The sequence below is a fragment of the Scyliorhinus torazame genome, chromosome 6, assembly GCF_047496885.1.
Source record: "Scyliorhinus torazame isolate Kashiwa2021f chromosome 6, sScyTor2.1, whole genome shotgun sequence".
In the NCBI taxonomy this organism is placed as follows: Eukaryota; Metazoa; Chordata; class Chondrichthyes; order Carcharhiniformes; family Scyliorhinidae; genus Scyliorhinus; species Scyliorhinus torazame.
The window spans coordinates 47471882-47543970 of record NC_092712.1 but is presented as its reverse complement, the minus strand read 5'-3'; the positions used below and the strand labels follow the sequence as shown (position 1 = coordinate 47543970).

The following is a 72089-nucleotide window of genomic DNA, read 5'->3' as shown; positions in this document are numbered from 1 at the left end:
GATTATTGTAGGTGAGCGGGGTTGTGGTGATTGGAGTAATGGTTGATACTTAGTGAATGCACATGGTATTTAAAGATACATTCATTAGGGTGGCACGGTGACGCAGTGGCTAGCACTGTGGCTTCACAGCGCCCGGGTCCCAGGTTTGATTCCCCACTGGGTCACTGTCTGTGCGGAGTCTGCACGTTCTCCCCATGTCCGCGTGGGTTTCCTCCGGGTGCTCCGGTTTTCCCACACAGTCCAAAGACGTGCAGGTTAGGTGGATTGGCCATGGTAAATTGCCCTTAGTGTCCAAAACGGTTAGGAGGGATTATTGGGTTACGGGGATAGGGTGGAAGGGAGGGCTTAAGGGGTCGGTGCAGACTCGAAGGGCCGAATGGCCTCCTTTTGCACTGTATGTTCTATGTTCTATCTCACAGCACTGAGGACCCAGGTTCAATCCAGGCCCCTGGTAACTGCCCATGTGGAGTTTGCAAATTCTCCTCGTGTCTGCGTGAGTCTCACACCCACAACCAAAAAGACGTGCAGAGTAGGTGGATTGGCCATGCTAAATTGCCCCTTAATTGGATAAAAAAGAATTGGGTACTCTAAATTTATTTTTTAAAAAGATACAGCCACTTATCTTGACCATACACGTGAGGTTATTAAACTTCTGGCGGCACTGCAGTCAGGTCCTTAAGGCTGTACTCATTGAGTGCCAAGGCCATCAGTTCGCATTGCCATCTCATCGTATGACTGAACTGCAGCAGTCCCCACACACCCCGCCCAATCCCACCACAGAAGATAAAGGATATCTCTCCTCCTCTCCAGTTTTTCACCAAGACCTCTAAGTGCATCTTGTAAACTCTGGGGACCTGCTCTTTCCCGCGGTTAGCCATTCATCTCCTTTCCCAGGTCAGATTCACTTGCAACGTGTGGTAAACCACTGTTGCACCTCTATTAGGTGATGTATGGTCGGACCTACTACAGGTTCATTAGTAGTCCCTGCCTGCTGGCTCCACCCAGTAGGCAGAGTATAAATATGTGTGTCCCCCATGCTGCAGCCATTTCACTAGCTGCTGTGGGAGGCCACACATCTTAGAGCAATAAAGCCTCAGTTGTACCCAACTCAAGTCTTTGTTCAATTGATCGTGCATCAATTTATTGCTCTAAGATTTTCAAAAGTTGGACCTCCGTATCAAACTGGATCGCCTGCAGCTGGATCCGCATTCAAGCGACGCCAAAAAGGACTTTCAATACTGGCTAGTTTTCTTCGAGGCGTACATCAACTCGGCGTCCAGCCCTGTCTCGGAGGCTCAGAAGATACAGATCCTGTACTCGCGGTTGAGCTCCAGCGACTTTCCGCTAATCCAGGACATGCTGAACTACGCCGAAGCCATGACGCTTCTCAAGGAGAATTAGGCTCAGAAGACGAACACGTTCTTCGCCAGACACGTACTCGCCACTCGCTCTCAACTCCCTGGTGAGTCCATAGAAGACTTCTGGCGGGCCCTAATCCCACTCGTCCGGGACTGTGGCTGTCAGGCAGTTAGGGCCACTGAACATTCAAACCTCCTTATGCGGGACGCGTTTGTTACGGGGGTAGATTGGACCTCATACGCCAGGGGCTGTTAGAGGGGGCCACGCTCGACCTAGCAGAGACAAAGAAACTAACGCTCTCCATGACAGTCGCAACGTTCAGGCCTACACCCCCCAGCCGCGCGGCCCACCCCTCCTACGCATCGTGGACCCCACAGACGGCCGCCCCAGCAGGGGTCTTACCCAGCCAATACTCCTGCGCCACGTGCCAGCCAGCAAACCCCGGGGGTCCCCGATATTATTTCTGCAGCCAGCAGAAACACCCCTGCCAACGCTGCCCTGCCCGCGCTGCCCTTTGTAAGGCTTGCGGCAAGAAGGGGCACTTTGCCACGGTGTACCAGGCCCGTGCAGCCGCCGCTATCGCCCCTGCGCTGTTCCCTCGCGGTACACCCCGCCAATCCCATTCTGTGGCGATCCGGGGGTACTGTACGGTCACACTCACGGTCCAGGGTGTAGAATTAGGCGGCTTCCGCCTCTACGTCCTCCCTAACCTCTGCGCTGCCCTACTGCTAGGCCTGTATTTCCAGTGCAACCTCCAGAGCCTAACCATGAAATTCAGCAGGCCCCTACCACCCCTCACTGTGTGCGGCCTCACGGCCCTAAAGGTCGATCTGCCTTCCCTCTTCGCAAATCTAACCCCGGATTGCAAACCCGTCGGCACTAGGAGCAGACGGTACAGCACCCAGGACAGGACCTTCATCAGGTCCGAGGTCCAGCGGCTGCTTCGGGAAGGCATCATCGAGGCCAGCAACAGCCCCTGGAGAGCTCAAGTGGTAGTAGCTAAAACTGGGGAGAAACACCGAATGGTCGTGGACTACAGCCAGACCATCAATCAGTACGCACAGCTCGACGCGTACCCCCTCCCACGCATATCTGATATGGTCAATCAGATTGCGCAGTACCGGGTCTTCTCAACTGTAGACCTCAAATCCGTCTACCACCAGCTCCCCATTCGTAAATTGGACCGTTCATACACTGCCTTCGAGGCAGATGGCCGCCTCTATCACTTCCTCAGGGTTCCCTTCGGCGTCACCAACAGGGTCTCGGTCTTCCAAAGGGAGATGGACCGAATGGTCGGCCGGTACGGTTTGCAGGCCACCTTTCCATACCTAGACAACGTCACCATCTGGGCCATGATCAGCAGGACCACGATGCCAACCTTGCCAAATTTCTCCACACCGCCACTCTCCTAAACCTCATCAAGAACAAGGAGAAGTGCGTGTTTAGCACGACCCGCTTAGCCATCCTCACTATGTGGTCCAGAATGGAGTTCTGGGGCCCGATCCCGACCGCATGCGCCCCCTCATGGAGCTCCCCCTCCCCCACTGCCCCAAAGCCCTCAAACGGTGCCTGGAGTTCTTTTCGTTCTACGCTCAGTGGGTCACAAACTATGCAGACAAGGCCCGCCCACTCATACAGTCAACCCATTTTCCCCTGACGGCCGAGGCACAACAGGCCTTCACCCATATCAGAGTCGATATCGCCAAGGCCGGGATGCACGCAGCAGACGAGACGCTGCCCTTTCAAGTAGAGAGCGATGGATCAGACGTCGCCCTAGCTGCCACCCTCAATCAGGCAGGCAGACCCGTGGTATTCTTCTCCCGCACCCTCCATGCCTCAAAAATTCAGCACTCATCTGTCGAGAAAGAGGCCAAGCTATCGTTGAAGCTGTGCGGCATTGGAGGCATTACCTGGCCAGCGGGAGATTCACTCTCCTCACTGACCAACGGTCGGTAGCCTTCATGTTTAACAACACACAGCGGGGCAAGATCAAAAATGATAAGATCTTGAGGTGGAGGATCGAGCACTCCACCTACAATTACACGAATTTATATCGCCCCGTTAAGCTCAACGAGCCCCCAGATGCCCTATCCCGAGGTACATGTGCCAGCGCACAAGTAGACCGACTCCGGACCCCGCACGACAACCTGTCACCCGGGGGTCACACGGTTGTACCATTGCACAAAGGCCCGCAATCTGCCCTACTCCGTCGAGGACGTACGGACAATCACCAGGGACTGCCAGGTCTGTGCGGAGTCTAAGCAGCACTTCTGCCGGCCGGATCGTGCACACCTGATGAAGGCCTCCCGCTCCTTTGAACGCCTCGGCGTGGATTTCAAAGGGCCCCTCCCCTCCACCAACCGTAACACGTATTTTCTCAGTGTGGTCGATGAATATTCCAGATTCCCCTTCGCCGTCCCATGCCCGATACGACGTCTGCCACCGTCATCAAAGCCCTCAACACAATCTTCGCTCTGTTCGGTTTCCCCGCCGACATCCACAGTAAGAAGTTTTACAACACCAGGTTAAAGTCCAACAGGTTTGTTTCGATGGCTACATCCACAGTGACAGAGGATCCTCCTTTATGAGTGACGAGCTGCGTCAGTTCCTGCTCAGCAGGGGTATAGCCTCCAGCAGAACGACAGGCTACAACCCCCAGGGAAACGGACAGGTAGAGAGGGAGAACGGGCCGGTATGGAGGGCCGTCCAACTGGCCCTATGGTCCAGGAACCTCCCGGCTTCCCACTGGCAGGAGGTCCTCCCTGATGCACTACACTCCATTCAGTCACTACTGTGCACCGCCACTAACAACATACCCCATGAACATCTTTTTGCCTTCTCCAGGAGGTCCACATCCGGGGTGTCGCTCCTGACTTGGCTCGCTGCTCCAGGACCCATCCTGCTCCGTGGGCACGTCCAACTCCACAAGGCGGACCCGTTGGTGGAAAGCGTGCAATTGCTCCATACAGACCCCCAGTATGCCTACGTGGCGTTCCCCGACAGCCGTCAGGATACTGTCTCCCTCAGGGACCTGGCACCAGCAGGTCACACATACACACACCCCCGGCACGGTGCCAATCTACCTTCCCCCGGCGCTCCCAGCTGCAACCCCCCCGGGACCATGCGTCCTCCCCCTGCCCACGCCCGAGGATGAAGAGGATTTTGGCATGCTTCCGGAGGCTCCGGACATCAGACCAGCATCGGCATCGCCGCCACCTCTACGTCGCTCCCACCGGCACATCAAGGCCCCGGACCGGTTAAACCTCTAACTGGTCCACTGGACTTCAAAAGACATTTTTTTCTCCCCCTGTCAAGGATTGTAAATGTAAATGTAAAAAGAAAACCATTTGTTGTACATAGTTCTCCACCATCCCCGCCGGACTCAATTTTAACAGGCGGTGAATTTGGTAAACCTCTATTGAACCTCTATTAGGTGATGTATGGTAGGACCTATACTACAGGTTCATTAGTCCCTGCCTGCTGGCTCCGCCCAGTAGGCGGAGTATAAATATGTGTGTCCTCCATGCTGCAGCCATTTCGCCAGCTGCTGTGGGAGGCCACACATCTTAGAGCAATAAAGCCTCAGTTGTACCCAACTCAAGTCATTGTACAATTGATCGTGCATCACAGCGTACTTCCCCTACCTGCACGGTAGCAAGCTAACTTTCGCAAAACAATTTAGTACTAATAATGAGCCCTCGGCTGACCCACACAGCCAATGAACAATGTGGGAAGTGCTGCCCGCATGTAGGAATCTGTATAATTAGCAGGAGGCACACGCTTGCCTTCCAGGGTCCCAGGTTCGATTCCCGGCTTGGGTCACTGTCTGTGTGGAGTCTGCACGTTCTCCCCGTGTCTGCATGGGTTTCCTCCGTGTGCTCCGATTTCCTACCACAGTCCAAAGATGTGAAGGTTAGGTGGATTGACCATGCTAAATTGCCCTTAGTGTCCAAACAAAAGGGTAGGTGGAGTTACGGGGATAGGGTGCAGGCGTGGGCTTGGGTGGGGTGCTCTTTCTAAGGGCTAGTGCAGACTCGATGGGCTGAGTGGCCTCCTTCTGCACTGTAAATTCTATGATTCCACTCAACTGGTATGGGTTAATCATGCATCACCATCCCAACTCCTGATTTGGGGGCTGATAAATTTATAACCCACTTGCTGTGTAATAAAAAAGAGCCTGTTACTCCGTAAGGTGACAGACTGTGGTCTCCACCAAATGAACCGTGCTTTATTTATTTTATACTGTAATGTTAAATGACGGTTATATAAACAGATGGACTTTATTTTGAATAGATCGTATATACTTAAGTTACATGGTGCTTCATTTGCCCAACAACAGGGTGTGACATTTATAAATTTCTTATGCCTGAATATTGTTGAAATGTGAGACATGTTGCCGAAGCTTTTTCTCTTTCAGTCACCTTTCAGTCGGGGCTGGTTTAGCACAGTGGGTTAAACAGTTGGCTTGTAATGCAGAACAATGCCGGCAGCGCAGGTTCAATTCCCATACCAGCCTTCCCAAACAGGTGCCGGAATGTGGCGACTAGGGGCTTTTCACAGTAACTTTATTAAAGCCTACTTGTGACAATAAGCTATTATTATTATCAGGACAAACCGAAGAATGCCAAATTTTCAACGATCGCAACAATTTATATTGCCGAAGAAATTGGTTGGCAAGTCAGCTCTGATTTTCTTTTATTCATTCAATGGATGTGGGCATCGTTGGTTAGGCCATTTATTGCCCGTTGGTTTAGCTCAGTGGGCTAGACAGATGGTTTGTGATGCAGAACAAGGTCAGCAGTGTGGGTTCAATTCCCGTACCAGCTGAGAATTCTGAATTTTCCCTCCGTGTACCCGAACAGGCGCCGGAATCTGGCGACTAGGGGCTTTTCACAGTAACTTCATTGCAGTGTTAATGTAAGCCTACTTGTGACAATAAAGATTATTTTACGTTACTTTTTTTTAAAACTTAGAATATTTCATCAAGCTCCTGACTTGTGCCTTGTAGATTGTAGACAGGCTTTGGGGAGCTAAGAGGTGAGTTACTCACCACAGAATTCCCAACCTCTGCCCTGCTCTTGTAGCTTCATAATTTGTCTGGCTGGTCCAGTTCTGGTCAAGGGTGACCCCCAGGATGTTGATCGTGGGGGATTTGGTGATAGTAATGCCATGTCAACAAGATTTTCTCTTGTTGCCAATGATCATTGCCCGGCATTTGTGTTGTGTGAATGTTTCTTTTGTATGATAAAGATCGTCTTTAGAGCCTTGGAATGTTTTACACTAAAGGCACCATACAAATGAAGTTGTTGTTCAATACATTAATCCAATTCCAACGCTCACAGATTGGCAATCACTGAAATCCAACAGTAAGTGTTTAATGGATGTTTCTTTGATTAATGTAAACATAAATAATGGCTTCTGCTGCTTTAAATTTAGTGGTTGATTAAACACTAATTTAGTTCACTTTATTGATTGATGGCTCCTCAGTCGAACACTAATGTACATTATGATTTGTCTGAAAAGAATTGCTATAAACTTGAGGCATTTACGTTCCACAAGGCATTAAAAAAACTGCACTGGGCTGTCCTGACTCAATGGGGTGTGCTGTTCTTGCGCAATAATGATTCTGCAACAAGATTTCATTCTAGCATGTGTCCAGGGGTCTATGCTTGTTCTCAGTGTTGCCCCCAGGCTGCCCTCACTATTTGGATATCGCTGCATATTTTCAGCAAGTTTGAGTGCACTTGGGGGAAGATTTCCTCTGCGCCATTATTGCAGAAGGATCATAAACCCCTTTACACAATGCATATTGGAATCTTTCAGCTCGCGCGCTTTGGAATATTTTACTTCATTAAATGTGGTACATAAATCCCAGTTATTCATAGAATTTACAGTGCAGAAGGAGGCCATTCGGCCCATCGAGTCTGCACCGGCTCTTGGAAAGAGCACCCCACTTAAGCCCACACATCCCCGTAACCCCACCTAACCTTTTTTGGACACTAAGGGCAATTTATCATAGCCAATCCACCTAACCTGCACATCTTTGGACTGTGGGAGAAAACCGGAGCACCCGGAGGAAACCCACGCAGACACGGGGAGAACGTGCAGACTCCGCACAGACACTGACCCAAGCCGGGAATCGAACCTGGGACCCCGGAGCTATGAAGCAACTGTGCTAGCCACTGTGCTACCGTGCATTTGTTTTCAATTCAGTTCAGACATTTTGCTTGTTATTGGTAATTCACGACAATTGGCTGCAAAATTCCATAAACGTCACATCAGGCAGGCAGCTAAAATTAATTTTCGCCTGTACTGGATGGGTGCAGGCAGGGCTTTTAAATTTACCTCCTAAGCTCATGGCCAACCGGTGGGAAAATCATTCAAGTCACAGCAGGTCATCAACACGAACATACAAACAAGGAGCCCCTTGTAGACCATTCAGCCCCTCGAGCATGCTCCGTCATTTAATTAGAAACCAACAGCCATCTGCATAGTAATGAGCGATTCCCAGGCACAATTGATACACTTCAGGTGAATAAGGCCAAGCCAGACTCCTCGGCGCCAGCAGGAGCCACGACAAAGGAAGGCCAATGGACACTCAGGGACCGCCCAGCGATCAGGGAACAACTCCAGTATTGGAGAAATCGATCCAAGTGATCGGGACGCAGTCCAATCACTTGAACCAGGTACGGGGTCCGCCCCGAAGGGCGGGAAGCCCCTAGGGACTACAAAGTAGAGCCCCCAAGTTCAAATCGGCCTTCTTGGCAGGGTCACTCAACAATGCAAATCAACCCGAGAGTGAACGAGAGTGATGTGGCCAAGCGGCCACATCAACCAAGTAAGTCTCCAGTCAACGCTCGCTACGAGATAGATGCTCCTAGCTACAAGTCCACACCAGCTTTTGAATCCTGCAGACTCAGGAACTGAACAAAAGGCCATTTGTTCCTCTGACCTGGTGGGCCAATTCCGAAGCTAAGTATAGGCCTTTTAGTGATAGAAATAGTCTTGAAAGTAGAGTTATATGCATAAGTAGTGACTTACTGTATATAATAAATGTGTTTTGATTTGAATCTTACTAATTGGTGTGTTGAGTTATTGATCAGTACTTGAACCTGAACCTCGTGGCGGTATCATAAAGATACCTGGCGACTCTAGAGCAAAGGTTATAGAAACAGAGCAAATTAAGTAAAGACACAACGGGCAACATTTAAGAGCCAACCAAAAGTTAGCAACAGGACACAAGCCTAGCCTGTCCAATCGTTCCTCATAAGACAACCTATCCATTCCAGGTATTAGTTTGGTAAAACTTTCTCGAAGCTGTTCCTAACGCATTTACATCTTTCCTTAGATAAGGAGACCAATACTCTACACAGTCCTCCAGATGTGGTCTCACTGGTGCCCTGTATAACTGAAGCTACTTTTGTATCCAATCCATCTCACAATGATGGGGAGGCAGTGGTGCAGTGTTATTATCCCTGAACTCGCAATCTAGAGACCCAGGGGAATGCTCTGGGCTTCCAACAATCTGCTCAGTACCACTTCTCTGGTGACTAATTTCTCAGAGTTTCTCCCCACCTTCCATTTCCTGGATTATAACTGCTTCTGGGATGATACTGGTATCCCCTATAGCGAAGCCTAACAAATAATACCTGTTCAATTAATCTGCCATCGCCTTGTTTACCTTTATCAATTCTCCAGACTCATTTTCTATAATGTGGAGATGCCGGCGTTGGACTGGGGTGAGCACAGTACGAAGTCTTACAACACCAGGTTAAAGTCCAACAGGTTTGTTTCGATGTCACTAGCTCTCGGAGCGCTGCTCCTTCACCTGAGGAAGGAGCAGCGCTCCGAAAGCTAGTGACATCGAAACAAACCTGTTGGACTTTAACCTGGTGTTGTAAGACTTCATACCATTTTCTATAAGACCAATGTACACTTGTTAACACTTTTAAAAATATTTCCAAAATATCTAGGGTTACTATCTGTTTTTATAATTCTGGCTAGCTTTCTCTCATACTCTAATTTTTCCCTCCTTATTAAACTGTTAGTCATCCTGCACCTTATATTCTGTCCAGTCTTCCCACCTGCCACTTGTCTTTGCACAATTATATGCTGTTTCTTTAAGTTTGATACTGGTTGCAATTGTTCGGCCATTCCAATCTTGACGACGGCGGCCCCCACCAATTCATAGAATCCATGCAGTGCAGGAGGGCAGAAGGAAGTCATTCAGCCCAGAGAGTCTGCACCGACCCTCTGAAAGAGCACCCAGCTAGGCCCATACCCCCGCGCCCCCACCTAACCTTTTGGACACTAAGGGGCAATTTAGCATGTCCAATCCACATAACCAGCACATCTTTGGACTGGGAGGAAACCGGAGCACCCGGAGGAAACCCACGCACACACGGGGAGAATGTGCAAACTCGACACAGACAGTCACCCGAGACCGGAATTGAACCCGGACCCCTGGTGCTGTGAGGCAGAGGTACTAACCACTGCACCACCGTGCCGCCCCAGTGACCCACCATCATGCGGCTAGGGTAGGTCTGCCACCTCCAGTCTCTCATTGCACATCCTCACGCACCCCTTGCACCTCCAAGGTGATCTCTCACCCAGCCACCTCATGGGGTGCACATGCGTGATGCTGCCCTCTTCTCCACCCCTCATGCTAATCCCCATTTTAACCCTGCTTCTCCTATCCCTTCTCCCACTCCAGTCCAATGCATGTCACTCCTTAACCATCTGAATTGGCAGGACTACTGCCTACTCTTCCCATCTGTGTGTCCACAGGACAAATTCAAGCATAACCGGTGTTGTTAGGATAGTGGCCGGACCAGAGATCAACTTTTGTTCAAATGTCGGACGAGAACCCCAAACAATTTTTGTATTTGTAAAACTGTGAGGAAAATATACTTCACAAGAGTGATAATTCTGACCAATAGGCATCTTTTATGTTAAAACAACTGTAATTTAAACACAGAATTAACCGCATTAACATCAAAGAAATAACTTTACAACTATCCATTTAACCAGTTCTCAATAAAAGGAAAAACTTGAACTTACTATCTATACCAGCTACTAATTCCAATTAAGCAACCCAGTACAGTACAAATGCCACTTAAAAATAAAATTAACAAAACAGGTTACTTGATTTTCTGTGTGGATAATTTTACAGAGAGACCCTTTCAAGAGCAAATCCAGTACACTTCTGTCGTGCCAGATGTAAATCCAATGCAAACTGCTGTTCAAGTTAAAATCTTATAGCAGACTGCAAAACTACAGACCCACCTGGCTCCTTCCATTAATTACATTATCTGTATCCCACCAAATTCCATGGCCTGCTTAGCTAGGACTAAATACAATTCCTCATAAATTATTTGCATTCCAGGAGCCATCCAAAATAAAACAATCTTCCATTGGCCCTTTATCTGTAACCAAGTAAGTGGTTGGAATGAATAAACGCCTCACTCTTTTACAACTCCTTAATTATAGATTTAGCAGACATACTGCCTGCAAGTATTTTAAACCAGGGTTTTTAATAGCATTACTGTCACAAATATGAAACTTAAGATATATCAATTTCTTGCATTTATCACATCTCCCCCCTTTCAAAAAAGAACCAGCAATAGTCAATGGTGTTACAATACCAGACCAGACCCCAACATTAGTTAGAAGACTGGACGAGAACACGGAACAATCTTTTTTAATTTGTAAAATTGTGAGGAAAGGATACTTCACCCCAGGAGTGATGACTTTGACCAATAGGTATCTTTTATGTTAAAACAAATTTTAATTTAAACACAGAATTGACCACATTAACATCAAAGAAATAGCTTTACATTTATCAGTTAAACAGTTCTTAAACACAAGGAAAAACTTAAACTTACTAGCTATACCTGCTACTTACTTCAAATAAGCAATCCAATACAGTTCAAATGCCACTTATAAATAAAGTTACTTGCTGAGCTGTGGGCACCTTTGGACAGAGTTCCTTTCAAGAGCAGAGTCAGTTCCCGACTGCTTAACTGAGCAGCATTTGGCAAAACTGCTGTTCAATTTGAAATCCTTCAGGCTTGTCAGATTCAAATCCTGTGGCAAGCTGCAAATCTACAGACAAACCTGGCTCCTCCCATTAATTACATCATCTGTATCCCACTAAGATGTCAAATGACATGCTTAGCTAGGACTAAATATCACTAACTCATAAAATATCTACTCTCCAGGAAATCTTTAGCAATCATAACAATATTCCATTAGACCTTTATCTGTAATTGCATAAGTGGTTGGAATCAATCATGCCCTCACCTTTTACGACCCCCTAATTACAGCTTTAGCAGGCATACTTCTTGTATGTATTTTAAACCAGTTTTATTTTAATAACATTACTACAATAAATATAAACCTTAACCCAAGCTTTTAAAAACATTACTGCAACAGATATAAAATATAGTATGTAACAATTTCTACATCATCACAATAGTGCTTAACCCCTTGGCCCTTAAGAGTGCTGCCGGAGTGTACAATTCTACACACAATTCAGTGCATTTCTCCAAGTGAGAGAATCTTCATTACTCTGGATGTAGGGATTCAAGCCATTCTTGAGGCACCATGCTGCCCTTGCTGCTTGGCTTCTCATGGGACCCCACTAGTTACCCCCAGTATTGGCACTCAGTATTCACCTCCTCCCACCCATTTCCCAGCTCCCAGAAAGGATGGGCACTGCCTCAGTGGTGATTTGGCCACAAGCCCAGCCAGGAGGACGCAAGAAGCGATGTCTACATGCCAGCCTCCAGAACCCCTTAAAACAAGAGGCGCCCCAAAGTGATGGATAGTAAGGCTTACGAGCGATCCCTCCCCCTAGTGACTGACTCCCAGCCCTGGCCCCGCGTTGAATCCATCAGTGTCCCCCATGTCCTCTCCGGTGCTCCCTGAGCAGTAAAGAACCTGGAGAATCATGGCTGTCTGAGCTCTCACCTCTGATATCCCCCTTGTAGGTGAGGCCGCCAGGTTCACACTTTTGTAAATGCCACCACGGCACTCGGTAAATATTCCGCGAGGGGTGAAGGCCTGGAGAAAGTGCTCGCTAATAACATGAGGTTCCCGGGTTCGCGCAGTGCGATTTTCATTAGTACACTGGCTGGCGAGTGTGGGAGGAAGTTCCAAAAGTCAATCATGCCGGAGAGAATCACATTCTTTGATTCTCTCCACATTTGGAGGCCATGCCAAGATTGTCACGGTGGAGAGAGATGGCTCAAACTGGCCCCTGTAGTCTGAGACCCACTCTTCTCTCCCTCAAACTGAATGTAAAATTCATTCATATTATGGTCACTGCTACCTATCAGGTTATTACTTGCTCCTGTCTTGTTACACAATACCTGGTCTAGTATAACCTGCTCTCTGGTTGGCTCCACAACATGTTGTTCTGAGAAACTGTCCCGAAAATATTCAATGAACACTTCATTCAGGCTGCCTTGGCCCATCTGACTTTTCTGGTCTGCATGCAAATCAAATATCTCCCATGATGATCGGCGTACCTTTCTGATAAACTCCAATTATTTCTTCCTTTATGCTCCAGCTTACCGTGCAGTTATTGTTAGTGGGCCTGGACATAGCTCCCAAAAGTGACTTCTTCCCTTTACCATTTCTCATCTCTTCCCAAGCCGCTTCCACACCCTGTTTTCCTGAATTTAGGTCACCCCCCTCAATTGTACTAATACCATCATTAACTTACAGAGCCACCCCTCCACCTTTTTCTTGCTTCCTGTCCTTCCTAAATATCTTGTGCCCGTCAATATCCAGGTCCCAATCCATGTCCTGCAGCCATGTGTCTGTGAAGGCTATCAAATTGGACTTACCTATATCTTTGTGTGCTTTCAGTCCAACTGCTTTGTTGCACGTGCTGTAGGCTTTCGGATACAGACCTTTTAGTTTTAGCCTTTTGTTCTTTTTATAACCTCTAGTCTCATCTGTTGATTTACCGTCAGGCTTGTACTCACTTGGTTTAGCGCACTTGGCTCGACAGCTGATTTGTAATGCAGAGCAAGGCCAGCAGTGTGGGTTCAATTCCCGTCCTGGCTGAGGTTATTCATGAAGGCCCCACCTTCTCAACCTTGCCTCTCACCTGAGGCGTGGTGACCCTCAGGTTAAATCACCACCAGTCAGCTCTCCCCCTCAAACAGGAAAGTAGCCTATAGTTTTGATTTGATTTATTGTCACATGTACCGAAGTACAGTGAAAAGTATTTTTCTGCGGCCGAGGGAGGGTACACAGTACGTACATAGTAGACAAAAAGAATAATCAACAGAGAACATTGACAAATGGTACTTTGACAAACAGTGATTGGTTACAGTGCGGAACAAGGGGCCAAACAAAGCAAATCTATGGGACTATGGTGACTTTACCTTGTACTCTCTATCCCTCCCTGGCATGATCTGCTTTTCATTTCCCGTAATAATACCTATCTCTTTTGTCTTGTCTTGGCAAACTTGATTGATCACATCTTCCCAAATTTGGTCCCTTGCCCCCACTACTTAGTTTGAAACCCTATCTACTTCCCTAGTTATACAGTTTTCAGAAAAACTGGTCCCAATACAGTTAGTTGTGCAACGTCCTAACGTAGTGAGGCCGTGGAATGCCCTACCTGCTACAGTGGTGAACTCGCCAACATTGAGGGCATTTAAAAGTTTATTGGATAAACATATGGATGATAATGGCATAGTGTAGGTTGGATGGCTTTTGTTTCGGTGCAACATCGTGGGCCGAAGGGCCTGTACTGCGCTGTATTGTTCTATGTTCTATGTTCTATGTTCTAACAGTACAGAGTAGATCCCACTTTCCCCAGTACTGGTGCCAGTGCCCCATGAGCTGGAAGCCAGTCTTTGAGCCATGCATTCACCTCTCTAAACTGATCTGTCGCATACCAATTTGCATGTGGCTCAGGTAATAATCCAGAGATTATTACCAGAACCTTCTTCTTTATCCTGCCTATGTCATTGGTATCAACATGGACCACGATGACTGGGTCCTTCCCCTCCCATGGCAAGTTCCTCTCCAGTCCCGAGTAGAGGCCTTGAGCCCTGGCACTGGGCAGGCAACATAACCATCTGAACTCATGCTCTTTGCATCAGAGAACTTTGACTAGATTATTACAGACTACCACTACATTCCTTTTTGCTCCCCCCTCTTGAATGGCTTCCTGTACAATAGTGCCATGGTCTGATTGCTCATCCATCCTGCAGGCCCTACTCTCATCCAAACAACCTGAAAAAAACCCTCAAACCTGCTAGACAATTGTGAAGGCTGAGGTGTCTGCACTCCTGCCCTCCGAGACCCCTCACCTGCCTCACTGGTGGCCACACTCTCCTGTCCTCGACCACTGACCAAATCACAAAACCCTTTCCTAAGAGGTGAGTGTGCCTGCTTCCTAGTACTTAGAATCCAGGAAACCTTACCCCTAATAATAATTGCTTATTGTCACAAGTAGGCTTCAATGAAGTTACTGTGAAAAGCCCCTAGTCGCCACATTCCGGCGCCTGCTCGGGTAGCCGGTACGGGAATTGAACCCGCGCTGCTCGCCTTGTTCTGCATTACAAGCTAGCTGTTTAGCCCACTATGCTAAATCAGCCCCCCTTCCACTATTAAACATTCTGAGGATTAACACTGAACGGAAACCAAACTGGACTAGCCATATAAATACTGTGGCTACCAGGGCAGGTCAGAGGCGAGGAATCCTGCTGCGGTGAGTAACTCAACTCCTGACTCTCTAAAGCCTGTCCACCATCTCCACGGTACAAGTCAGGAGTGTGATGGAATACTCTCCACTTGCCTGGATGAGTGCAGCTCCAACAACACTCGAGAAGCTCAACACCATCCAGGACAAAGCAGCCCGCTTGATTGTCACCCCAGCCACCACCTTCAATATTCACTCCCTCCACTACCGATGCACAGTAGCAGTAATGCCCAACATCTACAGGATGTATTGCTGCAACTCAGCAAGGCTCCTTCCACAACACCTTCCAAACCCGTAACCTCTACCCACCAGAACAACAAGGGCAGCAGATGTGGGGGGAACACAAAACCTGCAAGCACCCCTCCAAGTCACTCACCATCCTGACTTGGAAATGTATCGCCATTATTCTTGCTGGGTCAAAATCCTAGAACTCCTTTCCTGTCAGCACTGTGGGTGTACCGACACCACATGCACCTGAATAAGTTATGAAAAGAGGTTGGATAGGCTGGGGATCTTTTAGTTGGCGTAGAGGAGACTCAGGGGTGACCTGATTGAGGTGTACAAGATTATGAGGGGACACAAGTTCAAGATGAGGGAGATTATGAGGGGGTTTAGTGGTTCAAGAAGGCACCTCACCACCACCTTCTCAAGGGCAATTAGGGATGGGCAATAATTGCTGACCAAGCCAGCAACACCCACATCTCGTGAAAGAATTTTTAAAACGTTGCGAGAGGACAATCCAATACAGGTGCTTCTCTGGTGACGACTAGAGAACATTCGCAGACTTCCCTCACATGCGTATTCATTTTAATGGGGCTGGTGCTGGAAAGATGGGCATTCATTTTCCAAAACTCACAACCACCACAGTCCTTTTTACATCTCAAGTAGTTTTATTTATGTGATTGCTAATGATTGTCATTTAGATTTCAAAGACTGTGAATCACACAGTCTCAGTGCAGAAGAGACTCCTCGGCCCATCAAGTCTGCACCAACACATGACAGCCCCCTGGGCTACCTGCCTAATCCTATTTCAGCACTTGGCCCATAGCATTGAATGTTATGAAGTGCCAAGTGCACGTTCTCCCCGTGTCTGCGTGGGTTTCCTCCGGGTGCTCCGGTTTCCTCCCACAGTCCAAAGATGTGCAGGTTAGGTGGATTGGCCATGCTAAATTGTCCTGAGTGTCCAAGAAGGTTGGGTGTGGTTACTGGGTCACGGGGATAGGGGGTGGGCTTGGGTAGAGTGCTCTTTCCAAGGGCCGGTGCAGACTCGATGGGCCGAATGGCCTCCTTCGATGGGCTGAACGGCATGGGGCTGTTTAGCACAAGGCTAAATAGCTGGCTTTGAAAGCAGACCAAGGCAGGCCAGCAGCGCGGGTTCAATTCCCGTACCAGCCTCCCCGAACAGGCGCCGGAATGTGGCGACTCGGGGCTTTTCACAGTAACTTCATTTGAAGCCTACTTGTGACAATAAGCGGTTTTCATTTTCATTCTGCCCTGTAAATTCTATGATAAGTGCTCATCCAGGCACTTTTTAAAGGATGTGAGGCAGCCCACCTCTACCACCCTCCCAGGCAGTGCGTTCGAGACCGTCACCGCCCTTTGGATAAAAATGTTGTCCTTCATCCTGCATCTCACCTTGGGCCACAGTTTAGCACAGTGGTTAGCACTGATGGTTCATAGTGTCAGGATTCCATGTTCAATTCCTGGCTTGGGTCACTGTCTGTGAGGAATCTGCACGTTCTCCCTGTGTCTGCGTGGGTTTCCTCCGGGTGCTCTGGTATCCTCCCACAAAAAGTCCCGGAAGACATGCTTGTTAGGTAATTTGGACATTCTGAATTCTCCCTCAGTGTACCCGAACAGGCGCCGGAGTGTGGTGACTATGGGATTTTCACAGTAACTCCATTGCAGTGTTAATGTACGCCTACATGTGACAGTAAAATGATTATTATTATTAGATTATTACTTGTGTCACCTCCTTACTGACCCTTCAACTCAGGGAACAGCTGTTCTCTAACCACCCTGTCCATGCCCCTCGTAGTCTTCTACACCTCGATCAGGTCACCTTTCAGTCTCCTTTGCTCCAATGAAAACAACCCAAGCCTATCCAGCCTCTTAAATGTTCTATCACAGGCAACATCCTGGTGAATTGCCTCTGCACCCACACGAGTGCAATCACATCCTTCCTATAATGTGGCGACCAGAATTGCACAATTTACTCCAGCCGTGGCCTCACCAAAGTTTTATACAACTCCAACATGATCCTGTTTTTGTAACTTATGCCTCGATTGATAAAGGCAAGTGTTCCATATGCCTTTTCCACCACCCTATTAACCTGCCCTCCCCGCCTTCAGAGATCTATGGACAGACACGCCAAAGTCCTTTGTTGCTGCCTTCACTGCACATTGAAAATCATGAAATGAATGCTCTTTTTATTTGCAGCTTTTCCTGGCGTTAGTCTAGTCACAGTTGAGTAACTTTCTGAATTTAGTTCAGAGGACGGTCAAGTGCCAACCACATTGGTGTGGGAATGGAGTCACACACAGGCCAACAGACGGGACAGCTTTCCTTCTCCATCGCGCATTCATGAACCATTTGGGTGTTTATAATAATCTGGCAGCTTCAGAGTCACAATAATCTTTCTGGTTCATTCAAAGCAAAAGTATTTGCAAACTCGGTGGGCCGAATGGCCTTTTCTGCACTGTAGTATTCTGTGATTCTGTGATAAAACAGATTTTTTTTAAATGGCAACATGGAGATGCTGAGAAGTTACAGTAATATAAAGTAACAGCTGGATAATGCGAGGGCGACACTACGTCTGTCAAAGGGATGGAAGTCTTCTGGTATTTAGGGTCCTTTATAAATCTAAAGTACTTCCATTTTTTTTGATTACCAATTATTGCAATTCAGAGTGTGAGGACTCTGCCTGAATTATGTATCGAAAATTATGAAATGAGTGCTTGCTTTTTCGGCTATCTCTTGATGTTGGTCTCATGAGAATCACAACTTTGCCTGTTCACTCAGAACCGTGTGTCACCTGTCACTGGAATGAGGCCGCGATATTTCAGATGATTGATCTCTTAGGTAAGGAATTGCAATATGAAAGGTTTCTAAATTGCAGATAATTGTGCTCTTTCACAATCACGGCATCCTCAATCTTTGAAACTGCTGAAAAGTGACTGTAATTGCAACATTTGCACCAGGCTTTATGTTCATCACCGTTCTAACTGGCCAACAAATCAACCTTGTGTTTCTCGCCATTAACTTCATTCTTTTGGAGCTGAGTGTTAGCATTGACAGCTGTCCCTTAAAGAGAAAATCTGGAGTTCAGCAGGTGACTAGCAATTCAGGTGAGGTAGCAGAGGACCACCATGCCTGGAGGAATATTCTGATATCAGCCTTCCAGCATGATTTAACCATAGAATACACCCATTGAACCAACTCTACAGTGCAGAGGAGGCTATTCGGCCCATCGGGTCTGCACGGCCCTCTGAAAGAGCACCCTACCTAGGCCCACTCCCTCACCCTATCCCCATAACCCCACCTAAACTGCACATCTTTTGACACTAAGGGGCAATTCATCATGGCCAATCCACCTAACATGCACTTATTTGGACTAAGGGAGGAAACCGGAGCACCCGGAGGAAACCCACGCAAACACGGGGAGAAAGTGCAACTCCAAACAGCCAGTGACCCGAGATGGGAGCGAACGCTGTGAGGCAGCAGTGCTAACCACTGTGCCACCGTGCCGCCTCAAGGCTGAGGCAAATAGATTTTTAGGCACAAAGGGAATTAAGTGACCTGTAGATAGGCCCAATAGGTGAAGCTGAGGGAAAGGATCAACCACGAGCAGCCAAGTCCTGCTCCTATTTTGCACGTTCTTATGTTCTATGACTGTTTTGTTGATGTCACCATTCATCAACATAATAATGGAAGAGGCAGAGGCAATAGGCCCAGAGAGTAAAATAGTACAAGTGAAACACACCATGTCCCATAACATTCTACACCGCCCCCCCCCCCCCCACCCTCCCGTCCCACTCCCAACCCAGAGAGTACAGAAGCCTTCATTGCAACTTAGGAACAGGAGTAATAATAATTTTTATTATTGTCACAAGTAGGCTTACATTAACAGTTACTGTGAAAAGCCCCGAATCGCCACACTTCGGGTACACTGATGGAGAATTCAGAATGTCCAATTCACCTAATAGCACGTCTTTCAGGACTTGTAGGAGGAAACCGGAGCACCCGGAGAAAACCCACGCAGCCACAGGGAGAACGTGCAGACTCCGCACAGATAGTGACCCAAGCTAGGAATTGAACCCGGGACCCTGGCGCTGTGAAGTAACAGTGCTATCCACTGCGATACCATGCCGCCCTCAAGTAGACCATTCAACACCTAGAGCCTGTCCTACCATTCAATGAAATCATAGCTGATCTGTGACCTAATTCCATCTACTTGTATTTGGCCCCTATCCCTTAATATCTTTTCTTAACAAAAACCTATCGAAAAATGAAATGAAAATCGCTTATTGTCACAAGTAGGCTTCAAATGAAGTTACTGTGAAAAGCGCCTAGTCGCCACATTCCGGTGCCTGTTCGGGGAGGCTGGTACGGGTATCTATCTATCTCAGAGTTAAAATTAACAACTGTTCTAACTTCAAGTGCTGTTTGTGGGAGAGAGTTCCAAACCTGTGTCACCCCTTGAGTGAAGAAGTCCTTCCTAACATCTCTCCTGAATGGTCTGGCTCTAATCTTTAGACAATGCCCTCTATTTTTAGAATCTCCAACCAGTGTAAATAGTTTATCTACCCTGTCTTTCCTGTTATTAACTTGAATACTTCGATCAGATCACCCCTTAACCAGCTAAATTAGAGTCATAGATGTTTACAGCATGGAAACAGGCCCTTAGGCCCAGCTTGTCCATGCCGCCCAGTTTCTATCACTAAGCTAGTCCCACTTGCCCGCATTTGGACCACATCCCTCTATACCCATCCTGCCCATGTAACTGTCTGTAGAGTCATCGATGTATACAGCAGGTATTGTAGAGAAAACAGGCTTTATTTGTGTAAGCTCGCCAATGCCCCATGTGGAAAAGTTGGAAGAGCTGGAAGTCTATCAGCCATAGCTGTAGCGCAGATCATCCCAGTGTCTGAATCCCTGGATACACTACCCTGATGTTTTCCTGTGGCATCCGGTTGCATAATAAATACATGATCAGAGGCTGGAGCCAGACTCTGTGGGTCTCCTGGGAGATGGATCAGAGAGCACTCCTCAGATTTGGATCGTGTGAGTGAGTGCTGGGCTGTGTGCCCCTGAATTCACTTTACAAGATATGATCACCCTAACCAAGAATCACCATGGCAGCAGTTATGCCTGGCAACACCACCACTCCAAGTCCCCACACCAACCTGCCATGTGTCTTTAACTTGTCATTCCTCCCTCATCGCTGAGTCAACCTCCTGCTACTCCTTCCCTAACGATACAGTGGGTGTCCCCACACCACAACAACTTCAGAGGTTCAAGAAGTTTGGGGAAACTACCGAGGGATAATGAATGCCAGCCTTGCCAGCGGCACCCTCAACCCTGGAGCCAATTTTGAGTGAAGGCCCATGAAGGTCTAACTGGGTATAGGTGATTGGTTCCCTCGCTGATGGAACATTTGGGTTTTTAACAACATTCTTGCGACGTTTCCTCTGGTGCTAGCCCAGAAATGCCAAACTTGAAATTAAAGTTGCAATTGCCCGTGCTGGCATTTGAATTGAATTTGTGTTGCTGGTTTAAAACCAGAACCAGTGACCACTGATTTGAAACAAGACGGACAGAAATCCTGCCCATGTATGGTAATTGTATTGAGGCTCGCATGGCAAGTTATCCATGCAACGCATAGCACGTTATTCTCGTATTTAGCTCATTGGACGATTCAGCTCAGTGGGCTAGACAGCTGGGGTGGGATTTCCGGTCCGCCGGCCGCGTTTCCCGACGCGGCGCGCCCCCGTCGGCAGCAGGATTCTCCGTTCCCGCAGCCAGCCAATGGGGTTTCCCATTGTGGCCATCTATGCTGTCGGGAAACCCGCGGGCGTGAGTGGGATCCCGCCAAAGGAGAATTCCGCTGCTGATTGGTGAGGCAGAACAAGGTCAGCAGCACAGGTTCAAATCCCGTACCGGCTGAGGTTATTCATGAAGGCCCCATCTTCTTAACCTTGCCCCTCATCTGAGGTGTGGTGATCCTCAGGTTAAATCACCACCAGGAAATCTGCGACTATGGCGACTTCACTGTTGCTTATTCTCATATTAAGGTAAATCGGTGCCCATTTAATATCTAACTGCTGTTAAGCGAGCATGATGTGAGAACAGGACTTAATTGCTCTTTCAACAGCAGGGCCAAACCATGGCTATCCTTCCCTTTCCTTTAAATATGATCGGTAAGACATGGAATTCACAACACAAAACAGAAAGAGACTTGTGTTGGTGTCTGTGCTCCACACAAGCCACCTCCCATAGACCGAAACCCAATATTCTATTCCTTTCCTTTCCCTCTAATGTCTTTGTCTAGCTTATCCTTAAATGCATATTTACCATTTACCTCAACTATGCCTTGTGTTGGTGCGTTCTGCATGAAACCACTCTCTGGGTGAAGAAGTTGCTCTTGAATCCCCTACTAGATTTATTAATGACTATTGTATATTTATGCCCCCTAGTAATAGTCACCACTGTGTTATAATCCAGTTATACAGCCAGACCATCAATCGGTACACGCAGCTCGATGCGTACCCCCTCCCACTCATATCTGATATGGTCAATCAGAGTGCGCAGTACCGGGTCTTCTCAACAATTGACCTGAAATCCGCCTACCACCAGCTCCCCATCCGGAAGTTGGACCGTCCATACACGGCCTTCGAGGCGGACGGTCGCCTCTACCACTTCCTTAGGGTCCCTTTCGGCGTCACAAATGGGGTCTCGGTCTTCCAAAGGGAGATGGACCGAATAGTCGACCAGTACGGTTTGCGGGCCACCTTTCAGTACTTAGATAATGTCACCATCTGCGGCCATGACCAGCAGGACCACGATGCCAACCTCGATAAATTCCTCCGCACTGCCACTCTTCTCAACCTGACCTATGACAAAGAGAAGTGTGTGTTCAGCACGACCCGGTTAGCCATTCTCGGCTATGTAGTCCAAAATGGACTTCTCGGGCCCAACCGCATGCACCCCCTCAAAAGACGCAGATTGGGTACAACTGTGGCTTTATTGCAGTCAGATGCGTGGCCTCCTGCTGCAGCTGGCGAAATGGCAGGGCAATGGAGGTCATGCATATTTATACAGATCTTAGTGGGCGGAGCCAGCCGGCAGGGGCTACCGGCGAACCTGTAGCCCCTGCTCCTACCTTACATCCCCTAATACAGTGGTTCACCACAAGCACTCCACCTGAGCAGAGAGGACCCTCTTCTCCAGACTAACTGCCCACCTGGGCTCACCTCTCGGGTCTCCCTATGGTACCGTGGCCGTGTTTTTGCACCGCGCAGCAATTAGGCGCATTGCTGACTTGACCCCCCACCAATGACCTTCAACCAGGTCCTGGCCCCTGCCGAAAAACACAGGGAAAAGTCCAACAATATAGATTCCCTCACGACTGCAAGGGAAAAAACATCTTTGGTATAATTACCTTATCAAAATGTTTCATCATTTTAAAGTCAGGCAGAGCACACACCTATGCTTCAGTTAAGATATTTTTAATTGCTAACAGACACTGTTAAATCCCAATGTTTTTTGACAGTTTTTAAGCGTGTCACGGAATTTTCAATGTGACACTTGATTTGTGGCAGACTGCAAATGAGCTTTAGCGCCGCCAACTGGTAGGTGGTGGTGTAGTGATAATGTCGCTGGGCTGGCAATCCAGTGACCCAGGTCATGCTCAGGGCGACATGGGTTCAAATCCCACCACGGAAGCTGATGGGATTTCAATTCAATTAATAAATCTGGAATCACAAAATAGTCTCCGCGACCGTGAACGTATCTTCTATTTAATTAAAAGCCCATCTAATTCATTAATGCCCCTTGGGTAAGGAAATCTGCCGCCCTTCCCTTGCCTGGGCGGCCTACATGTGACTCCAGGCCCACAGCATTGTAGTGGAGTCTCGAATGCTCTCTGGGATTGCCTCTCAGGCCATCGGTTCAAGGGCAATCGAGGATGGGCAACAACTGCTGGCCTTGCCGGCCACACCTGCATTCCGTGGAAGAGTGAAGGAAAATGTCAATACATTGGGGGATGAACTTTTGATGAGATTTTGGAGACTCTGATTGTCACAAGTAAACTAACGCAAAGCCTCTAATTCAACTGCAGCCCAAACACACTTCATTCAAATCAAAGCTTGAATTTAAATGCCTTTCTGTAAAAACAACTTCCATTTGTATAGTGCCTTTAACATAGCGATAATCTCCCAAGGTGCTTCACAGACGTCTAACGAGGTAAGCAACTTGACTCCTGGACTACAGAAAGTGATATTAGGAAGGTGGCCCAATTGTAGCCGAACCAAATTTCATGATGAGAAATTTTGTCAGGTAATGAAATAACTGGACACGAGCTAAAATCAGAACGTGGACATTGATGAAAACCACAGGTGTCCAGACACAAGACGATGTGCACCCTCACAAATATGCAGATTTTTATATGCATATCTTCTTCTTAGGTTGCCTTAGGGGGGAGGGGGGGGGAAAGGGGGGGGCAACACAATGCCTGGTCAAAGAAGTAGGCTTTGAGTGACAAATAACAAACATATAACTTACGCTCACAAATTTTGAAGTTGCGTGACTTTGCAAAGATTGTGATTTCATTTTACGACTTCAGAGTTTACATTGTTTTTAATTATCTTGCGCATATTCAGCATCGACAGACAGCGATGTACAGCACATAGAAATTACACTGGTTAAAAGGTCAAAATCAATTGCTGGGACGAAGCATTTTTCATCATAATTACTACAGCTGTACAAATGGGCAGCCAGCTGTTAAGAGAAGTGTAATGCAATTTTCCTGGCTGACATTTATGTATTGTTTTGCCACCGAGTGCTTTTATGTTAAATGTCTCTCATACTCAGAGCACAGAATGTGCTGACCTTGCAGGGCTTTCAACAAATGAACTGAAGTACTGACGAGACACTTGCAACCAACTTGCAGTTGCATTATGGAAAATAGATTTTCTCCCAGAATGAAGAGAGGCCAGGAACGTACATTGAAGACTTCTACAATGATGTATTATACAGTGAGACTGCAATACACTAGATGCCACTCTTGTAATGTACCTATTGCCTATAGAGACTCAAATATATTACATATAAAACTTGCCGTTCATATGCCTGACAGTGGACAGTAATTGCTTTACTCAGAATTCAGTCATGCCAGGAGACTCGAAGGAGGGCAGCTGAAACGCATCAGGGGATAGCGTCAAGGCATCGCTGAAGAGATTCAAACATCCGCGCTGACTCACGGGAGGCCCTGGCCTCTGACCGAACAAAACGGAGAAGGCACGTTCTGGCAGGAGCGGAACTCAGCGAGAGACTCCGTCGGAAACGAGCAGAGGCGAAGAGGCAGAAGTCGGAGAGAACGCAGAAACCTCCGAACGGCCCATCCACTCAACCCTTCTAGAAGCGCCTACTCTGTGTGGCAGAGTCCGCCCGATCGCACAATCGACATAGCAGCCATGTGAGAGAACCCATCAAACTGGAGTGGAAGCTAGTCGTCCTGGATCTGGAGTGGCAACCTAAGAAGAAGATATGCATATAAAAATCTGCATATTTGTGAGGGTGCACATCATCAAAGAGCTTTCACAGCCTGTTGGTTTTCCAAATCGCTTCATAAGTAAAGAAATGTATGAAGTGTAATCACAGGGAAGCACAGCAGGGGTTTGACACACAACAAAGTGCCACAATGTGATCAATCACCAGATAACGGTCTTAGTGATTCAGGTTCATGGAGAAATGCAGGCTAAGACATTAGAACATAGAACAATACAGCACAGTACAGGCCCTTCGGCCCACGATGTTGCACCGAAACAAAAGCCATCTAACCTCCACTATGCCATTATCATCCATATGTTTATCCAATAAACTTTTAAATGCCCTCAATGTTGGCGAGTTCACTACTGTTGCAGGTAGGGCATTCCACGGCCTCACTACTCTTTGCGTAAAGAACCTACCTCTGACCTCTGTCCTATATCTATTACCCCTCAGTTTAAAGCTATGTCCCCTCGTGCCAGCCATTTCCATCCGCGGGAGAAGGCTCTCACTGTCCACCCTATCTAACCCCCTGATCATTTTGTATGCCTCTATTAAGTCTCCTCTTAACCTTCTTCTCTCCAACGAAAACAACCTCAAGTCCATCAGCCTTTCCTCATAAGATTTTCCCTCCATACCAGTCAACATCCTGGTAAATCTCCTCTGCACCCGCACCAAAGCCTCCACGTCCTTCCTATAATGGGGTGACCAGAACTGTACGCAATACTCCAAATGCGGCCGTACCGGAGTTTTGTACAGCTGCAACATGACCTCCTGACTCCGGAACTCAATCCCTCTACCAATAAAGGCCAACACTCCATAGGCCTTCTTCACAACCCTATCAACCTGGGTGGCAACTTTCAGGGATCTATGTACATGGACACCGAGATCCCTCTGCTCATCCACACTTCCAAGAATTTTACCATGAGCCAAATATTCCGCATTCCTGTTATTCCTTCCAAAGTGAATCACCTCACACTTCTCTACATTAAACTCCATTTGCCACCTCCCAGCCCAGCTCTGCAGCTTATCTATATCCCTCTGTAACCTGCTACACCCTTCCACACTGTCGGCAACACCACCGACTTTAGTATCGTCTGCAAATTTACTCACCCACCCTTCTGCGCCCTCCTCTAGGTCATTGATAAAAATGACAAACAGCAACGGCCCCAGAACAGATCCTTGTGGTACGCAACTTGTAACTGAACTCCATTCTGAACATTTCCCATCAACCACCGCCCTCTGTCTTCTTTCAGCTAGCCAATTTCTGATCCACATCTCTAAATCTACCTCAATCCCCAGCTTCTGTATTTTCTGCAATAGCCTATCGTGGGGAACCTTATCAAACACTTTACTGAAATCCATATACACCACATCAACAGCTCTACCCTCGTCTAAGTTCAGTCACCTTCTCAAAGTATTCGATAAGGTTTGTGAGGCATGACCTACCCTTCACAAAGCCATGCTGACTATCCCTGATCATATTATTCCTATCTAGATGATTGTAAATCTTGTCTCTTATAATCCCCTCCAAGACTTTACCCACTACAGACGTGAGGCTCACCAGTCTATAGTTGCCGGGGTTGTCTGTGCTCCCCTTTTTGAACAAAGGGACCACATTTGCTATCCTCCAGTCCTCTGGCACTATTCCTGTAGCCAATGATGACATAATAATCAAAGCCAAAGGTCCAGCAATCTCTTCCCTGGCTTCCCAGAGAATCCTAGTATAAATCCCATCAGGCCCGGGGACTTATCTATTTTCAGCTTGTCCAGAATTGCCAACACCTCTTCCCTACGTACCTCAATGCCATCTATTCTAATAGCCTGGGTCTCAGCATTCTCCTCCACAACATTATCTTTTTCCAGAGTGAATACTGACGAAAAATATTCATTTAGTATCTCTCCTATCTCTTCAGACTCCACGCACAACTTCCCATCCCTGTCCTTGACTGGTCATACTCTTTCCCTAGTCATTCGCTTATTCCTGACATTCCTATAGAAAGCTTTTGGGTTTTCCTTGATCCTACCTGCCAAATACTTCTCATGTCCCCTCCTTGCTCGTCTTAGCTCTCTCTTTAGATCCTTCCTCGCTACCTTGTAACTATCCATCGCCCCAACTGAAACTTCACACCTCATCTTCACATAGACCTCCTTCTTCCTCTTAACAAGAGATTCCACTTCTTTGGTAAACCACGGTTCCCTCGCTCTACGCCTTCCTCCCTGCCTGACCGGTACATACTTATCAAGAACACGCAGTAGCTGATCCTTGAACAAGCTCCACTTATCCAGTGTGCCCAACACTTGCAGCCTACTTCTCCACCTTATCCCCCCAAGTCACGTCTAATGGCATCATAATCGCCCTTCCCCCAGCTATAACTCTTGCCCTGCGGTGTATACTTATCCCTTTCCATCATTAACGTAAACGTCACCGAATTGTGGTCACTGTCTCCAAAGTGCTCTCCTACCTCCAAATCCAACACCTGGCCTGGTTCATTACCCAAAACCAAATCCAACGTGGCCTCGCCTCTTGTTGGCCTGTCAACATATTGTGTCAGGAAACCCTCCTGCACACACTGTACAAAAAACGACCCATCTAATGTACTCGAACTATATCTTTTCCAGTCAATATTTGGAAAGTTAAAGTCTCCCATAATAACTACCCTGTTACTTTCGCTCTTATCCAGGATCATCCTCGCCATCCTTTCCTCTACATCCCTCGATCTATTTGGAGGCCTATAGAAAACTCCCAACAGGGTGACCTCTCCTTTCCTGTTTCTAACCTCAGCCCATACTACCTCGGAAGATGTGTCCCCATCTATCATCCTCTCCGCCACCGTAATACTGTTCTTGACTAGCAGCGCCACACCTCCCCCTCTTTTGCCTCCTTCTCTGAGCTTACTAAAACACTTAAACCCCGGAACCTGCAACATCCATTCCTGTCCCTGCTCTATCCATGTCTCCGAAATGGCCACAACATCGAAGTCCCAGGTACCAACCCATGCTGCCAGTTCCCCTACCTTATTTCGTATACTCCTGGCATTGAAATAGGCACACTTCAAACCACCTACCTTAACACTGGCCCCCTCCTGCGACGTCAAATCTGTGCTCCTGACCTCTATACTCTCATTCTCCCTTACCCTAAAACTACAATCCAGGTTCCCATGCCCCTGCTGCATTAGTTTAAACCCCCCCAAAGAGCACTAACAAATCTCCCCCCCAGGATATTTGTGCCCTTCAGGTTCAGATGTAGACCATCCTGTCTGTAGAGGTCCCACCTTCCCCAGAAAGAGCCCCAGTTATCCAGAAATCTGAATCCCTCCCGCCTGCACCATCCCTGTAGCCACGTGTTTAATTGCTCTCTCTCCCTATTCCTCATCTCACTATCACGTGGCACGGGCAACAACCCAGAGATAACAACTCTGTTTGTTCTAGTTCTGAGCTTCCATCCTAGCTCCCTGAAAGCCTGCCTGACATCCTTGTCCCCTTTCCTACCTATGTCGTTAGTGCCAATGTGGACCATGACTTGGGGCTGTTCCCCCTCCCCCTTAAGGACCCGGAAAACACGATCCGAGACATCACGTACCCTTGCACCTGGGAGGCAACATACCAAACGTGAGTCTCTCACGCTCCCACAAAATCTCCTATCTGTGCCCCTGACTATCGAGTCCCCAATTACTAATGCTCTGCTCCTCTTCCCCCCTTCCCTTCTGAGCAACAGGGACCGACTCCGTGCCAGAGGCCCGTACCCCATGGCTTACCCCTGGTAAGTCCCCCCCCCCCCACAAGTATCCAAAGCGGTATACTTGTTTCTCAGGGGAACGACCGCAGGGGATCCCTGCACTGACTGCTTCTTCCCAGTCCCTCTTACAGTTACCCATCTATCTCCAATCTTTGGTGTAACTAATTCCCTAAAGCTGCTATCTATGACCCCCTCTGCCTCCCGAATGATCCGAAGTTCTTCCAACTCCAGCTCCAGTTCCCTAACTCGGTCTTGGAGGAGCTGGAGATGGCAGCACTTCCTGCAGGTAAAATCAGCAGGGACACTAACGGCATCCCTCACCTCAAACATCCTGCAGGAGGAACATTGCACTCCCTTCCCTGCCATCCCTCTAACTTTCTACCAAGATCTGGCTAACAACTAAATTAAATTTTTTTTTTTTTTTAATAATAATAATAATACAATATGGTACTTACCTCACACCAATGGGTTTTATTATTAGGTTAGAGGAGGAGGGCGGGTGGGAGACACTACACGTGTAGTGTCTCGGGTTTTATTATTAGGTTAGAGGAGGAGGGCGGGTGGGAGACACTACACGTGTAGTGTCTCGAGTTTCCTCTCCACCAGAATTTATTGGTGAGGGACTTCCCAGAAGTCCGCGGGTCGAACTTCCTGTTCCCGCCTTAAATACTGAAATTTTTTTAAAACAGCAGAGAGGGACCGAAAAAAACGGGAGCAGGTAAGTGTTTTACCTAAATACTCACCCTCCAGCTGCCTCTGCGTTCCCGCTGAAACTCCAAGATCTGCTCCTGTAAAGGTAAGTTACTTTAGGATTTCAGCACTCACCAGCAGCCTCTGCACTCCGCTCCAGCTGAGCTCCAACTGATTTCCCCTGCAAGGTGGCTCCTTTAGGAGGCTCCTTCTTCGTAGAGGAACATGGGGATGTTTCCATCCCGATCAGGGCCTTGGCTCAGTATTTCAGCTGAACGGCAGGGCACCTTGACACTGCAGCACTCTCTCAGTACTCCACCCGAGTGTCAGCATAGACTGTGCTTCATCCTCCAGCCTGAGGTTTGACTGGTGACCTTTCGAATCTGAGAACAGAGTGCTATCTCGCAGCCGAGGCTAACAGCTATATATTAAAGTGATCAATGTGGCAAGGGCTTTGCTGTCAAACCTAAAGGCAAAGAGCAACACATCAAAATGCAGCTGGCAGAGAGCAAAAGTGAGTAAAGCAACTAACCCCACACATGAAAAGCTATTAATCATCTGTAAGTAGCAATGAATCAAGTCTGGGCAGTGAAGTAAATGTACCAGTAAGAGAAAGAGGAAGATAAAATAATTCTCTTGTATGTAGCATAAAACATTTGCTTCAAACACTTGATAATTTAAAAAACCTGGGCGCGGAATTCATCTGCGTGGCAACATGGTACTTTCCTGGGGTGGATGGGTGCGGTAGATTACCTGCAGGTTGCGCCACAGGTTGCTACGTGTAATAAATTTGTCTCACCAGCTCTGTATGAAACAACAAACGTTTATTTGCAACAGACTATCTTACAGAGTCTTGCAGCTACGTCCCTGCCAATCAGAGTTTGGAATCGATCGGAGGTACAAGCCCACGCGCTCTGATGTGAACCCCCATCCTGGGCAACGATTGGATTTTCTGGGTCATGTGACCCCTTAAAGGAGCAAGGCGTCACACCACCAGGCATCATGCAGTCTGGCCACCTGTCGGGACGCCAAGATTCCAAATTTGGATGCTGTTGCCGCTGACAGCGCTGAATGTTTACCCCTGAGTAAAAAGGAGAGAGAATCAGCAAGTTGCTGTGGTATTACTGACAGGGCTGGGAAACCCTGGGGCTGGTTTAACACAGGGCTAAATCGCTGGCTTTTAAAGCAGACCAAAGCAGGCCAGCAGCACGGTTCAATTCCCGTACCAGCCTCCCCGAACAGGTGCCGGAATGTGGCGACTAGGGGCTTTTCACAGTAACTTCATTTGAAGCCTACTTGTGACAATAAGCGATTTTCATTTCATTCATTTCGTTTCATTTCAACCTGGCTGATGGTAAATTGTGTTTTTGCACCTTTTTTGAACTGCAGGGTCTCTGACAGATCCGGGCGGAGGTGTTGGATGAGTTGCTGCATTCCCACAGGTTTGTAGGTAACCTGGGCACATGAGGCTGCAGCAGGTACGGCGCGGCAGTGGTGGTGTCGTCATTCATCCTTCAGCATTGAAGAGGACCAGCTTTATTTGTCATCGAGGCGTTGGGCTGTGTGGGTGCGAAGGTGGCTGATCAGTCCTATCTCAACCCAAAACGTTCTCGTGCAATGGGGACAGGGCAATGAGGATGGAAGGTAGGTGCGGGCACAGTTCCACTGGTTTCTTCCTGCCGTGCACTTGTGTTTTGAGCCTCATATGCTGATGTGCCGTTGGCAATTGCCTCTCTCCAGCCTGAGCCGCCCTAGGTAAGATATTCCATGGACGGTACGGTAGCACAGTGGTTAGCACTTTATTTTTTTAAAATAAACATTTTATTGAGGTATTTTTGGTATAGAAACAACAAAATAGGCAAGATACACGAAACCATAAACACAGTTGATGTACCGTCAATTACCACGAGACGAGAATAGTGAGACAATCGAGGTTTATTGCACAAGATGTTGTGCCTCCTGCAGCTGGAACCAGAATGGGAGCAGCGCAGGAGAGCATACACTTTTATACGCCGCCTGCTAGGAGGAGCCAGCAGGCTGGGATTTACTGTGGTACCTGTAATACAGTGGCAGTACCATAATGCAATGTGTTACCAGTGGTGTTTACCACATTCACCCCCTGTTTTAAAAAAAAGTCCGGCGGGGGGTGAAGAAAACATTACAGATTGAGTCTGTCGGGGGCTCTGACCCTCCGCTGTGATCGCCTCAGTCCTGGTGGTGGTGTGGGCACCGATGTGGTCACCTGCGACTCAGGGAGCGTGTTGGCCTCTCCTTCGTCCCCCTTTAGTGGATCCAGTGAGGGGACGGATCCTGCTGGGGTGGGGGCTGCGGTGAGGTTCGCTGGTGGGAGGGTGGGTGGTGCAGGGGTGAATGAGGCAACCAGGGGGGGGGAGCGGTATCAGGTCGGGGGTTGTGGGTGGGGACCCAGCGGGTGCCAGGTCCCGGAGGGAGACTGTGTCCTGTCGCCCGTCGGGGTGTGCCACGTAGGCGTACTGCAGGTTGGCATGGAGGAGGTGGACTTTTTCAACCAAGGATCCATTTTATGGCTCCGCACATGCTTCCGGAGGAGGACGGGTCCAGGAACTGCCAACCATGTTGGGAGCGAGACCCCGGAGGTGGACTTCCGAGGGAAGGCAAAGGCACGTTCGTGAGGGGTCTCATTAGTAGCGGTGCACAGGAGTGACCAGATGGAGTGGAACGCGTCGGGGAGGATCTCCTGCCAGCGGGAGACCGGGAGATTTCTAGACCGAAGGGCCAGCAGGACGGCCTTCCAGAACGTCCTGTTCTTCCTCTGCAACTGCCCGTTTCCCCGGGGGTTGTAGCTGGTCGTCCTGCTCGAGGCGATGCCCTTGCTGAGCAGGAATTGACGCAGCTCATAACTCATGAAGGAGGATCCCTGATCGCTGTGGATGTAGGTGGGGAAACCGAACAGAGTGAAGATGCTGTGCAGGGCTTTGATTACCGTGGCAGAAGTCATGTCGGGGCATGGGATGGTGAAAGGGAACCGGGAGTACTCATCAATTACGTTGAGGAAGTACACGTTGCGGTCGGTGGAGGGGAGGGGCCCTTTGAAGTCCATGCTGAGGTGCTCAAAGGGGCGGGAAGCCTTCACCAGGTGTGCTCTATCTGGCCGGTAGAAGTGCAGCTTGCACTCTGCGCAGACTTGGCAGTCTATGGTTATGGGCCTGACCTCCTCAATGGAGTAGGGCAGGTTGTGGGCCTTGACAAAATGGAAGAACCGGGTGACCCCCGGGTGGCAGAGGTCATAGTGGAGAGCCCGGAGTCGGTCCACTTGTGCGCTGGCACATGTACCACGGGATAGGGCATCAGGGGGCTCATTGAGTTTCCCCGGGCGATACAAGATCTCATAGTTATAGGTGGAGAGCTCAATCCTCCACCTCAAGATCTTGTCGTTTTTGATCTTGCCCCACTGCGTATTGTTAAACATAAAGGCAAGCGACCATTGGTCAGTGAGGAGACTGAATCTCCTGCCGGACAGGTAATGCCGCCAATGTCGCACAGCTTCCACAATGGCTTGGGCCTCCTTTTCGACAGAGGAGTGCCGAATTTCGGAGGCATGGAGGGTGCGGGAAAAGAAGGCCACGGGCCTGCCCGCCTGGTTGAGGGTGGCAGCCAGAGCTAAGTCTGATGCATCGCTCTCCACCTGAAAGGGGAGGGTCTCGTCGACCGCATTGTGCATCGTGGCCGTGGCGATAGCCGCCTTGATGTGGTTGAAGGCCTGGCGGGCCTCAGCTGCCAGGGAGAAAACTGTGGAGTGAATGAGTGGGCGGGCCTTGTCCGCATAATTAGGGACCCACTGGGCGTAATATGAGAAAAACCCCAGGCATCGTTTCAGGGCCTTGGGGCAGTGGGGGAGAGGGAGTTCCAGGAGGAGGCACATGCGGTCGGGGTCGGGCCCTAGGACTCCATTTTCCACTACGTAGCCAAGGATGGCTAAGCGGTTGGTGCGGAACACGCATTTCTCCTTATTGTAGGTGAGGTTAAGGAGTTTGGCGGTATGGAGGAATTTGTGGAGGTTTGCGTCGCTGTCCTGCTGATCGTGGCAGCAGATAGTGACATTATCTAGATATGGGAAGGTGGCCCGCAGCCCGTACTGGTCAACCATTCGGTCCATCTCTCGCTGGAAGACCGAGACCCCATTGGTGACGCCGAAGGGAACTCTAAGGAAATGATAGAGGCGGCCATTTGCTTTGAATGCAGTGTATTGGCGGTCCTCCGGGTGGATGGGGAGCTGGTTGTAGGCGGAATTCAAGTCTACTGTGGAGAAGACTCGATACTGCGCAATCTGATTGACCATGTCAGATATGCGAGGGAGGGGGTACGTGTTGATGGTCTGGCTGTAGTCAATGACCATCCTGTGCTTCTCCCCAGTCTTCACTACCACCACTTGAGCTCTCCAGGGGCTGTTGCTGGCCTCAATGATCCCCTCCCGCAGAAGCCGTTGGACCTCCGACCTGATATAGGTCCTGTCTACGTTATTCTCTAATTTTGAATAACGACTGTAGACTTACAGTTCACATAAATACTCCGATAGCCAGGTCTCCAACTTTGGGGGCTTTGAGTCCCTCCAAGCTGTCAGTATCCGTCTCCGGGCTACCAGGGAAGCAAAGGCCAGAACGTCTGCCTCTTTCTCCTCCTGGATTCCCGGATCTTCCCACACCCCAAAAATCGCCACCTCTGGACTCAGCGCCACCCTTGTTTTTAACACCGTGGACATGATGTCCGCAAACCCCTGCCAAAATCCCTAAGCTTTGGACATGTCCAAAACATGTGGACATGGTTCGCCGGTCCTCCCGCACATTTTGCGCACCTGTCCTCCACCCCAAAGAATCCGCTCATCCGGGCCACTGTCATGTGAGCCCAGTGCACAACTTTAAATTGTATCAGGCTGAGCCTGGCATATGTTGCGGACGTGTTGACTACTCAACGCACCTGCCCATAACCATCCTCAATCTCACCTCCCAGCTCCTCCTCCCACTTACGCTTCAGCTCCTCGGTCTGCGTCTCCTCCAACCCCATAGGCTCCTTATAAATGTCCGAGACGCTCCCCTCCACTACCCACCCTCTGGAAACTACCCTGTCCTGAATCCCCCTCAATGGTAGGAGCGGGAAGGTTGCCACCTGTTTACGAAGGAAGTCCCACACCTGCAGATATCTGAATTTGTTTCCCCTCGCCAGCCCAAACTTTTCCTCCAACGCTCCCATACTCGGAAAGCTCCCCTCTATGAATACATCCCCCAACCTCTCAATTCCCGCTCTCCGCCATACCCTGAACCCCCCATCCATATTCCCCGGGGCAAACCGGTGGTTATCACCAATTGGGGCCCAGACTGATATTCCTACTGCTCAGGGCCGCCACCACCACGGGGCTGGTGGAGTACCGCGCCGGCGGGAACGGCAGAGGCGCAGTTACCAATGCCCCCAGACTGGTGCCCTTGCATGAAGCCGCCTCCATACGCACCCACGCCGACCCCTCCCCCACCACCCACTTCCTGATCAGGGCTATGTTAGCCGCCCAGTAATAGTTGCTAAAATTTGGCAGCGCTAGCCCGCCCTCTCCCTGGCTCCGCTCGACCATTACCTTCCTTACTCGCGGGGTCTTGCCCGCCCAGACGAAGCCGGTGATCACCCTGTTGACGCGCTTAAAAAAGGGCTGCGGAATAAAAATGGGGAGACATTTAAATACAAATAGGAACCTCGGGAGGACCGTCATTTTCACCATTTGTACCCTCCCAGCCAGAGACAACGGAAGCGCGTCCCATCTCCAGAAATCGTCCTTAATTTGGTCCACCAGCCGAGCCAGATTCAATTTATGCAGCCGGTTCCATTCCCGTGCCACTTGAATGCCTAGGTACCTAAAACTACCCCCTACTGACCTAAACGGCAGCTCTCCCAGTCGCCCCTCCTGTCCCCTCGCCTGAACCACAAATATCTCACTCTTATCCATGTTTAGCTTATACCCCGAAAACCGTCCAAATTCCCCTAGAATCTTCATGATTTCCTCCATTCCCTCTACTGGGTCCGAAACATCCAGAAACAGATCATCTGCATAGAGCGAAACATTGTGCTCCACCCTCCCACCCCGGACCAGTCCTCTCCAGCCCCTCGAAGCTCTCAGAGCAATTGCCAATGGCTCTACAGCCAGTGCAAACAACAGTGGGGAGGGGGGCATCCCTGTCTCGTCCCCCGGTGCAGTCTAAAATAGTCCGAAGTTGTCCTGTTTGTCCGCACACTTGCCACAGGAGCCTGATACAGCAACCTGACCCAGTCAATAAAGCCCCGCCTGAATCTGAACCTCTCACAGATAGTCCCATTCTACCCGATCAAAAGCCTTTTCTGCATCCATTGTGATCACTACCTTCACCTCCCTACGTTCCGGGGGCATCATGATCACATTTAACAGCCTTCTTACATTGGCCACCAACAGCCTGCCCTTAACAAACCCCGTCTGGTCCTCCCCAATAACGTCCAGAACACAATCCTCGATCCTGGAGGACAGGATTTTGGCCAGCAACTTGGCATCCACATTCAGCAGGGAGATCGGCCTGTAGGACCCACACAGCTCCGGGTTCTTGTCCCGCTTAAGAATCAGCAAAATCATTGCCTGTGACATCGTCGGGTGCAACACCCCTCTTTCCCTTGCCTCATTGAACATCCTCAACAACACCGGCCCCAGTATCCCCGAGAACTTTTTATAAAACTCCACTGGTACCCGACCGGACCCGGGGCCTTACCCGCCTGCATGGCCTTCAAGCCCTCCACTATCTCTTCCAGCCCGATTGGGGCCCCCAGTCCTTCTACCCACTCCCTGTCCACCGTTGGGAAATTCAGCCCCTCTAAGCCTCATCCCCTCCAGTCCCGTAAGGGGTTCCGACCTGTACAGCCTGCTGTAGAAATCCCTAAACGCCTTATTCACCCCTACCGAATCACCAACCAGGTTCCCATCTCCATCCTTTACTTTCCCTATCTCCCTAGCTGCCTCCCTCTTCCTACGCTGCTGCGCAAGCATTCTGCTGGCCTTCTCCCCATGTTCATAAATCGCCCCCGTCGCCTTTCTCAGCTGCTCCACCGCCCTCCGTGTGGTCAGCAAGCTAAACTCCGCATGCAATATCCGCCGTTCCCTCAGGAGACCTGCCTCTGGGGTCTCCGCACACCTCCTATCAATCTGTAGTAACTCCTTTACCAGTCGGTCCATCTCTGCCCTGTCCACCTTCTCCCTATGAGCCCCGATCGAGATCAGCTCCCCCCTTACGACCCCCTTCAATGCTTCCCACACCACCGCTGCTGAAATTTCCCCAGTGTCGTTGACCTGCAGGTAGCTCTGAATACATTTCCTCAGCTGCACGCACACCCCTTCACCTGCCAAAAGTCCCATATCTAACCTCCAGTGGGGGCGTTGGTTACTGTCTTTACTAACCTGCAGGTCAACCCAGTGCGGAGCATGGTCTGAGATTGTAATTGCCGAGTACCCCGTGTCCACCGCCTCTGCCAGTAAGACCCTGCTCAAAATAAAGAAATCAATCCGGGAATACACTTTATGCACGTGTGAGTAGAAGGAGAATTCCTTTGCCACCGGCTGCCCAAATCTCCATGGATCCACCGCCCCCCATTAGCTCCATGAACCCTCTTAGTTCCTTTGCCATTGCTGGCACCCTGCCTGTTATCGAGCTTGACCGGTCCAAGCCAGGGTCCATAACTGTGTTGAAGTCCCCTCCCATGACCAACCTGTGCGAGTCCAGGTCCGGTATCTTCCCCAGCATCCTCTTTATAAACTCCACATCGTCCCAATTTGGCGCATGCACATTTACTAATACCACCTGCACCCCCTCCAGTTTCCCACTGACCATAATATACCGACCTCCCACGTCCGAGACTATTCTACCCGCCTCAAACACCACCCACTTATTGATCAGGATCGCGACCCCTCTAGTCTTTGAATCTAGTCCCGAGTGAAAGACCTGACTGACCCAACCTTCCGTTTAACCCGGTCCGCTACCTTCAGGTGTGTCTCCTGCAACATTACCACGTCCGCCTTCAATCCCCTAAGATGCGCGAACACACGTGCCCTTTTGACCGGCCCATTTAACCCTCGAACATTCCAGGTGATCAGCATAGTTGGGGGGCTCATTGCCACCCACCTCCCCCTCCGCCGATCAGTCATCCCCTTTTTTTAGGCCCGCCACCAGCCCGTGATCCGCGCCTCCACCGGTCCATCCCCAGGCAGCCCCTTCGCCCGACCACCTCTCGGATCCTCAGCCCAAGTCCCTCCCTCGCCAGCAGAACATTCACCCCCCCTCCCCCCCCCCCCCCCCCCCAACAACACCCTGTAACCCAATCCCTTTCCTAAATCAAACATATGCACACTCCCCACTGTACTTCCGAGAGCTAGCTCACCCAGCTAGCTTGGTGGCCCCCATCCCCGGCACCAGATAGTCTCCCACCTATTGTTCCCTCCCCATCCTCCCCCCGCTCATGCAAACAAACTCCAACATCAAACAATCCCCACACAATTGCCCAACCGAAAAACACCAAGATCAATACTAGCACACCTCCACCCCCCAACAGTGCAAATGTAAACCTAAACTCACTCAGCTCTACTGCTGGTTCCAAGCAAAACAAGAAACTTTTTACAAAAACAGAGAAATAAAACAGAGAAAACAGAAACATGAACATTGCAGCCAAGTTCAAAAGTTCTCAGTCCTTCATCAGCCCTTTCTTGCAAAGTCCAACGTGTCCTCAGGCGACTCAGAGTAAAAGTGCTGATCCTCATGCGTGACCAGAGACTGGCTGGGTATAACAGTCCATACTTCACCTTATTGTTGAAAAGGATCGCCCGACTTCCGGGTGCGGCGATGACCAGCTGAGTCGCACGTTTCGGCAGCTCCCTGTGAAACGGACTTTTGGGCTCTTGATAGGAGCCCCAACGGCAATTTTGACGGCTAAAAACACTGTGCGGTAAACCAGAAGGGAATCCCCCCTGGATACGGATGGAAAAAGGAGGAGAAAGTGGCCGGATTGCAGTGGATCCTTTAGAACAGCGGCAAGGAAGGCAAGCAAAAACCAAGATGGCGTCGGAAGGTGGCAGTTTAACATGGGGCCCTGAACAACAAGAGTTCTTGAAATGCTGTGTGGAAGAGATCAAAAAGGAAATGAAGAAAGAGCTGTTGGCCCCGATACTACAGGCGATCGAAGGGCTAAAGGAGGAACAAAAGACCCAGGAACGGGAGCTTCGGGTCGTGAAGGCAAAGGCAGCCGAGAATGAGGACGATATACAGGGCCTGGTGGTGAAGACGGAGACGCAGGAGGCACATCAGAAACGATGTGTGGAAAGGTTGGAGGCACTGGAAAACAACGCAAGGAGGAACAACCTGAGGATTCTTGGTCTTCCTGAAGGTGTGGAGGGAGCGGACGTCGGGGCATATGTGAGCACGATGCTGCACTCGTTAATGGGAGCGGAGGCCCCGGCGGGTCCGTTGGAGGTGGAGGGAGCATACCGAGTGATGGCGCGAGGACCGAGAGCAGGAGAAATTCCCAGAGCCATAGTGGTGAGATTCCTCCGTTTTAAGGATAGAGAAATGGTCCTTAGATGGGCGAAGAAAACTCGGAGCAGTAAATGGGAGAACGCGGTGATCCGCGTTTATCAAGACTGGAGTGCGGAGGTGGCGAGAAGGAGGGCGAGCTTTAATCGGGCCAAGGCGGTGCTTCATAAAAAGAAGATAAAATTTGGAATGCTGCAACCGGCAAGACTGTGGGTCACATATCGAGGGAGGCACCACTACTTTGAGACGGCGGATGAAGCGTGGACTTTTATTGTGGAAGAAAAACTGGAATGAGCGGGTTATTAAAAAGAACGTTTGAACAAAGTGGTGGGGCGAATGTGGGGGGCAAAGAGGGGTTTTATGTACTAATCCTGCGATGTGGTAACTTTTCTCTCTCCCACAGGTGGTGATGGGGGGAGGAGGGGAGGTGGAGGAGATGGGGCGTTGGCCATTGGGGGCGGGGCCAAGGGAGAAGCGCGGGCTTGGTTCCCGCGCTATGATAATCATGGCGGGAATAGAGAAGCAGGAAGGAGGGGGCGTCGCACGGTGCGAGCCGAGGTCACGGGGGGAAGCCGAGGTCAGCCAGAGTTTGCTGACTTCTGGGAGCAACATGGGGGGAGTAATTACGCTAGCGGAGGATCTAGCGGGGGGGGTGGGAGGGGGGAATTACTGGGTTGCTGCTGCTGGGGAGAGGGGGGAGCTGGTATGGGAGAGGATGGGCGGGGGGGCACCGCCTGGGGGAGATACAGCTGCGTGGGAACCGGGTGAGGAGCTGGAAAAAGGTGATAGCTAATCGACAAGGGGGGGGGGTAGGAAGCCCCCCAACTCGGCTGATCACGTGGAACGTGAGAGGGCTGAACGGGCCGATAAAGAGGGCACGGGTACTCGCACACCTTAAGAAACTTAAGGCAGATGTGGTTATGTTACAGGAAACGCACCTGAAACTGATAGACCAGGTTAGGCTACGCAAAGGATGGGTGGGGCAGGTGTTCCATTCGGGGCTAGATGCGAAAAACAGGGGGGTGGCTATATTAGTGGGGAAGCGGGTAATGTTCGAGGCAAAGACTATAGTGGCGGATAACGGGGGCAGATACGTGATGGTGAGTGGCAAACTACAGGGGGAGACGGTGGTTTTGGTAAACGTATATGCCCCGAACTGGGATGATGCCAATTTTATGAGGCGGGTGCTAGGACGCATTCCGGACCTAGAGATGGGAAAGCTGATAATGGGGGGAGATTTTAATACGGTGTTGGAACCAGGGCTGGATAGGTCGAAGTCCAGGACTGGAAGGAGGCCGGCAGCAGCCAAGGTACTTAAAGATTTTATGGAGCAGATGGGAGGTGTAGACCCGTGGAGATTTAGCAGACCTAGGAGTAAGGAGTTCTCGTTTTTCTCCTATGTCCATAAAGTCTACTCGCGAATAGACTTTTTTGTGCTGGGTAGGGCATTGATCCCGAAGGTGAGGGGAACGGAGTATACGGCTATAGCCATTTCGGATCACGCTCCACACTGGGTGGACTTGGAGATAGGGGAGGAAACAGGAGGGCGCCCACCCTGGAGAATGGACATGGGACTAATGGCAGATGAGGGTGTGTGTCTAAGGGTGAGGGGGTGCATTGAAAAGTACTTGGAACTCAACGATAATGGGGAGGTCCAGGTGGGAGTGGTCTGGGAGGCGTTGAAGGCGGTGGTTAGAGGGGAGCTGATATCAATAAGGGCACATAAAGGGAAGCAGGAGAGTAAGGAACGGGAGCGGTTGCTGCAAGAACTGCACTGGCGATTGAGCCCCTGGCGATAGCGTTCAGGGGTTCCAAGAAGTGGAGGGGAGTACTTAGGGGAGGAGAAGAGCACCGGGTATCTTTGTATGCGGACGATTTGCTACTATACGTGGCGGACCCGGCGGAGGGGATGCCAGAAATAATGCGGATACTTGGGGAGTTTGGGGATTTTTCAGGGTATAAATTGAACATGGGGAAAAGTGAGTTGTTTGTGGTGCATCCAGGGGAGCAGAGTAGAGAAATAGAGGACCTACCGTTGAGGAAGGTAACAAGGGACTTTCGTTACCTGGGGATCCAGATAGCTAAGAATTGGGGCACATTGCATAGGTTAAATTTAACGCGGTTGGTGGAACAGATGGAGGAGGATTTCAAGAGATGGGATATGGTAGCACTGTCAATGGCAGGGAGGGTGCAGGCGGTTAAGATGGTGGTCCTCCCGAGATTCCTCTTTGTGTTTCAGTGCCTCCCGGTGGTGATCACGAAGGCTTTTTTTAAAAGGATTGAAAAGAGCATCATGGGTTTTGTGTGGGCCGGGAAGACCCCGAGAGTGAGGAAGGGATTCTTACAGAGTAGCAGGGATAGGGGGGGGCTGGCACTACCGAGCCTAAGTGAGTATTATTGGGCCGCTAATATTTCAATGGTGAGTAAGTGGATGGGAGAGGAGGAGGGAGCGGCGTGGAAGAGATTAGAGAGGGCGTCCTGTAGGGGGACTAGCCTACAGGCTATGGTGACAGCCCCATTGCCGTTCTCACCGAGGAACTACACCACAAGCCCGGTGGTGGTGGCTACACTGAAGATTTGGGGGCAGTGGAGACGGCATAGGGGAAAGACTGGAGCCTTGGGGGGGGTCCCCGATAAGAAACAACCATAGGTTTGCCCCGGGGGGAATGGATGGGGGATATGGAATGTGGCAAAGAGCAGGAATAACGCAACTGAAAGATCTGTTTGTGGATGGGAAGTTCGCGAGTCTGGGAGCGCTGACCGAGAAATATGGGTTGCCCCAAGGGAATGCATTCAGGTATATGCAACTGAGGGCTTTTGCGAGGCAACAGGTGAGGGAATTCCCGCAGCTCCCGACACAAGAGGTGCAGGACAGAGTGATCTCAAAGACATGGGTGGGGGATGGTAAGGTGTCAGATATATATAGGGAAATGAGGGACGAAGGGGAGACTATGGTAGATGAACTAAAAGGGAAATGGGAAGAAGAGCTGGGGGAGGAGATCGAGGAGGGGCTGTGGGCAGATGCCCTAAGCAGGGTAAACTCATCGTCCTCGTGTGCCAGGCTAAGCCTGATTCAGTTTAAGGTATTACACAGGGCACATATGACTGGAGCACGGCTCAGTAAATTTTTTGGGGTGGAGGATAGGTGTGCGAGGTGCTCGAGAAGCCCAGCGAATCATACCCATATGTTTTGGTCATGCCCGGCACTACAGGGGTTTTGGATGGGGGTGACAAAGGTGCTTTCAAAAGTAGTAGGAGTCCGGGTCGAACCAAGCTGGGGGTTGGCTATATTTGGGGTTGCACAAGAGCCGGGAGTGCAGGAGGCGAGAGAGGCCGATGTTTTGGCCTTTGCGTCCCTAGTAGCCCGGCGCAGGATATTGCTAATGTGGAAAGAAGCCAAGCCCCCGGGGGTGGAGACCTGGATAAATGACATGGCGGGGTTTATAAAGCTAGAGCGGATTAAGTTCGTCCTAAGGGGGTCGGCTCAAGGGTTCACCAGGCGGTGGCAACCGTTCGTCGAATACCTCGCAGAAAGATAGACGGAATGGGAAAAAGAAGGCAGCAGCAGCAGCCCAGGATCGGGGGGGGGGGGGGGGGGGGGGGGAGGGGGGGGGGGGGGGGGGGGGGGGGGGGGAAGGAGGAACCAGAAGGACTCTCAGGGTTGTTAATATATACTGTATAGTATGTATGGGTCGTTGCTACAGATAATTATATATTGGACTGTTAAATTATATTTTTGGAGAGTGTTACTTGCGACAAGGCAGTTGCCAATTAGGGCTAGTTTTCATTTTTGTTATTTATTATTTATTCATTTTTTGTTTATAAAATAGGTCATTGTTATTTGTGTTGTTATAATATTGTGTAAAGGATGCACAATGTACTGTGTTGGTTGACCAAAAATTTTCAATAAAATATTTAATAAAAAAAAAAAAGAAAAGGATCGCCCTGATCTGATTGAAGCCTGCTCTCGTTATGCCCCCTTGTAACAGCTGCATCCACCCGAGGAAATAGAACATAGAACGATACAGCGCAGTACAGGCCCTTCGGCCCACGATGTTGCACCGACATGGGAAGTCAAAAAACAAAAGCCATCTAACCTACACTATGCCGTTATCATCCATATGTTTATCCAATAAACTTTTAAATGCCCTCAATGTTGGCGAGTTCACTACTGTTGCAGGTAGGGCATTCCACGGCCTCACCACTCTTTACGTAAAGAACCTACCTCTGACCTCTGTACTATATCTATTACCCCTCAGTTTAAGGCTATATCCCCTCGTGTTAGCCACCACCATCCGCGGGAGAAGGCTCTCACTGTCCACCCTATCTAACCCCTGATCATTTTGTATGCCTCTATTAAGTCTCCTCTTAACCTTCTTCTCTCTAATGAAAACAACCTCAAGTCCATCAGCCTTTCCTCATAAGATTTTTCCTCCATACCAGGCAACATCCTGGTAAATCTCCTCTGCACCCGTTCCAAAGCTTCCACGTCCTTCCTATAATGAGGTGACCAGAACTGTACGCAATACTCCAAATGCGGCCGTACCAGAGTTTTGTACAGCTGCAACATGACCTCATGACTCCGGAACTCAATCCCTCTACCAATAAAGGCCAACACACCATAGGCCTTCTTCACAACCCTATCAACCTGGGTGGCAACTTTCAGGGATCTATGTACATGGACACCGAGATCCCTCTGCTCACCCACACTTCCAAGAATTTTACCATTAGCCAAATATTCCGCATTCCTGTTATTCCTTCCAAAGTGAATCACCTCACACTTCTCTACATTAAACTCCATTTGCCACCTCTCAGCCCAGCTCTGCAGCTTATCTATGTCCCTCTGTAACCTGCAACATCCTTCCGCACTGTCGACAACACCACCGACTTTAGTGTCGTCTGCAAATTTACTCACCCACCCTTCTGCGCCCTCCTCTAGGTCATTTATAAAAATGACAAACAGCAACGGCCCCAGAACAGATCCTTGTGGTACGCCACTTGTAACTGAACTCCATTCTGAACATTTCCCATCAACCACCACCCTCTGTCTTCTTTCAGCTAGCCAATTTCTGATCCACATCTCTAAATCACCCTCAAACCCCAGCCTCCGTATTTTCTGCAATAGCCTACCGTGGGGAACCTTATCAAACGCTTTACTGAAATCCATATACACCATATCAACTGCTCTACCCTCGTCTACCTGTTCAGTCACCTTCTCAAAGAACTCGATAAGGTTTGTGAGGCATGACCTACCCTTCACAATGCCATGCTGACTATCCCTGATCATATTATTCCTATCTAGATGATTATAAATCTGGTCTCTTATAATCCCCTCCAAGACTTTACCCACAACAGACGTGAGGCTCACCGGTCTATAGTTGCCGGGGTTGTCTCTACTCCCCTTCTTGAACAAAGGGACCACATTTGCTATCCTCCAGTCCTCTGGCACTATTCCTGTAGCCAATGATGACATAAAAATCAAAGCCAAAGGCTCAGCAATCTCTTCCCTGGCTTCCCAGAGAATCCTAGGATAAATCCCATCAGGCCCCGGGGACTTATCTATTTTCAGCCTGTCCAGAATTGCCAACACCTCTTCCCTACGTACCTCAATGCCATCTATTCTAATAGCCTGGGTCTCAGCATTCTCCTCCACAACATTCTCTTTTTCCTGAGTGAATACTGACGAAAAATATTCATTTAGTATCTCGCCTATCTCTTCAGACTCCACACACAACTTCCCATCCCTGTCCTTGACTGGCCCTACTCTTACCCTAGTCATTCTTTTATTCCTGACATACCTATAGAAAGCTTTTGGGTTTTCCTTGATCCTATCTGCCAAATACTTCTCATGTCCCCTCCTTGCTCGTCTTCGCTTTCTCTTTAGCTCCTTCCTCGCTACCTTGTAACTATCAAGCGCCCCAACTGAAACTTCACACCTCATCTTCACATAGGCCTCCTTCTTCCTCTTAACAAGAGATTCCACTTCTTTGGTAAACCACGGTTCCCTCGCTCGACGCCTTCCTCCCTGCCTGACCGGTACGTACTTATCAAGAACACGCAGTAGCTGTTCCTTGAACAAGCTCCACATATCCAGTGTGCCCAACACTTGCAGCCTACTTCTCCAACCTATCCCCCCCCCCCCCCCCAAGTCATGTCTAATGGCATCATAATTGCCCTTCCCCCAGCTATAACTCTTGCCCTGCGGGGTATACTTATCCCTTTCCATCACTAACGTAAACGTCACCGAATTGTGGTCACTGTCCCCAAAGTGCTCACCTACCTCCAAATCTAACACCTGGCCTGGTTCATTACCCAAAACCAAATCCAATGTGGCCTCGCCTCTTGTTGGCCTGTCAACATATTGTGTCAGGAAACCCTCATGCACACATTGTACAAAAAACGACCCATCTAATGTACTCGAACTATATCTTTTCCAGTCAATATTTGGAAAGCTAAAGTCTCCCATAATAACTACCCTGTTACTTTCGCTCTTATCCAGAATCATCTTCGCCATCCTTTCCTCTACATCCCTAGAACTATTAGGAGGCCTATAGAAAACTCCCAACAGGGTGACCTCTCCTTTCCTGTTTCTAACCTCAGCCCATACTACCTCGGAAGAAGAGTCCCCATCTAGCATCCTCTCCGCCACCGTAACACTGTTCTTGACTAGCAGCGCCACACCTCCCCCTCTTTTGCCTCCTTCTCTGAGCTTACTAAAACACCTAAACCCCGGAACCTGCAACAACCATTCCTGTCCCTGCTCTATCCATGTCTCCGAAATGGCCACAACATCGAAGTCCCAGGTACCAACCCATGCTGCCAGTTCCCCTACCTTATTTCGTATACTCCTGGCATTGAAGTAGACACACTTCAAACCACCTACCTGAACACTGGCCCCCTCCTGCGAAGTCAAATCTGTGCTCCTGACCTCTATACTCTCAATCTCTCGTACCCTAAAACTACAATCCAGGTTCCCATGCCCCTGCTGCATTAGTTTAAACCCCCCCAAAGAGCACTAACAAATCTCCCCCCCAGGATATTTGTGCCCCTCAGGTTCAGATGTAGTCTCTGAACGTCCACTCTATCCCCCCTCATTATCTTATAAACCTCTATTAAGTCGCCTCTCATCCTTCTCCGCTCCAAAGAGAAAAGCCCCAGCTCCCTCAACCTTTCCTCATAAGACCTATCCTGCAAACCAGGCAGCATCCTGGTAAATCTCCTTTGCACCCTTTCCAATTCTTCCCCATCCTTCCTATAGTGAGGTGACCAGAACTGCACACAATACTCCAAATGTGGTCTCACCAGGGTCATGTATAGTTGCAGCATAACCCCATGGCTCTTATCTTTACTCAGAGAGTGGTTAGGGTGTGGAATGGACTGCCTGCTGTGATAGTGGAGTCGGACACTTGAGGAACTTTGAAGCAGTTATTGGATAGGCACATGGAGCACACCAGAATGACAGGGAGTGTGATAGCTTGATCTTGGTTTCGGACAATGCTCGGCACAACATCGAGGGCCGAAGGCCCTGTTCTGTGCTGTACTGTTCTATGTTCTATGTTCCACCTGGCCACCTCTATGCTCAGGTCCTGGTAAACCCGCAGGATGCTATTGTCCCATTTGTCATGATATTCAAACACACACATCATGATAGACACACCAACAGACAAATCAGAACACACAACACCACAACCAATGACAGAAAGATATAAAAGCACAGACACGACCCCCGGTGGTCAGTATTAGCTGCAGAGGAGGACCAGGACAGATCTGTTACCAAACACACTCAGGGAGACAGCACGTGCAGAGTATCCAGAACGAACTGTATTATAAGAGTTAAAATAAAATAGAGTTGTACCACATACAACTGGCTCATCTGTGCACCAGAGCACCCAACACCACATGGTACAGGAGTGGATCGATACCTGCCGGCATACCTCAGTGTACACAGACAACCAGCAGTGCCCAGGCAAAATGATAGAGCTCCCGGTTCCGCAGCCGCTCCAGTGCTACGGCGATCTCCGCGAAAACTGGCGGCGATTCCGGCAATGGTTCGAATTGTTCCTGGTGGCAGCTGAACTCCAAGACCTGGATGATAGCGAAAAAATTGAATTTCTCCTCACCATCGCCGGTGCAAGGGCAAGAGAAATATTCACAAGGTTCAGGTTCTTCAGGAGGCAGCAAAGGTACGATTACCAGGCAGTCCTGGACAAATTCTCCAAGTACTGTGAAGAAAACGCAATCCAATCGGCAAGTAAAGGTAAGAAAAGCGGCAGTACTCACCTCGTGGCTGGGATCCCGGAGCCCGAATTCCCAGAGGCCGAAATCCCGGGCCTGAGAGAGGGCTGGGTCGAGGTCGGCGGCCATCTTGCTAAAGGTATCACGCTAGCACAGTTGCGCGAGCAGTGCGCAGAACCGGAAGTTTCGTTTGCGCATGCGCGAGATGCTGCGCATGCGCAGTCAAGAAAACGGCCATCGGTAAAGGAACAGCGATCTGAGCATGCGCAGTCGCTTCCTACGTGCTACATACCGAGTGTCAGGATGTCAGAGGCCCCAGACTGCACCAATTTAAAGGGGAAATGTCCCAAATCCAATTTAAAAGGGAAACGTCCCAAATCAAAAAAACAAAAATCTGTTAAAGCTGTAAAACAACCTTCCCTCACCTGGAATGACAGCACATTGCCGCAAATTGACCCAGGAGATGAATTTGACCTCCGAAGAACCCTCCGACAAGCAGTTACCTACGCACAAGCCGATGATTCCGACCTCGAATACTTCGATGACGATCTTTACAGTGTTTCCGGACCTCGCGAGCCCAATGATAGCTCCGTGGTCCTATACGACTATGACTCGGATGAACCTTTCATGTTGCACATTGGCGGCCCCCACATTGAATCCGACGCAGATGCGGATTCATTTTTTGGATTTGAGGATCTTCAATCCAGCAGATATGACGTTCCAACTTATCAGTACCAGATGATGCTGCAGCCTGACATTAACAGACAGGGAGCGGTGCAAGCACACGGAGAGCGCCCTGCTGCCACACAGAGCGTGGTCCACGTCCCGCTCAACGTTCCCGACTCTATGAAAGAAGACATGCAAGACTCCAGAGCGCAGTCTTCGCATGAACCAGAAGTGACTCCAGTGTCACAAGCTTCCACAGCAAGCTCGTGGACAGACTCCACAATTGCAGAAATGCAAGACTCCAGAGCGCAGTCCTTGCACGGACAAGAAGTGACTCCAGTGTCACAAGCCTCCACAGAGAGCTCGTGGACAGCCTCCACGACAGAAGCAACGCAAGACTCCAGAGCGCAGTCCTTGCACGAACAAGAAGTGACTCCAGTGTCACAAGCCTCCACAGAGAGCTCGTGGACAGCCTCCACGATAGAAGCAACGCAAGACTCCAGAGCGCAGTCCTTGCACGAACAAGAAGTGACTCCAGTGTCACAAGCCTCCACAGAGAGCTCGTGGACAGCCTCCACGATAGAAGCAACGCAAGACTCCAATGTGCAGTCCTTGCAGGAACAAGACCATGAGGGTCTAGCAACCTCTCCTGACCAACCAGCGGCAGACGATGCAAGTCTACCATGCTCCACTACACAGCAGCATGACCATGACGGTCTCTCATGCTACAATGAAGGGCACAGTGCTGAAGACTGTTCAAGCCCAACTGAAGACAAGCCAAAGGAATCGCCTCGTCCAAGCCCGAAGAAAAAAGGTTTATGCGCTGACCTTCAGGATCATTATAGCCGAACAGAGATTAATAATGCTGCACGGCCACAGAAGGATGCTGAGGATTTGCTAACGAAATTAATTGAATGTTTAACTTGCAAGGAGCAGACTGAGAATTGCCAGTGTTTTAGTACGGATCGAAAAAATGGACAAGACATTGATCCTCAGGTAATGGAAATAACACAACCCGAATCATATCTACAGCAGGGACAAATGTCTCCCTTCAACACAACGCCGCAAAATCCCAACTTCGGAGACCAGCAGTTAGTCAGTAATGACTCTTCAAACCTTGAGGGGAACATTAATTGCATTGAACCTATACACACTCCACTGATAAATGAGCAGAACATTGGAGCAAGAATCCTGAGGACACCGACATCGAGTAGCCAGATAACGAATTTAAAACCCACAGCAGTTTCAAGTGAACCAAGTGTGCTTTCCACTAATGGTGAAGATGCAGATAAGGTCGACCCGATTATCCATTGTACCACACTAACCCCAGTGATTAAGCAGTTATGTATGGGGAGTATAATGTGGGCAATTGAGAACAGTAAAAGAGAGACTGTGACCATGCCAGTCCCAGCAAAATCAGACCCAGAGACCATGAAGGCATGTACATTAGACAAAGATACATATGAGGTACCTGAGAAGAAAAGTGAAACGGAATGTTCTTTGGAAAATAGTACAATGTCGATAGAAACATTGGATCCTATATTCAAGACCATACATATGGGAGAATTTGGGGGTAATAAACAAGGTTCTGCAATGTCTGGGGGAAGATTTAAAATTCCAAAGAAGAAAAGCCCAAATGAAGGACAACGGCAAGACAATGACAGTCCACCGACATGGTGTGCACCACCAGATGAAAACTCTGACAATTTACCCAACCCTAGTGAACAGCAAGCTGCTAATGAGGATCTATCCACGGGATGTGAGACAAGTGACGACAGCATCCCACTTCCCATGCAAAAGGTGCAAGGTGACAGACCTCGCCTAGTGCGTACCGAGGCACTCGATGATCACGGTGGGACCACTGACGACTGCGGTGGCGGCGCACCGCTTCCACCCTCGATGGCTCGACCCTCTCCACTGGTTGGTGCATTCCTGCATGTTCCGACTCCAGAAGTGCAGCTTCAGGGAATCTCGGCTGCCTCCAGTGAACCTGTTGGGACTCCGGACAGGGGGCATCGACGGAAGGCAGACCGGACTCCAGATGGGGAGCAGCCAAGCGCCGACTCTGATTTGCGCACGCCAGACCTTGCTCCGGACGAGCGGTGTCGCGGCCTCGGTGATGGCACGCTCAGGGTGACGGCGGATGCCACGGCGACAGGGAATGGATCGCGTGGCAGTCCCACTGGGTCGACAGTGGCAACCAGCACCGGCGGTCCAAGATGGACACACCAATTCGCGCCATCGCCAGACGTTGATGCGAGCAACAATTCTCTCTCCAAGGCGACATGCTTCGACGTTTCTCTGCAGAGTCGCCCTTCCGGCACAGCAGGTGGCCGGAACCAGCGTGCACGGTCTCGGCCAACTTCCACATCTGGCACAGTCATCGCCTTGCATGATATTAGTGATGGTGCTACTTCGATGGCAACGACCCATCGGCTACAAGATGCCGTCCACCACAAACATAAAAAGAAAAAAGACTCCACCTTGTTCCTGGCATGCAGGGCGGATGGATTGGTGCGTAGGCGCAATCAGCGAGCTTTGCGCCGCCTTCCACGCTCGCAACCGAACCGTACGCACACGCCGGATCCTCCACTGGTTCCCAAGGATGACTTCGTGGAGATGCCACGGATCATGCCCCTTCCATCGCCACCAGAACCAAACCACAGCCAAGGCACCACTAACAAAGATGTTGAATGTTATATTTGCACGAATGAAAAAACCAAGCACTGCACGAAGTACAACAAATGGTAAAGTAGAGACTTCGGCAACAGCATCACCTCCAACAGTCCAAGGTGAACCAGTGTGACCTCAAATCTCCACAGCTGAACCGGCTTGAGGACCAGCCCATTCTTGAGGCGGTCACCCATTAGACTGGACTTATAACGCTGTTCATACGTTCAAAAAGTCAAACACTTCTGTATTATAACCTGTTGTTGTTTATTGTTCCAGATATCGTCTGACCGGACCAATGTTCAAGTTTTTTTTTCTCTCGCATCCAAGTTTTGTTATGGTACAACCTTGTTAGTGTGACGCACCCGACATCGCCCCATGTAAATAGTTACGTCATAAACACACGCTGTACACAACACACACACACACTCTTAGATGCACTCACGACACAATTATATTTATAACCACGTAGGCACATATCTTTGTAAAAAGGGGGGATGTCATGATATTCAAACACACACATCATGATAGACACACCAACAGACAAATCAGAACACACAACACCACAACCAATGACAGAAAGATATAAAAGCACAGACACGACCCCCGGTGGTCAGTATTAGCTGCAGAGGAGGACCAGGACAGATCTGTTACCAAACACACTCAGGGAGACAGCACGTGCAGAGTATCCAGAACGAACTGTATTATAAGAGTTAAAATAAAATAGAGTTGTACCACATACAACTGTGTTGGCTCATCTGTGCACCAGAGCACCCAACACCACACCATTTACAGCTCCGTGTCTGCTTGGCCCACTGTAGAATGCCTTATCCGAGAACCTATGGAATCTCACCACCATAGCCCTCGGGGAATCTCCCATTCGCGGCTTCTTCGCGAGTGCTCTGTAAGCCCTATCCACCTCCAAGGGCCGGGAGAATGCCCCATCCACCAGCAACTTCACAAACATGTCTGCGATGTGTGCCCCAGCGTCCGTTCCTTCGGACCCCTCCGAGAGCCCTACAATTCTTAGGTTCTGCCGGTGGGACCTATTTTCTAGGTCCTCCACCTTCTCCAGGAGTTTCTTTTGCTGGTCCCTCAGCATCCCCACCTCCAGCTCCACCGCAGTCTGATGTTCCTCCTGCTCAGCCAGCGCCTTCTCCACCTTCTGGATCGCCCGATCCAGGGCGTCCAATCTGAGCTCCAAACGCTCAATCGACGTTTTTGTCGGTCCAAGCTGTCCCGTTTCTGCGTAGCAAAGCCTTTCTGAATAACTTGCATCAGCTGCTCCATGGACTGCTGGGTCGACAAGCCAGAGGTTCGTCCCTCCGCCATGCTGCCTTCTATTGCAACTACAGCCCAAGTCTTCTCTGTCTTCTTGTTTCTGCCCTTACGAACACGTCTAGTCCTTTTCTCCATGCACCGAAGTGGGAATTCAGTAGAGAATTGCCACTAACATCCGTTTTACAATTCAAGTCCGTTAAAAAATCGGGGGAAAAGGTCCAAATGTCCGACCAGAACGGGAGCCACCAAATGTGCGACTTACTCCTTCATAGCCGCCACCGGAAGTCTGGTTACCACTGTTGCTTCACAGCGCCAGGGTCCCAGGTTCGATTCCCGGCTTGGGTCACTGTCTGTGCGGAATCTGCAAGTTCTCCCCGTGTCTGCGTGGGTTTCCTCCGGGTGCTCCTGTTTCCTCCCACGGGTCCCAAAAGACGTGCTGTTAGGTAATTTGGACATTCTGACTTCTCCCTCAGTGTACCCGAACAGGCGCCAGAATGTGGCAACTCGGGACTTTTCACAGTAAATTCATTGCAGTGTTAATGTAAGCCTACTTGTGACAATAATAAAGATTATTATTATTTAGTCAGAGAGAGAGAGAGAGAGAGGCTTTCAGAGTTTCCGTGAAGCATTTCCTCCGGCTATGGGGAGAAGGCAGGAGAATGGGGATGAGAAAATATCAGCCATGATTGAATGGCGGAGCAGACTCGATGGGCTGAGTGGCCTAATTCTGCTCCTATGTCTTATGGCTGCCACAGGGGCCTGCTCCATTCTGCAGACCACAGTTGAAGATTTGCTTAGGGAGTTGGCTGTCAGGCATTCTGGCTGCATTGTCCAGCCCATTGGAGCAGTTTTTGTCATAACATTGTGAAGCTGCTGACCATGCTGGTTCTCCCGAGGGCCTCTGTGTCTGGGACTTTTTCTTGCCGCTTGATGCGGGACTGCATTACAACAGGGAGATTAGAGCTGAGACTGCGGGGAAGGCCATGCCCTCTGTCAAGTTGGAGCCAGATCCCTCCCTGCTCCTTGACAGTGACAGGAGTTTGGCTGTCAGCCCAGCCAATGCACCCAGCGTCTTGGTATTGTCCTGCATCCTGCCTCATTGAGTTGCGCACACGTCTGAGTCCTATAGAGCAGAACACATCTGCGGCCTAGTCCTCTGGTGATCTGGCTTTTGAACCATCTTATCCCTCTGGCCTGTCTGCTGCCCCGTCATGCCCAGTGACTCACTGCATGCTAATTCCAACTCTGCACTGGCCTACAAGGTAAATACAGTGCCAATGTCTGAGCTGGTGACTGCAAGTGCCGGATCAAGTGACCTCGTGTTCAGTGTTGTGCTGTTTCCCATTCCTCATGAAGGTGAACAGGGAGTTGAGCAGGGGGCATGAGGCACAAACATGCCATCATCCAGAATGTTCTCAGTGATATTGGATGCTACAGGCCCAGTTCCAGCCGACACCATGATTCAGAGAGCCGTCTCATCTGTCGAGCTCAGCCCCCTCCTGCTCTCGCTCTGTTATCTTCTACTGTGTGCTGCAAGACAGAGGGGCAGAATCCCAGGGTTTGTACAGCACTGTGTTTGAGTGATGAGTTTCCCACAGCTAAATAGCTGGAGGCGTGTGGAGGCAATGGGAGGTGGGTGCAAGGCGAGCAGCATTGATAGGTGTGAGAGGGCGAAGTGGAGTACATCCTAAAGTGTTGTGCGGCTAGAGGAAGTTACAAAGATAGGGAGCGGCAAAACCTTGGAGGGATTTGAAGACAAGGTTGAGAATTTTCAAATCAAGGCCTTGCTTAACTAGGAGTCAATGTAGATCAATGATAGGGGAACGGTACTTGGTGTCAGTAACGAAAAGGGCAGCAGAGTATTGGAGGTTTATGGAGGGTAGAATGCAGTAAATAAGCAGGAATGCTATTTTTAAATGCATTCCTTAGATGCGGGCATTGCTGGCTGGGCCAGCATTTTTTACCCATCCCTAATTGTCCTTGAACCGAATTGTCCTTGAACCGAATGACTTGCTAGACCATCTGAGATGCATCGACTGTGGATCTGAAGTCACAAGTAGGCCAAACCAGTTAAGGACGACAGATGGGTTTTTATAACATTTTATGACATTTTAGTTCCAGATTTCAAATTTCACTGTGTGCTGGGATTTGAACCCTGGTCCCCACAACAATATGCAGGGTCACTGGGTTACTAGTTCAGTGACAATACCACGACACCATCACCTCCCATTACCTCGACAGAGTCGAAAGATATCACACCGGGCAGCACGGTAACATAGTGGTTAGCACAGTTGCTTCACAGTCACCACATTAAACAGCAGCAAGTTACAGAAACTGCAACAAATCCTACAACAACATTTAAGGACCCAGTAGGGAACTCCAACTGACACATCGGCAACATGACAGCTTCAGATGAAACCCCAGCCAGGGAAGACAGGAGCTCGATAAGGGGTTTTCCTGGGTCCAAAGCAACAATCTGTCTTGGGACATGGAACGTCTGCACCATGTAGAACATAGAGCATAGAACATACAGTACAGAAGGAGGCCATTCGGCCCATCGAGTCTGCACCGACCCACTTAAGCCCTCACTTCCACCCTAACCCCGTAACCCATAACCCCTCCTAACCATTTTTGGTCACTAAGGGCAGTTTATCATGGCATCATAGAATCCCTACAGTGCCGTCGACCCATCGAGTCTGCACCGACCCTCTGGAAGAGCACTCCTCTTCCCATACCCTGTAACCTAACCTGCACATCCCGGGACACTAAAGGACAATTTATCATGGCCAATCCACCTAAACCTGCACCTTTTTAGACTTGTGGGAGGAAACCGGAGCACCCAGAGGAAACCCACGCAGACACGGGGAGAACGTGCAGACTCCACACAGACAGTCACCCAAAGCCGGAATTGAACCCGGGTCCCTGGCTCTGTGAGATAGCAGTGCAAACCACTGTGCCACCGTACCGTCCCGTCAAACACCAGCACCAGTTGGCAGAGATATGCAGAGGTAGGTGGCTGAACTGGAAGAGATGGGGTTTACATGGGGGTGAGGCAAAAGCCACAGCACAAGTCAGGACCTGATGGAAGAATATTGTTGCGGCCTTATGTCCCACCCGGGACAAGGAGGACGATGGACGAGGGTACAGTACAAAAGCAAACGCTAACAAAGTGGTTTACTAGTTAGGTCCGCGCAAGACTATTGTGTCCAGTTTAGGAAGCATGAAATCTGCCATCCCCTTAACCTGGTCTGGCCTACATGTGACTCCAGACCCACAGCAATGCGGTTGACTCTTAAATGCCTTTAAGGGGGGGTAATAAATGCTGACCAGGCAGCACGGTAGCATGGTGGATAGCACAGTTGCTTCACAGCTCCAGGGTCCCAGGTTCGATTCCCTGCTGGGCCAGTGTCTGTGCGGAGTCTGCATGTTCTCCGCGTGTCTGCGTGGGTTTCCTCCGGGCGCTCCGGTTCCCTCCCACAGTCCAAAGATGTGTGGGTTAGGTGGATTGGCCATGCTAAATTGCCCTTAGTGTCCAAAAAATGTTAAGTGGGGGTTACTGGGTTACGAGGGTTTGGGTAAATACGTGGGCTTCAGTAGGGCGCTCTTTGTAAGGGCCGGTGCAGACTCGATGGGCCGAATGGCCTCCTTCAGCACTGTAAATTCTATGATCTATGATTCTATGACCCAGCCAACGATGCTGAAACCCCATGAACACATGTTTTAAAATGTCAAGGTATTGGTGAGGATGGAGAGCTCTGTTACCTGGCATGTCGGCCTTCATTTGCATGGAGAAGCTTCTTCGAGAAGATTAAGGACAGAATTAATAGCGGTTTCGAAAAAGACTCAAAAGGGTTTTGAAAGAGTAAATAAGGATAATCCTTCCAGTGGCAGAAGGGTCGATAATCAAAGAACATGGATTCAAGATCAGAACATTTTTCTTTACCCAGTGAGTTGTTATGATAGGAAAGGCACTGCCAGAGAGAGCGCTGGAAGCTGATCCAATTTTTAAAAACTTTCAAAAAAAGGGAATTAGGTAGATACTTGAAAGAGAAACCGCTGCACGCCCATGAGAAAACAGCAGGTGGCAAATTGGATAGCTTCTTCGAAGAGCTGGGAGATGGAAAGTAGGCCAAATGGGTTCCGGATTCTGGAACTGATTCATTCGATGATTCCACATTATTTGTTGAGCCAAGTGTTGGAACAGACAGAAACTTGCATTTGTCTGAAACACTGAAAGTTTGACATTCTGCCAAGTCTCTCACATCTGCTTATTCAGCATTATCTGGGCAATTTGAATTTTGATATTACCTCATTTCAAGGGAGTATGTGCATTGATCTAAAAACACTTTGCAGAGTGTCTGACAGCACAAAACTTAGACGTTTTGGCAGCTATTTTATGATCCATTCACATGTCATCGTGTAACATTAAAAGATGAATATAGGAAAGGTTAAAATGTTACAGGAGTGAGAGCATTTCTGTAATCCTCTAGTCTTTATGACAATTTAATCCTTCCCTGTTTTACACACCACTGAGTGTCATCCTGTGGCCTCCATCTTTATTACAGCTGCCATTTATAAGCAACCGTGACACCATAAAAAATCCCAAGGGAGAACGCGACAAGTATCACAGGGGGACTTAGGGAACTGACCAAAGGCACAGGCAAAAAGAGCACAGAAGGCTAGAAAGGATAGAAAGAGAAGTAACAAGGCTTTTTGCGGTATGAATTGACAATACCCTCTGACCTTCCTGTTACTGTACCCTGACCAGACTCCAATTTATTATTAGCAAACTGGGCCAGACCACAGCGATTTTTCAGTTCGTAAACTGTGAGGAACGGATACTCCGCTCCAGGAGCGATTCCACGGGACAACTAGGGATTTTTTATATTAAAATTGTTTTTATTATTAACACAGGATTAACCCCCATTAACACACCCAAGAAAAAAACAGCTTTTCAATTAACATTTAAACAGTTCTTGCAAAGAAGTAAAGCAAGGCTATTCAGCTTACTTTCCCCTCGACTTCTGAACTTTCAATTCAGCAAAAATGCACACAATGAAGCCAAATGTCACTTATTAATAAAGTTAACACACAGTGGCCTACAGAGTTATGCAGAAAGTCCTTGGGAGAGAAGCTTTCAGAAGTCAGTCTGAGAAACACACCTCCTGTCCTCAGAATCCACAGCAGAACTCTAAAAATGAAACTAAAAACAACAGCCCCTCCCATGAGTGACATCGCAGCCTGCCTAGCTTTTAACCCCTTCATCACAGCTTTAGCAGACATATAATCTGGATACCTTAACTTAAGTTCTTTTAATACTGCAACAGACACAAAGTACAATAAACATTAAAAAATTCTACTTTCATCACATTCCCCTCTCTGACATTGAACAATCTGTACTTGCCAAGGTTTTGTCCCCTTATTTCCCCAACTCACTGAATTTCAGGCTCGGCAGACGTTGAGCTCTTTTTCTGTCACCTCTACCTCTGTGCTCACTTCTCTGAGCAGTAGTCTTGTTCCTCCACCTGGTCCCCTTCCTCTGGACTCTTACTCACTCTTCATCTTTCATTGAGAACTGTTGAGATGACATCAACGGTCTTCATTTCTCTGTTCCTCTCACTCACTCTAATCCTCTGTGAACTTGCTGCACTCCATTACATACATAGAACATACAGTGCCATTCAGCCCATTGAGTCTGCACCGACCCACTTAAGCCCTCACTTCCACCCTTTCCCCATAACCCAATAACCCCTCCTAACCTTTTTGTGGACACTAAGGGCAATTTAGAATGGCCGATCCACCTAACCTGAACGTCTTTGGACTGTGGGTGGAAACCGGAGCACCCAGAGGAAACCCACGGGGAGAATGTACAGACTCCGCACAGACAGTGACCCAGCGGGGAATCGAACATCGGACCCTGGCACTGTGAAGCTACAGTGCTAGCCACGTGTGCTACCGTGTTGCCATTCTCTATGATCAAGCCCTGATACTGTTACTGCGGAGTGGGGCTGTTGTTGTCTAGTGTACTGACCTCTACCTTGCAGAGGATGAATGCCAATTCTCAGACTCTTCTTCATACCTCCCACTGAACCATTTCAAAATAGCAGCACATCAATGACTCATTTTTGGTGCAGGGTCAGGACCTGGGGAAATTATCAAGCCAGTTTTGAAAATCTAAATCTGGCCCAAAAATATTTATCCAATGTCTCTGCCATTTCTTCATTTCCCGTGATAATTTTTCCTATCGCTGCTTCTAAGAGATCAATTATTTTAGCTACTTTCTTCCCTTTTATGTACATGTAAAAGCTCTTACAATCTGTTTTCATAGTCCCGAAGAGTTCACTTCCCTTTTTATCAATATTTTGCTGGTTCTTTGAACACCCCCATATGTTAGGCTTACTACAATTCTTTGCAATGTTAAAACAGACATTGCAGTAAAATTGAGATGGATTGTTGACCTCACAGAAGGGTTGAATACTTGAAAAGGAAAGATTTGCAGGTCTGTTAGAAAACATCAGGGCAGTGAGACTAATTGGACATTGTTAAGTTTACTACATTGTGCAGTTTTGCAAAAAGAAATAATTTTAAATTTGATTCCTTCTAAATCAAGAGCTCTGATGGGTAATGATAAATAAGTTTTGCTCTTGGGAGAAACCGGCCTCTGGATTGAGTTTTACAGCAGTATTTGGTCTGTTGGAAACTTTCACTTGCCCTATTGCCTCCAGTATTCATTAAAGCTCCACCGCACTAAATCTTCCTGAAGACCTTTGCATTTACTCCCCTAACGACAGTCCGGCGGGAGCCCCTGAATTATCAATGATCATCTCGCACATCAAGGTTTTACAAAGCAACCATCCTCGCAAACGTTGTTCTCCTCTGCATCCTGCACTGGTAACTGAAGTGTGGCATCTGAAGAAGTCCACATGTGAGTGATGTGCTGTGCTTACAGCAGTATCTGGCATGTTTAGAGGACAGTTAATGGCTGGCATTGAGTTAACCGGCAGCATTTCAATCAGGCAGACCTGATTGTATCAGAAACCACAATACTGAATATCAAAGAGTTTGCAAAAAAATCCAAGATCATCTTAGTGCTTTAAACTGAAACATCGCTTATTCCATATAGGGACATTTAATAAATCTGGTGTATAATTTATTTTTTACCCCAGCAGTTTATCTATCTGGTTGATGGTAGACCCTGTTGGATAAGGGAGGGAGGGCACATCCCTCATGTAGGCTTATCTCTGCACTTGTAATTCTTCAATTGATCGAAAGGTTGAGAGAATGGTGATAATTCATGACAATTATTACTCCTGGCCCTTATTTTAGCCTAGGCTGTGTTCAAATCAGGAAGGATGAGAGGTGATCAGGAGAGAACCAGAGAGAGTTGAACATAAAACCCAACCCAGAGTCTTGCAAATGTATAAAACTGACGGTCAGGAAAAGATCAGGGATCCCTCAATCTGACCACACTCACTACGGCTGGATCATGACGAGATACTTCCCAGCCCGCCACAGTCATGTCATCTCCAGGGAGAGGCAAAAATGCGAGAGGAAAGAAATGAGTAAATGAGATCAGAAATTGCCATGGAAAATAGCTCTCTCCGACTACACCGCCCCTCCCACAGGGGCCCCGTCCTCTGCAAACAAATGGGCTGGAAGTCTCTGGCTGTTCGTTGGCGGCGGGATTCTCTGGTCCTGCCGGCAGTGCACCCCCACCTGTGGGATTCCTGGCAGTGTGGGGTGGCTTCACTGGGAATTCCTGTTGACAGCGGCGGGATCAAAGGATCCCACTGCCACCGAACCGTGCACCGTCGAGAAAAACATGGCTGGGAGGCCAGAGAATCCCTCCATGGAATATGTTCAAGCCTTGCGACCTTTCTGAATTACCTGGGATCTTGGCGAGGCTATAGTTCCTTTTGCTTTCTTGATGACAACACCTCAATCAATCTAACCAATCAGCACCCTTTTCTTCCAAAGTGTAAATTGTTCTGATCATTTGAAATTTGGCAATCTTGTGTTTGTCCTGATGAGTGCAAGATGAAAAGCTTTGATTGCATTTCTCTTTTTTCAGCAATATTAAATTTCTGCACTGCTAAGCAACTAAGGAGGTCATGCATAGAGATCGGACATCTTTGCTAGTGGACCGGTGAACATTTTGCAGCGTACAGCCAAGACCAGAGATGCTGACATGCGATATTAGTTAGAATCCAGTGGGGATGTAAGGTAGTGCCAGGAAGGGTGAATCCAAACTGCCGCCAACAGTGAGAGGGAGAGATAAGGCCAGGACTGGGCCGCCGCAATGAATCTTTATGGGGTCCCGAAGAGCACTCAAACCACCACAAGGAAACCTTGGTGTTTCCCCAGCCTCAGTAAGTAAAATGAACACCTTACCTTGGCTGCCTCTGGTCACTCCGCCAGCTCCCGCCAGGATTCAATGGCAGGTTTGGCATCCATTTGAAGGAAAAGTCATGTTATGACACCAATGATATTGTCAGAACAAGGCCTCATAATCCTAAGCAAGCCCCTGTCTGCCTGGCGGATGTCCCATGCTGGTTAAAATAGCGATGTGCAGGAGCATTGGGGTCTTTTAATTCATTTTGTAGCATGTGGGCATCGCGGTTAGGCCATTTATTGCCCATCCTGTAGTTTTTAACTCACCACTATTCTTAGAATTCCCCCTATACCAAAAAGGGTCAATTTATTCTAGATGGTGAGCAGGGATTCTCACTCCCTGACTGCTACGCAGACTTCGGCGGGTGCTATTCGGGTCAAACTAGTGTTTCAAGTTATCCCCCGGCATAACCCGTATTATCGTAGAAGAATTTTATCTACTTACCACTTAGTAACTTACACACGGGTCCGGCTTGCTAAGTGAAGTAAAGTAAACTGTTAAGAAAATAATAATAACCACTCTTTCAGGTTATCAATTTGAACTCAACTTTATTTTCAAGTTAAAAGAGAATAACTACTTTTACAGAAAGGTAAAAAGATCTTTTCTTGTTCGCACCAGTTGCAGACTTTCAAGTCTCTCTTGACAACCAGTTTTCTTTAACTTTTGGTCTTCTGTTCGTTTCTCTGGGCTGCTCGGTCTTCAGATGCTGCTCGTCCCATCACCGAGGAAGAAGTGATTTTCTGCTAATTCTCCCTGGTTTTTATAGCAATTTGGGGGCCCTTAACCTCTGCACCTGGCACCCTTCAGACTGCCTGCTTGACAGTTTGAAAGCTAAGTTTTATCGGTTTAGAAGCGAGGCGCTACTTTAACAGCGATAGCGTGGCTTCATCCTCACCAGCTCGCCATTCCTTACAGGAATTTTCTCGCTTTGCTTGACCTGTAATTAATTTGTCTGTGTCATAGTTACCACTCTTTTGGATTTATGTCTTTTTTAATGAGTTTTCTCAGTTTCGACCCGGGTCATCTTTGGGTTAAGCTAATGCCAAGTTAGGGTTATCCCCACTGACTCTAACTTTATCTGCTTTGGCGATCTTCTAAAAGGTTTTAACTTCAAATATGATGTACGTTATAGTGCAACCTTGTCACCTTCTAGTTTTCTCAATTTGTAAATCAGTTGTTTCACTTTATTACCAGTGTCAGCAACTTTCCACACTTAACAGTTGTTCCTTAACTTATGCTTTAGATTCTGGCTGCTTTTCTTAATTGTTAAATAAAATAATTCATTGCTTAAAGATTTGTGAAATACTGTTCCCTTTCATATAACTTTAAGAGTTTAAGTCAATCAAAGGATTTTTCTAACTTGTAAATTAAAATGAAGCTCCTATCTGTTTTCTTCCCTGTCTGTGAAGTTGTCTGCTTTCAAAAACAGGCTGCTGCTGTTAACCCCTTGTGGGACTTCTCCCTTTCATTATAAAGCCTCAGTCATTCTCAGTGTTACTTTCATGTTTCAAATGCCATATTCTTCCGAGTTTTCACAACAATCCCTAGTTGGCCTTCAGAAGGGGGCAGTGAGTAGCCTACTTGAACTGCTACAGTCCTTAAGGAGTAGGTACACCCAGAGTTACGGAGGGAATTCCAGGATTTTGACCGAGTGATAGTGAGAGTGAACATTCTAAATTCCCATTGGTGGGGTGCTACATACAGGATTCTGGCCTGTTTAATGAATGCTCATGAGGTGCAAATAGGGTTCCTAACTGTGAATTTGTACGCCCGGAGGCTTCTTGAAGGGCAGCATGGTAGCATTGTAGGGCAGCACGGCAGCATTGTGGATACCACAATTGCTTCACAGCTCCAGGGTCCCAGGTTTGATTCCGGCTTGGGTCACTGTCTGTGCGAAGTCTGCACATCCTCCCCGTGTTTGTGGGGGTTTCCTCCGGGTGCTCCGGTTTCCTCCCACAGTCCAAAGATGTGCAGGTTAGGTGGATTGGCCATGATAAATTGCCCTTAGTGTCCAAAATTGCCCTTAGTGTTGGGTGGGGTAACTGGGTTATGGGGATAGGGTGGAGGTGTGGACCTTGGGTAGGGTGCTCTTTCCGAGAGCTGGTGCAGACTCGATGGGCCGAATGGCCTCCTTCTGCACTGTAAATTCTATGAAATCTATGAATTGAACAAACAGACTTTATTTACAAGATTGCTTTATTAGCTGCATGGTCAGCCTAGACCACAATGCACTCTTTTTAACTCGGGAAACACCTCCCTTTAGAGAGATTCCCGCTCCAGATGTTAATTGGTTGTTCAGGCCATATGACCCTTACTCATCAAGGCTGGTCTTAAAGTGACAATCACCACATCCCTCCCCCTTTAACTCCTTTTTACAATCCTTAATACCAAATTACTTTATACAGGTGAGTAGGCAACACTATCAAACTCTGCAAAATCGTTACATTTGCACATAGCCCTGAATTCTAATTACACATTATATACATAGGCTCATAATTATAAACTCTAAAAAAATATTTTCATAAAGGCACCAGCAAAGTGAAGATGCCAGCAAGGCCTGATGTTTAAAAAGGCTAACTCTGTATCAGCATAAGCAGCATAAACAGTGGGGGCTGCAGTGACGAACAGAGGCCTGGATTCTCCGGAATTGACGCGAGCAACGCCGGCGTCAACGGGCCTCCAGGCACAGTCATTCTTCCCTTCCTCGGGGGCTAGCATGGCGCCAGAGTGCTGTGCGCTGCTCCGGCACCAAAAGCCGGCCCTACATGGCCGACTCCGGCCCACGCATGCGCGCCACGGCCATCTCTGCGCCGGCTTTCGGGCAACATACAATGTCCAAAGATGTGCAGGTTAGGTGGATTGGTCATTCTAAATTGCCCTAAGAGTCCAGAAGGGTTAGGAGGGGTTATTGGGTTACGGGGATAGGGTGGAAGTGAGGGCTTAAGTGTGTCGGTGCAGACTCGATGGGCCAAATGACCTCCTTCCGCACTGTATGATCTATATGTTCTAACATGTCGGAGCCCTACAGGGGTTCGGCGCGGATGAACATAGGCTCCACTTGGAACGAGCCCGCCCGCCGATCAGTTGCCCCCGATCGCGGGCCTGGCCACTGTGGAAGCGCCCCCCCCCCCCCCCCGGGTCCGCTCCCCCCGGCCCCCCACCAGGACGGCCCCCGCAGCCAGAACGCCGAGGTCCCGCCGGGTAGGACCATATGCAAATGGCGTTGGCGGGACTCGGCGGAACTCGGCGGACACTCGACATTCAACAGCCCCTGACCGGCGCCCCGGCGCCCAGTGCGATTGGCGGCAATTCTCCGGTCGCCGGAGAATCAGCGGCCCGGTGTCAGAGCGGCGTGGCGGGATTAGCGCGCCTCACCACACCGATTCTCCGACCCGGCGCAGGATCGAAGAATCCCGCCCAGGATGTGAAGGCAGGGAGTGAGAACATGAGCTGATTGGAGAATGGCTGTTTCTATGGCTTGGTCACTTTGACCCCTCCCCCTGAGTTTGTCGGACACCACGAACATTGGGAGAACAAGATTCCAAACAAATGTATCGCCATCTTTCTCCCCCGCCCACCGCGATTCCTGCTGCTGGTGAGGGTGGAAGATTCCGCCCAGTGTTTTCAGGAGGTGTGATGTTTTTGTTTTAACTCTTTTGGGTAATGACTTTAACAAATTAGTTTTATTCACAATAAAATACAATAAATGTTGTGATGAATGTAGGATTTGCAGATATTTATTGTATTATGTCTCTGGTGAAGTAATGGTTGAAGCCTGGATTAGTGTGTGTATATCGCTGCTACAGTAAGGGTTTTAAAAATCCTGGTTAGACAGGTAGACACTGTGGGCGGGATTCTCTAAAAATGGGGCTATGTTCCCACGCCAGCGGGAAAACCGGTGCCAGCCACTCCGGCGTCAACGGCTGCAGAAAGTGAGGAATTCTCACCATTCTGGGGGGTTGGGTCGCCGCCGGAGTCGACCCTGCAACTCCAGCCAGCTCCAGCCAGCGGGGAACCGCCCGCGCGAGTCCGCGCATGCGCGGAATGGCCTCCGTGATCTTGCGCATGCGCGGAACGGCCGGCGTATTTCCAAGCATGCGCGGGGTTTCCCTTCTCCGTGCCGGACCCCGGGAAATATGGCGGAGCCCTACAGGGACCCGGCGCGGAGTAAAGTAGGCCCCCACAGAACCAGCCTGCCTACTGATTGGTAGGTCCCGATCGCAGGCCAGGCCACCGTGGGGGCCCCCCCCGGGGTCGGATCCCCCCGCAACACCCCCCCCCCCCAAGACGGCCCCAGCACACTTACCTTCCAGGTCCCGCCGTGTGTGAGGTGAGTAATCAACGCCGGTGGGACTGGGCCAAACTCATCAGCCACTCGGGCCATCGGGGCCAGGAGAATCGCCAGGGGAGGCCGCTGTCAACGGCCCCCGACCAGCGTGGCAGCGATCCCGCCGGCACCCAAAAAACAGCGCCGGAGAATAGGGAGGCTGGCGGCGGGGCGGGATTCGCGCCTCCCACAGGGAATTCTCCGACCTAGCGCCGAGTCGGAGAATCCCGGCCTGTGGCTATGGAAGGGGTAATTAAGGAATTGTAAAAATGAGATCAGCCTTATTTCAAACCAAGCTTATGTGTAAAAGGGAAAGCCTAATGGATTTGTGTTATGATTTCTGGGGAGTAGATAATTAGAGACATTGGGCACGATTCGAGCAGAAAAAAAATCTATGTCCAGTTTTGCGTACGTTTAGCGTGTTTCTCGGCAGCTGGTTCTTTTGGCCTCAGGGAGTTTCTCTCCAACTAGGCCACACGTCATTTCCTGCCAGCAAGCCCAGCAGGAAAGGCTCCTTGCAGATCGGGGCACCATTTTGGAAGGCTGCCAAGATCTTCTGCCCCCCCCCTTTCACCAACCACACCACCCCCCCCCATTTCCGACACCCCCTCCACCCCTAACCTTGGCGAGGTCCCCCCGTCCCCCCCCGGGAATACCCCATTACCCTATCTCCACCTGGTAAGGCCCCCCCCCAGGTTCAATCCCTGTCAGTGCCAACCAGGCACCATGGCAGCGTCTTTAACAACCTGGCAGTGTTACCCTGGCAGTGCAAGGGTGGCACTGCCAAGGTGCCTGGATGGCACTGCCAAGATGTCAGGCTGGGAGTTCCAAGGTGCCTGGGTGACAGAGGGAGTGCCAGGGTGCCATCCTGTCCTCAACCACCCAGATGTCTTTAATAGCCTGGAGGAGACTCCCCCAGATGCCATTACAACTGGTCAGTGTTTGTGGAAACCAATACTAAACGATGCCCTGGCAGGGTCTCTGGACACTGGGAGAATCCCGTGAATGCACATTTAAATGAGCCTAATAGTTCATATAAATATGCGGTCTGGTTCACGTCCAATGAGGGCGGGATCCAGATCGCGACGTCATGCGAGATTTTGTTAAAACGTTTGACACAATCATGAATCTACAGGCAGTTTCCTGAAGGATCTCTCGCTCTCTCCAAGACATCTCTATACAGCAAGTAATGCTGTGTTTGCTAACTGTATTTAAAAGTGGGTTTTGACCTGAGGTGAGTTTTGCTTGATTGGAGAGAAAGAAGATAGCAATTAGGAGTTAAAGGTTTCACTTCATTGTTGAGCATTGTTTCACTGGTGATTGTAAGCTATAGGTGTGATCTAATGGAAAGGTTTCTAAGTGTCATTACAGTTTGGCTGGGAGATTCTCCCACCCCTGTCGGCGAGTTACCCACCACTATCTAACAATGCTTAGTTGATTTAGTGGGCCCTGTGGAATTCCTCTGAGGGCCCCTCCCTTGTCAGCCTTCACATGACCCCATGCAGCCACCCCCCCACCATTTAGGACCCCACCCTTGATCCCTCCAACCTACCAAATGCCCCTTCACACCCGCCTTTCTCCCCCCCCCCCCCGCCCCCCCACACCTGTCATCTCTCCTTTCATGGGCATGGCCCCCCTCAGGTCCAGGCCCTTGGCAATGCCACCCCAGCACCATGACACTACCAACCTTGCACCATGGCAGTGCTCCATCCAGCCAGCAATACCACCCGGGCACTTTGGGAATGCCAGGGTGGCAGTGCCAAGGTGCCAATCTGGCAATGCCAAGGTGCCCGGGTGCCAGAGGGAGAGTCAGGGTGCAACCACCCATGAGTCTCCAGTGGCCTGGGAGATCCCCCCAGGTGCCATGATTGGCCCACATTTGTGTGGAGCAGTAGTAATCAGGTGACCTCTCACTGGGGAGCCAGCCAGATCATGGGAGGCCATTAGCTCAGGTTTCCATCTTGCTAATGAGATGGAGATTGCCCTTAATTGGCCAATAGGAGCTGCGGGGTTCAATCGCAAACCACTGGGCGCCTGGCGTGGTGGTGAATTTGGTCTTCTCCCATGATCTAAATGGCCCACATGGATCCTCGCTGGGTGCATCGTGGTCGTTACATTGCACCCCGATACTTTTTGTGCCATTAAAGTTAGTTTAATGCTGTATTAATAAGAAGGTTCCTTTTAATGTAACATATCTCTATTTGTGCGCAGAGTCACTCCTGGAGCGAAGTAACCTTTCCTCACTGTCTTACAAATTAAATAAAATATTGCGGTTTCAGTCCAGTACCTGGTCTGGGATCGTAATAATGTTACAGTCAGAGATTCACACAACCTTTATTAGATATGGTCATTTATTTTAGGTCCGGAGACTCGGAAATATCCATCGACATCCTGTGTGATCTTCTCACGGATTATCTTTGCGGTCTCCTCACGGATCGTCTACTTGGACTTACTGAAATCCTGGCTTTACAATCTTCCTGCTGGCAAAGATACAGTTTGTACTTATCTACACTCCCTCCCTCTGCCTCATACACAGGTTGACACTATAGCATCTGATATTTACAAATCTCTCCGGCTTGCAGATTTTCCAGACCTTACAGCTTTAACCTTCGGCAGAGTCTGCTGAATAGGATGTTTTCAATGGCGTCACCTTTCCCAGCATGCCTCTGAATAGAGCACTTAACAGCTCCTCACTTGAATTCAATACCTTGAACCAAACTCAGATTGTTTAGCAGGTAATTAATCCTTAAAGTTCGCATCAGAAAAAAAACCTTAAATGCTCCAGGCGCGCAGGAGTAGCCAACTTAGATTTGTGCAATGATTGGATGGGGAAAAGAGGAACCAGACAAGTAATGCATACAATCATGGGAAAGACATTGGCCGGGATTTTCTGGCTCCCAACGCCCCCCCCCCCCCCTCCCCCGCAGCAGGTTTGTTCCGGCGGCGGAGGTGGCTGGTCAGTGACCGCCAGCAGGATTTTCCAGTCCCGCCAAAGTTAATGCTCATTTGCATTGCTTGCTGGCCGTACTGCAGGGGAACCCGCCGCAGTGGGGGGGGGGGGTGCACCACCTTCGGTGAGACCAGGCATTCCCAGCCGTGGGAAGGTCCAGAAAAACCCACCCATTATCTTCACATTCTCAAACCTCTGCACTCATTTGCAGCCATGTTCGAGCCACCTCTATCGGCTCAATTGGCGATCTCCCTCCTCCCAATTGGCAACTATGCTCTTTCCTGAAGGATGCCTCAAGTGCGCCATCTGCAGGATCCCCAACTCTTCAGCATCAAAGGCTATAATGTCGTGCACATGTCCGCATTTTACCATTAAAATCATTGAATTCCTATATTCTGCCCATCGAGTCTGCACTGACCCTCTGAAAGAGCACCCTACCTAGGCTCACTCCCACGCCCAATCCCCATAACCCCACCTAACCTTCACATCCTTGGGCATTAAAGGGCCACCTAGCATGGTCAATGCACCTGACCTACACTTGTTTGGGCTGCGGGAAGAAACCGGAGCACCCGGAGGAAACCCACGTAGACACGGTGGGAACGTGCAAACTCCACACAGTCACCCGAGGCCGGAATCGAACCCGGGTCCCTATTGCTGTGAGGTAGGCACTGTGCCACGATTGCCATGTTCTGCCACTGCACCTTTTTCTCTTCGGGAGCAAGCTGCAGCCCTTTAAGAACTCGAGGTGGATTGGATTGAAGGTGGAGCACGATGGCCTAGGGAACTGCAGGACAATCACTCTCGATAAGATCTTCTGATGTTTGAGTCCTGCAAACCTGAAGCGCTTTGATAGAGCAAAGGGAGAAACTGTTTCTACTGGTAAGAGGGTTGATGGCCAATAAAACACTGGTCTAAGATAATCGGCGACAAAAGGCCATGAGGAAAATGTGGAAAAACATTCCCACACAGCCATTCTTTGCGGTGTGGATTGAACAGGACGGTGGAGCCTGATTCAGTGGGAACACTTAAAAGGGAATTGAACATATATTTGAAAAGGAAAAGATGGCAGGGTGGTGTCAATAGAGCAGGGCAGTAAGGCTAATTGGATAGCACTTTCAAAAGAGCTAGCATGAGCTGGATGGGCTGAATGGCCTTCATGTGTGCCACATTATTCTATTATTCGGTAAGACACAGGGCTGGATTCTCCAGTCCACCAGCCGTGTGTTTCTCGGCCGTTCGCTGGCGGTGGGATTCTTCCTTCCCGCCGATTGTCAACGGGATTCCCCGTTGTAACCGCCCCACGCTGCCGGGAAACCCGCTGGGAGGGCTGCGCTGCCGGCGGGAAAATTGAATCGCAATGACCGGAGAATTCCGGCCCATTTGCACATCGGCGAGGTTTATCAAATGTGTCTTGAAAACGTGAGAGGTTTTACTGAGGCGTACGCCCTGGGTGCACAGCTCTCAGATCGAAAAGGCAGCTCGCTTTGTACAATTCAAATGAAACATGGTGAATTTATGTCAGATTAACGGCAGACAGGTGACATCAAAGGCTTGAGATAATCTAACAAAAGTGTTGCAATGAAGGAAAATTAAATCAAATGTCATTCATACGGTAGAAGGCTGCAAATAGGCATTCATCCAGATCAATACAGTCAAAACATTCAGCATGGGACTTCATTTAAATAATTATACAATTTTACAAAAATGACGTTGAGCTTGCAGTACAGAAACCGGCAATTTGGGCCGGTCCGTGTCCTGTTTGTGATCCGGACGAGATTCTTCCGACCCTATTTCATCGAACTCTACCGACTTATTCTTTGATTCCTTGCTCCCTCATCTGTCATCCTTCTAAATGTCTCTACACTGTTGCTACCCTGTGTTTGCGAGCTCCATATTCTAGCCACTCTGAGTAAAGACGCTTCTCCTGAATTCCTTACTGAATTTATGAAGGATTATCTTATTTGATTGATTAATGACTGTCTTATTGGATTTATTAGTAATATTAATGGCCCCAATTTAAATTCATCATCTGCCTGCATTGAGATCTGCCTGCCTGGACCCAGCATACCGGCTGCTTACGCCACTCGATGTACCTGCGGCTTCAACGCGCAGGAATGTGCAGCCCCTCCCCCACACACCTTGTCAGGTCAAGGCTACAATTCAGTTTGACTTGAGGACTCCAGCAGAACAGTTTACCCTTCGAGAGATGTGAAGCGAAGCTGATCCCCAAGCTGTCAAAGGGAGGAGATAGCAGGAATGATTTGACTGTGGGAGGGAGGGAGGATCGACGACCTTGAAAAGCGACGGCTCAGCATTAACGTCACAAAGCACAGGGGGAGAAATAAAAGTTATTACCAAAAGGGTCATTAGCAACCGTGGGTGGATATGCCTAGAAAGATATCCGAGACCAGGACACCAGGCTCATCTCAGAAACAGCTGGACTCTGCAGTGTACAAGTTATGGTGGTCAAATTGGTTGAAGGACCTTCATCTGAACCTGCCTTTGATACAAGAAGTTCTGCATAGCGACAACATGTGTGAAACATTTTATTAATGTTTTTGGGGCGGCTGGATGGCACAGTGGTTAGCACTGCTGCATCACAGCGCAGGGATGCAGGTTTGATTCCGGCCTCGGGTGACTGTGTGGAGTTTGTGCATTCCCCCCTTGTCTGCGTGGGTTTCCTCCGGTGCTCTGGTTTCTTCCCACAGTCCATAGATGTGCAGGTTAGGTGTATTGGCCATGCTAAATTGCCCCTTCGTGTCCAAATGTGCAGGTTAGGTGTATTGGCCATGCTACGTTGTCCTTTTGTGTCCAAATGTGCAGGTTAGGTGTTTTGGCCATGTTACGTTGCCCTTTTGTGTCCAAATGTGCAGGTTAGGTGGATTGGCCATGCTACGTTGCCCCTTTGTGTTCAAATGTGCAGGTTAGGTGGACTGGCCATGCTACGTTGCCCTTTTGTGTCCAAATGTGCAGGTTAGGTGTATTGGCCATGCTACGTTGCCCTTTTGTGTCCAAATGTGCAGATTAGGTGGATTGGCCATGCTACGTTGCCCTTTTGTGTCCAAATGTGCAGATTAGGTGTATTGGCCATGCTACGTTGCCCTTCATGTCCAAATGTGCAGGTTAGGTGGATTGGCCATGCTACGTTGCCCTGTTGTGTCCAAATGTGCAGGTTAGGTGGACTGGCCATGCTACGTTGCCCTTTTGTGTCCAAATGTGCAGGTTAGGTGGACTGGCCATGCTACGTTGCCCCTTTGTGTCCAAATGTGCAGGTTAGGTGGACTGGCTATGCTACGTTGCCCTTTTGTGTCCAAATGTGCAGGTTAGGTGGACTGGCCATGCTAAATCACCCCATTAGTGTCTGACGGTAGGTGGGGTTACAGGGATAGGGTGGGGGAAGTGGGCCTGGGAAGGGCGCTCTTTCAGAGGGTGGGTGCAGACACAATGGGCCAAATGGCCTCCTTCTGCACTGTAGGGATTCTACGATTACAAGTGCCACCAAACCTTATCCTTTGTCACAAGCAATGTTACAATTAATGGTGACCCTCTCCATTCAGAGAATTTATATGCAATGTGGAAATGTTAAGCAAGATATACTTGTTGGACTATTGGTTGAATTTGACAACAGCGGCAGTGCATTGCTGCTGCAATATTTATATTGCTTTGCCGTCCAGGAATTTGGTTCTCATTTGCACAAAAATCTGCTTGTGCTGCAACACGAACGTGATTTATCTGGCAGGAGAGTAATCCCTCACAATCACCGTTAACACACATCAGCATGTTCAAGCATAGATTAAAACGTGGCCTAGCTAACACACATCCATCAAGAGTCGTCAGACTGTGAAAAATGTAAATCAAAGCATAAGAAAGCCAATCGTTTCTTAACCTGACAGACAAGGTGGCTAAAGCATGGCCAAAGGTCAGGTGCCTCCTCTACCCAAATGAAAGCAAGCTGGGCGACAACATGGGGAATTGGAGCTCAGTCAAAGAAGTAAGAAAAAACACAGGGGCTGCTCTGAGGAAATTGCAGAGATTGGGGTATAAAGAGAGGAGTGACTGACGCTGGAAGGAATCCCTTGGTTGAGGTACTGGTATCCTTTTCTGAAATTCATTTACGGGATGTGGGCCTCGCTGGTTAGGCCAGCAGTTATTGCCCATCCCTGAGGTGTAGGTACACCCACTGTGCTGTTAGGGAGAGAGTTTCAGGATGTCGCCCCAGCGACAGTGAAGGAACGGCAATACATTTTCAAGTCAGGGTGCTGAGTGACTTGGAGGTGAACCTCCAGGTGGTGGGGTTCCCAGGTATCTGCTGATTTTGTCCTTCTGGATGACCCGAGCTCCCCAAGGTGGTAAATTGGTGACATTTGGCGGTGCAGAACAAAGTACAGAATTCCTCACGGTACTCACTCTCCTTACCCATCTTCCTCGCCAGTGGTGCAATCATTGATGCAACTTTTTCCAAAGTGAGCAGTAATCTGTAGGAGTGTGAAGGTTTCCATTGCAGGGTAGCTGATTACTTTAAAAAAACCTGTTTAAATTGGCTATTAGCAGAATCAGGATTCAAGAACTGATCTCATGCTTTGTTATTAAATATGCCGAAACAAACCCAACCAGGCTATATTCGTTTCCAAAAATGATTTTAATAACGTCGCTGGGAGGGTTGCAAAGATAAATGAGTCACACAATGATGCCTGAAGTGAAGAGAACTTGGGATAAAACTACCGCAGCC

At 49.1% G+C, this 72089-nt stretch overlaps 1 long non-coding RNA gene across 1 annotated transcript; it reads right to left on the bottom strand.

The window, feature by feature from the left end:
- Window positions 1-23922: 23922 nt before the first annotated feature.
- On the bottom strand, window positions 23923-60797 carry LOC140424780 (uncharacterized). Its single transcript, XR_011947688.1, has 2 exons — window positions 60528-60797; window positions 23923-24837 (listed from the first exon to the last, which is right to left on the bottom strand). It is a non-coding gene; the product is annotated as an uncharacterized lncRNA (long non-coding RNA).
- Between the last annotated feature and the right edge of the window lie 11292 nt (window positions 60798-72089).